The sequence below is a fragment of the Humulus lupulus genome, chromosome 6, assembly GCF_963169125.1.
Source record: "Humulus lupulus chromosome 6, drHumLupu1.1, whole genome shotgun sequence".
In the NCBI taxonomy this organism is placed as follows: Eukaryota; Viridiplantae; Streptophyta; class Magnoliopsida; order Rosales; family Cannabaceae; genus Humulus; species Humulus lupulus.
The window spans coordinates 193,529,296-193,601,384 of NC_084798.1; the positions used below are offsets into that span (position 1 = coordinate 193,529,296).

General features: G+C 34.1%; 1 protein-coding gene, 2 long non-coding RNA genes and 1 other non-coding gene across 6 annotated transcripts; 1 reads left to right on the top strand and 3 right to left on the bottom strand.

Annotated features, from left to right (window-relative positions):
• Positions 1-22,126: 22,126 nt before the first annotated feature.
• On the bottom strand, positions 22,127-27,122 carry LOC133784377 (uncharacterized). Of its 2 annotated transcripts, XR_009871308.1 has the most exons (4): positions 26,743-27,122; positions 26,582-26,660; positions 24,968-25,033; positions 22,127-23,767 (listed from the first exon to the last, which is right to left on the bottom strand). It is a non-coding gene; the product is annotated as an uncharacterized LOC133784377 (long non-coding RNA). The 2 variants fall into 2 exon arrangements; XR_009871309.1 differs by lacking the exon at positions 24,968-25,033.
• A 9,941-nt stretch (positions 27,123-37,063) lies between these two features.
• LOC133782890 (UPF0481 protein At3g47200-like) lies at positions 37,064-40,647 on the bottom strand. Of its 2 annotated transcripts, none has more exons than XM_062222339.1 (3): positions 40,243-40,647; positions 37,467-38,912; positions 37,064-37,372 (listed from the first exon to the last, which is right to left on the bottom strand). In XM_062222339.1, exon 2 carries the CDS (start codon positions 38,905-38,907, stop codon positions 37,480-37,482), a length of 1,428 nt encoding a protein of 475 aa, XP_062078323.1. In that variant the 5' UTR covers positions 38,908-38,912; positions 40,243-40,647; the 3' UTR covers positions 37,064-37,372; positions 37,467-37,479. The 2 variants fall into 2 exon arrangements, with proteins under 2 accessions (XP_062078323.1, XP_062078322.1); XM_062222338.1 differs by having other exon boundaries at positions 37,467-39,417; positions 40,243-40,646.
• A 3,237-nt stretch (positions 40,648-43,884) lies between these two features.
• Positions 43,885-45,188, top strand: LOC133784378 (uncharacterized). The gene is made up of 2 exons (XR_009871310.1): positions 43,885-44,056; positions 44,548-45,188. It is a non-coding gene; the product is annotated as an uncharacterized LOC133784378 (long non-coding RNA).
• Positions 45,189-59,959: 14,771 nt separating this feature from the next.
• LOC133787748 (small nucleolar RNA R71) lies at positions 59,960-60,067 on the bottom strand. The gene has a single exon (XR_009872748.1). It is a non-coding gene; the product is annotated as a small nucleolar RNA R71 (small nucleolar RNA).
• Positions 60,068-72,089: the final 12,022 nt, after the last annotated feature.

A 72,089-nucleotide genomic window follows, 5' to 3' on the forward strand; every position in this document is an offset into this window, starting at 1 on the left:
AATCCCCTCCTTACTGACAATCTTCCCAAGGAAAGTTACCTGAGATAACTAGAACTCACATTTCTTGAGTTTTGCAAACAATATGTGTTCCCCCAGTCTCTGTAGAACCAACCTCAGATGTTGCTCATGTTCTGACTCTGACTGAGAATAAACCAGAATATCATCAATGAAGACAATCACAAACTGGTCTAAATAATCCTTAAACACTCTGTTCATCAAATCCATAAAACAGGTGTGGCATTAGTCAATCCAAAGGACATAACTAAGAACTCATAATGCCCATATCTAGTGCGAAAAGCAGTATTTGGTATATCTCCCTCCTTGACCCTCAGTTGATGATAACTAGATCGAAGGTCTATATTTGAGAATACCCTTTCACCTTGCAACTGGTCAAACAAATCATCTATCCTTGGCAGAAGATACTTGTTCTTGATTGTTAACTTATTTAGTTCTCTGTAATCAATACACATCCTCAGAGAACCATCTTTCTTCTTCACAAACAGAACTAGTGCACCCGATGGTGAGAAACTAGGTCTAATAAAACCTAAGTCTAACAGTTCTTGCAGCTGTACCTTTAGTTCTTTTAACTCTGTTGGGGCCATTCTGTAAGGTGCTCTAGACACTGGCTCCATCCCTGGTGCCAGTTCAATCACAAATTCAATCTCTCTATGTGGTAGCAACCCTGGTAAATCTTCTGGAAACACATCTAGAAACTCACAGACTAATCTGGTCTCCTCTGGTCCCACTGGCATGGCCTGAGTGGTATCAACCACACTGGCTAAGAATCCTATGCAACCTCCTTACAATAGATCTCTAGCCCTTAGAACAGATATCATAGGTATACGAAGTCCATGCACAGTGCCAATAAATACAAAAGGATCTTCACCTTCAGGCTCACAGGTTACCATCTTCCTTCTGCAATCTATGGTTGCTCCATACTTCACTAACCAATCCATACCCAGAATCATGTCAAAGTCAGTCATAACCAACTCTATCAAATCAACTGATAACTCTCTGCCCTCTACTGTCACTAGTAGTTGTATGACCCATCTTCTGGATACTACTACCTCCCCAATGGGTAACAAGGTCCTGAACCCCACAACATAATAATCACATAGTCTATCAATAATTCTACTAGCAACAAAAGAATGTGTAGCACCAGAATCAATCAAAACATTATAAGGGGTTCCAACACTAAAAAATTGACTTGTAACTACTGAGGGTGAAGCCTCAGCTTCTGCCTTAGTCAATGCGAATACTCGAGCTGGGGTTGAGCTGTCCATTTTTTTGGGTTCTTCCTTTCTTGCTTTTGATCAATCTTTCTTGAAATGTCCCAGTGCCCCACATAAGAAGAAAGCCTTTTCCCTATACTCCCCCATATAGCATCTCTTGCACCTAGGTCACTCTGGATAATTCCTCCAGGCCTCACTACCACCCTGGCGGCCCATTGAAATACCATGTGGTCGCCTGTCAGGACTTGGAGCTGGGAAGGTATTAGGAGCCTTCCTCTTCTGATCACTGGGGCCTCTGCCCATACATGACCCTACAAATTGAGGTCCTATCCTCCTCAAATCTCTTCTAACTGCATTATCCCGCCAGATCTTTTTCTCTGCTGTGAGCGCCTTCCTAACCACCTGTGCATAGGTATTAACTCCAGCCACAGTGGTGATACAAACATCACAGGCTATTCTAGGTTGTAGCCCCTGGAGAAACCTCTCCCTCCTGGTCCCATCAGTGGGGCATCAGTTCCATGGAAAACTTTGCCAATCTGTCAAACTTCAGAGCATATTCTGTCACTGACAAACTCCCCTAAAGTAATCTGTTGAACTCTTCATCCTTTGTAGCCCTGATGGCATCATTATAATACTTCTCATTTAACAGAGTCTAAAACTCTTCCCAACTCAGGGCATTGACATTTCTGGTCTGGGATATCACTTTCCACCAAATTCGGGCATCCTCCTGAAACATATATGTGGCACAAGCCACCCTTTCATTATCAGACACCCTTATGAAGTCAAGGATGGTGGTAACCACGCTCATCCATTTCTCAGCCTTAGCTGGATCTGCACTGCCCTAAAAAACTGGAGGTTTTTGTTTTCTAAACCTTTCATTAAGAGGTTCCCATTTACTTCCAGCCTCTGACAACTGCTCCACTGTTGGCACCGTTGTAGGTGGTGCCTCTGGTAAAACGTTCCCTCCAGGAACCTGTTGTTGTCTCAAGAGGTGGATTTCTTCTTCCTGCCTCATAACTCTTGCTTGCAAATCAGCAACCAACTGCTGCCAGTTATCAGGAGCTGGTTGAGGTATCTGACTCTAGTCATTTTCCTGACCCTGTCTGCCATTCTGGCCCTAATCTTCCTTGCCAACTGATGAGTCTATCTGCCTTGGAAGCAAATTATCAACTTAAATCTTGCTGCAATAGTCAATGCGGCTAGTTAGGCAGTGATAACTAAACCTATTGCCGCCTCACGGTCCAAGATCAAGCAGATATTCATCCATGCTCCACAATCATACAGATAAACATATTGATTCATGATCATAACATTTAACATTTAGTATTTAGCAATTAACGATTGACAATTAACAATGCAAATAAGTATGTTTTAGCAATATTAGTACTAATAAGCATGTTCTTGCTTATCATACAGTAGTCAAGGCCCAACCTTATTAATGCATCCCATGTAGGCAGGTAAATCATTTATATTCTATTTCAGCAGTTAAACACATAACCACATAAATAGCCACCAAGCCATGAGTCGAGCTTGTCTTCAGTGACGAGTGTACATGCCCAGCCAGTCTACAGGAACCCTAAACCTTGGCACGCTCTGATATCAAGTTGTAACGCCCCGGTTACTCTAGGACCGTTAGTGTGTACTTTGAACAATACTTAACTCGCTAAATGAACGTGCATCTAGGTTTCATTAATAGGCCAGGGTGAAAATCTTGATCAGAAGGAATGGATATATTTTATTTAAAACATTAAACTATACATGGGCCCATAAAAGTGTTTACAAAATTATTTACAATCCAAAATGGTCATTACAGTATAAAAATTACAACTCGCCGACCTAAGCGACAAAAATAAGGTTAACCTCTAGTTCCTCTGAGAAACACCTTGGTCATGGTGGTCAAGCAGTCGCATATGTACACATCGCCACCTAAGCTCTCCACTCAAGGCTGGGTGAGCTTTTCTTTCCCTTTACCTGCACCACATAGCACCTATGAGCTAAGGCTCAACAAGTAAACTTATTTCTGGATGTATGTAATATCAATAAATGATTCTAGTAATCATTCTGAGGCTTGCAGCCCTAATCAGATAGGTGACTAATGAGTCACTCTCTGAATAGATGACTAATAAGTCTATCTCTGTATAGATGACTAATAAGTCTATCTCTGGATAGATGACTAACAAGTCACTCTCTGGATAGATGACTAATAAGTCTATCTCTGGTGATCCGCTCCCTAAGCCATGTGACGTTCAGTCACCTAAGCCTTTTGGTCCTGGCTCTATGTAACTAGCCTTTAGACTAGACAAGAGCTTTTTGTTTTCTTCGACCTTGGGGTCGTTCAAGCATTTCATGCCCATGTTGATTATATCTAATCATTTCAGCCTGTGTTAAACACATTAATACCGCTCTTGACTCTTAAGCCAATACCATAAGACCAGTGCTCAGTACTACTGCTGATCTTGACTGATAAGTCACAGCTTCACGATCAATAGTAAACACCAATGTCGTTCCCTTACTAATAAGTTAGTGCCATTCACAAGTAAGCAAGGTTGCTATGCATTTACAATGCAATCAATGTCCATATATAGAGCACTCAATATGCTTCATCAATAACCATGCATGTCACATATTAGGTGCAGTTTTTCTTACCTCTGATTCGAGCGTGAAATAATAAAAGAACAATCGGTCCTTAAGTCCCTTAGCAGTCACCTAGTCATAACCAAATATGAAATCCCATTAATAAAAATAAATAATAAAAGGTTCACGGTCTAAACCCCGCTCTCGGGACCTCGAATCGTACTAAAACGGTTAGTAGATTCGATCCCGAGCCTTAGGAAATGAAAACCCATGCTTAAACCCTTGAAAAACCCTCATGGCATAAAAGGAAGGGACAGGCTACGACCTGCCTTTAAGGGCCACAGCGCGTCCCCAAGATAGAAAACCCTCTATCTGGAAAACCAAGGGCGGGCCGCGACTTGACCTAGTGGGTCGCGGCACGCCTGCTAGACAGAGCCCAGGGGAGGCTCTGGAATGGGTTCAAGTCGTGACTTGCATGAACTTGGTTGCGACTTGACCCTACGAACCCAGCTCCCCTGCCTTTCTCTCAATTCAAGCCCAGCCCAAACCTTTATCAAATAAATCCCAAAATCATAACCAATCATTATCACAACATTACCAGCATTCAACAAACAAAACCTAAGCATTGAAACACTTAAAACCTCACCAAATATCCAATTCTACAATCAAAATTCAAAGCTTAAACATAACCTTAAAACATAGCAAAAACCTTAAACTTTAGCTGAAAACCTTACCTTAAACACAGAATTTAACCCCCTTCAGCTGCTAATCACAAACCTATATCCTCAAGCCTAGATTCATCAAGTTGAATCCTTAAGCTAAGCTTCAAAATCTCAACCGAGAGAGAGAAAATGAGATGATCGAGGGAGAGAATGAAAGAAAATCTGTTTTTCCTTCAGCCTACTTCCTTCTACAACTTACTTAACTTAAGCATATCCCATGGTCAAAAGACCAAAATGCCCCTAAGCCCAATTAATACCTTTACAACCACACAAGGGCAAACAGTCATTTCCCGTCTATCCCGTTAATCATAATTAACATCCTCCAATTCCTGTTATTCCCAATATTCTCAAATAATAATTAAATCATACCCCATTACCCATTTATTCCTGGTAATGTATGATGAACCCAAAACGGGTATGTTTTAAATATTTATAACTCGCAAGCGCACGAATTGTATTTATAGAATAGTGTTCGTGTAAGCACGAGGTCGAACCCAAAGGAGTTGTCTAAAATTGAAAAGAAAACTATTTTAAACCAAAATTAATAAATTCTAACTTAGTTCCAAAGATTGATGAGAATTTTGAATAATGAAAATAAAATAAAAGACAATATATATTACTAAATTAATAATTGTAAATAAGATGGTAAAATAAGATTATTAAGGATTAGAATCCACAAAATATAAGTTCAATAATATTTATAAGTACATTGATTCCCAAGTTTTAGTAATAGTAAAAATAAATCAAACTATCATTTTCCAAATAGATTTATAATTTTAAGCACAAATTACTTCTAAAAAATATAAGATTTTTCTTCACTTTTCAAAATTATAATTTCAAAGCATTTAGTGTAAATCAATCTAATGAAATAAAAAATAAATCAATGAACATTATTTATAAGGCAAAACATAATATTTTTGTTCTAAGCATGGATGTGTACAATTTAATGACACATCTTACACAAAGAATATTATGTTTTTGCACTTATGAAGAACAAAGTGTAAATATGTGCTAGCAATCCAAAATACATGATATTTAAGATGAAAGAAGATATTTGAAGAAGAAAATTCCATAAACTTTGTTGCACAAAATGGGAAATCAACATACAAAATAAATACTATCTAGTTACAAATTGTTTCATCATCACCTTAATAATCTTAAAAAGATTAGAAACACATAACTAGAATAACAAATACAAACTAAAAATTACAAACATAAATAGGAAAATTTGGAGGATGAACCCCCAAATTTTTCCTCTAAAAATACATAGGAAAAATAACCAAAATGAAGAAGAAGATGAAGAGAATAGAGAGGTTTTGAATGTGTAGAAATTATGGTATGGTAACCTCTCCCTAAAAATGGACACCCTAAATGGTCTTCAAAACTCCATATTTATAGCCAAAATGAGGTATTAAAATAATCAATTTAAATTAATTAAATTGATTAAATTAATTTAATTAATTATAATATGGAAAATATGGGTAAATTATAGGGTGTAATAATGATGTTTTGGAGTAAAATGTGTAGGAAGTGGAGCAAAAAGTGACATTTTTGAACATAGGGACAAGGGGACAATATTGCTTTTGTTGGGCTCAAAAATGAGGAAAAGTTGGCTGGTGGCAGCTGGGATTGGGGCTGAAGGTGATTCAGTTGGCTGGGGGAAAAGGCAGCAAAGGAGCTCTTGGGTGGCATGGTGCGGCTGGACAGAATGGGTGAAGGAGTGCATCAGGTGGACCGTGGAAGCTTCAGGTGGCATTTGAACGTGAGGTGCAGCAAGGGAATGGCTAGAGGAAATGGTGGGCCCGGGCCATGACTGGTTTGGGCTTTTGATGAATACCATTTTTTTCTCCTTTCTTTTCCTTTAAAACGCCATATTTTTTCTTCATTATTCTTGTTTTTCAAGAGCACAAATACACCAAAATCCCTAACAAAATAAACATAAATTAAATCAAAATGAAATATTTTCAATTATCCAATAAATCATATTAATTCATTGAAAATATTAATTAAAATTTAATTTAATTTAACATTTAATTTCAATAAAACACTTATTTTTTTACTTCTAACTACACTACAATATTTTATAACAAAATAACTATAAAAACACATCAAAATATATAAAATCAAAATAAACCCAATAAATTCAAAATTACTTTAAAACTTAATAAATCAATTAAAATCTCAAGAATTAAGCAACAATTAGCACACAAAAAGTGGTAAAATAACTCTATTTTGTAGAGTTATCACACCCCCAAACTTAATATTTTCCTAGTCCTCGAGCAAAAGAAAAATTAAAAACACACATTTTTTTTTTTAATTGGTGATGTCAAATGTTTAACTCAAAAATTACATAATGCAAATAGTTCAAAGAAAATCACAAATAAAAGTAAAGCTTATGTAATTAATTTGAAAAGTTAAAATTGTTTTCAAAATAGATTTTTAACATATAAACACAAATTATCATGTGAACATTAGACAAGCCTATGCAAACAAAACTAAATTCAATCTCAAGAGATAATCAAGCAAATTCTAGGATTTTTCAAAAAAAAAAAAAATTTGAGATTTAAAGAATTTAATGTTTAAATAAACTATATCCAAATATCACAAATTCGAATAGAATAGAAAAGTGACATATTATGAAAAACATATATTTAAACAAAACTAACTTATAAATTAAAAGTAAAGCTTAATAATTATTTATATTTTTCTAAGAACTAAGAACAATTTCAATCATAATTCTTATACTTAGAAAATGAAAATCACCAATATATATATTTTTTTTCAAACAAAACAAAGAAAATATATATTTACCAAATGAAAATCACATAAAAACAAAAAGAAAAACAAATAAAGAAAATAATTTTTTTTTTAATTTTACAACAAATGAAAAACATGCATAAACACAAAGAAAACACACATAAACACAAATAAAAATACATACACATTACCCCCAAACTTAAATGAAACATTGTCCTCAATGTTTAATAAAATGGAAAAAAGTAAGAATTACTCCCTTTGATGAATGCTTCATTGATTTGGCTCTTTTGTTTTCTTCTCTTCTTTTCTTTTTGGGCAAGAAGTTTCCTTCAAGCTTTTTTGAAAAACATGAAACAAAAACACACAACAAAAGTGAAATATAAAATGAAACATTAAAGTATGGGTTGCCTCCCACAAAGCGCTTTAGTTTATAGTCTTTAGCTCGACTATAATTTTTTTTTCTTTTAACCTACACCCAATCGATGGTGTAAAATTTCATTAGTAGGGTGAGTTATGACTTTGATGCAAATGCCATAAATAATAATTGATAACATCACATCTACAAGAAAATTAGAAATATGCAATTTTAATGGAATATCAATAAAATAAGAAAATTGCATATTTATATTAGACTCCGTTTCATTTTGAGTAAATATACAAATTTGTTCAATTATGGGCTCTTGAAATATAATTATATATTTTTCATTTTCCTTAAGAGCCTCGAAAATTATCTCATCCAACTCTTTGGTTTTATTAGGGGGTTGGATGCATATTACAAGTTCTTCAACAACTTCATTCTCATTTTCATTTTCAATTTGACTATTTGGATTGGGAATGGGTTGGTTGGGATAAACTTGTTTTTCCGACTCTATAACAGTTGCAAGTTGTCCTACTATTGTTTCAATTTTTGAGATTGACTGAGACTGGGCTAGTAAGATTTGGTAGGTTGATTGCATGAACTATTGTAGGGTATCCTCTAAAGATGGGCTCATTTCTTGTTCAATGGGATATGATAGGTCGGATTGGGCATGATTTTGATTAGGTATGTTGAATTCATGCTCTTGATTCATTGGAGATTGGGTATGGCTCCATGAAAAATTTGGATTATAGGTGGGGGTAAAATGGATATCAAAAGATTCATGCATATCATACATATCATTAGTTTCTCCATAATTTAAATTTGATTGCTCATAATAGTTGTACTCAGAATTCCAACTATAATTAAAATGATCCATATGGAAAAAACTAGATGACAAACTAATTTTTTTTTTTAAGATGGCAATTAAGGAATAAAAAAACAAGAAAATAAAATTAAGAGAATAAAAACAATGTTAAGATATTAAACAATTACACGATAATATGATAAAAGACAAAGAAAAATAAGATAAAATTAAGTAAGATTATAAAAAAAAATTAGGCAAGAGTAGGGAGGCATAGCATGCCATCAACCATAACAAAATTAAGGTAAAAGAATTAGGAGGCACAAATGTCATCAACTAAAACATAAAATAAAAGACTAGGAGGCAAAATTGCCATCAACTAGTAACTTGCAAAAATAAAAATAACAACAAGATAAATTACAATAAAATTATAACAAAATTAGGAGGCACAAGTGCCATCAACTAAAAAAAATGCAATAAATATAAATAAATAGAACCTTCCCAATTTTTTTTTATTTTTTATTTTTTAGTTTTTATAGATATATATTTTTTAGTTTTTTTTAAGTGCAAAAAATTAAAATAACTAGTAGAAGAATTCACTAACCTTGAGATAAATTTCATTTCTTTTTTTTCTTGCAACTCCCCGGCAACGGCGCCAAAAACTTGATTGACCCAAAACGGGTATGTTTTAAATATTTATAACTCGCAAGCGCACGAATCGTATATGGAATATAGTGTTCGTGTAAGCACGAGATCGAACCCAAAGGAGTTGTCTAAAATCGAAAAGAAAACTATTTTAAATCAAAAGTAATAAATTATAACCTAGTTCCAAAGATTGATGAGAATTTGTGACAATAAAATCTAATAAGAGACAATAATAAAGAAATTTAAGACAATACATAAAAATAAATTAATATTAGAAATCAAGATGGTAAAATAAGATTATTAAGGATTAGAATCCACATAATATAAGTTCAATAATATTTATAAGTACATTGATTCCCAAGTTTTAGTGATAGTTAAGATAAATCAAACTATCATTTTCTAAATAGATTTATAATTTTAAGCACAAATTTCTTCCAAAAAGATAAGATTTTTCTTCACTTTTCAAAGTTATAATTTCAAAGCATTTAGTGTAAATCAATCTAATGAAATAACAAATAAATCAATGAACATTATTTATAAGGCAAAACATAATATTTTTGTTCTAAGCATGGATGTGTACAATTTAATGGCACATCTTACACAAAGAATATTATGTATTTGCACTAATGAAGAACAAAGTTTAAATATGTGCTAACAATCCAAAATACATGATATTTAAGATGAAAGAAGATATTTGAAGAAGAAAATTCCATAAACTTTGTTGCACAAAATGGGAAATCAATATACAAAATAAACACTATCTAGTTACATATTGTTTCATCATCACCTTAATAATCTTAAAAAGATTAGAAACTCATAACTAGAATAGCAAATACAAACTAAAAATTACAAACATAAGTAGGAAAATTTGGAGGATGAACCCCCAAATTTCCTCTAAAAACACATAGAAAAATAACCAAAAAGAAGAAAAATATGAAGAGAATTGAGAGGTTTTGAATGTGTAGAAATTTTGGTATAGTAGCCTCCCCTAAAATATGGACACCCTAAATGGTCTTCAAAACTCCCTATATATAGCCAAAATGAGTAAATTAAAATAATCAATTGAAATTAATTAAATTGATTAAATTAATTAACTTAATAATAATATGGGAAATAGGGGTAAATTATAGGGTGTAATTATGATGTTTTTGGGTAAAATGTGTAGAAAGTGGGGTAAAAAGTGGTATTTTTAGACAAAAGGAGACAAGGGAACATAATACATTTGTTGGGCTCAAGAGAAAAAATGGCATGCATGGGGGGCTGCTTTGTGGCAGCGACTTGGGGCTGTGCTCGGTTGGAGAAAAAGAGCAAGGAGGAGCTGGCTTGGGCCCATGGCTGGGCTGCTGCAGATGGGGAAGAAGGCCTGGCATTTGGGCCTTTGCAGCTGGGCAGGCGGCCCACGGTGGTCACTTGCTGGTGGCTGATGTTGGAGGATGTTGGAGGAGCTGAAGGCAGCTTGGTGTGATGGAGATGAAGGAAGGAGCACGTGGGATGATGGCTGGAGCAAATGGCTTCGTGGGCCTAGAAGAGTTTGGACCTGGTTGGCTGGAAGTGTTTCAACAATGCCACTTTTCACTTCTTTTTCAGCTTTTTATCATTTTTTCCACACAAAAATACAATGAAATCCCTACAAAATAAACATAAAATAAATCATAATAAAATATTTTCAACTATAAAATAAATCACTTTAATTCTTTGAAAATATTAATTATAACTTAATTTATATTTAACATTTAAATTCAATAATACAACATTTTTTTACCTCAAATTCAACAAAAATATTCAATTAATTAACTATAATATTTTACAACAAAATAACTATAAAAACACACAAAAGTATATAAAATCATGATAAGACTAATAAATTCAAAATTACTTAAAAACTTAATAAATTACTTAAAAACTCAAGAATTAAGCAACAATTAACACATAAAAAGTGGTAAAATAATTCTATTTTGTAGAGTTATCAATGTACTAAGCATCAAATTACCCCTAGACTTACCCCGAGCCTGGAAATTAATCCCGTTATGACCAAACCGCTAACTTGCGTTCTAGGATCATCTCATGCTGAATGGCTCAAACATATCCACATAATAATGTGGTCTCGTCCATAAATCTCCAACATGCACATAAATATACAGATATGCTCTTGACAGGCCAAAATTATGAAAATGCCCTTCTAATAAGAAATGAGCTCACAGGCATGCATTTATCGTTATATAATTCACATAATCATGCATTTAATCATATAATTACATATTAAATAAATTATGGCCCTCCTGACCTCCTAATCCAGGCATTAAACCACATTAGGGAACTTGGAACATTACAACGTCGTCAGTGACATTTCTTCGAGTGGTTACCATGGCTCTAAATGTTCTGAATTCTTTCTTCAAACTCTCAGTGAATGCACCAAAATGTTGACTACGTTTTTTGCTATCAACCTAAAGATGAGAGATTAACGAAAGGAACACATAAGAATACAACAATTTTACATGGTTCAGGCTATAAAAAATCCCTAGTCCACGAATCTTTGGTATTAAGGAGATTGGAAGCTTGTTAGGGAAAGCTCTAATAGAGTTTACTCAAGCAGCGTTTATATTGCTCTGAGTACCAGGCTATTTCTCTCTAAAATTCCAACCTTTTACAAGGAGATACTCCAACCCTATTTATAGAGGCTGGGTCATTAATGCTAATCATCTCCCATTAATATTAGGATATTAATGTCAACTTATTACACAAAGGGTTGTGTTACAATCAAAACTATGGCCCACACGGATCCTACGGGGCCCATTGCAGAAATCCACACACCAACTTTATGGGGAACATATCTGCATCTGTCAGGGTGCGGCACACATTTGCCCCTGTTAGGCGGCGTTGTGGGAAATGTCAATTGTCGAGTGTACGAATTCGACACCACTAATCAAGGGTCGCCAAAATTTTTCAGACGATCCTCTCGAGATTCACACCTGCAGTAGATCGATACCTGACACTACTCCTGGGCCCGAGGACCGGAATCTTAACTTGGAGGAAGGATGAATTTGAAATACGTCAATAAACTCGCATCCTGAGGACTCCATGGCCTATCGCTAATTACTCTTAATTGTCACGTGTCGAATGGTCAAAACAAGGACAATACATACAAACAAATCAATTGTACAGCTACGTAGGAACAAAATAGGAAAGATGTTCACTAGTGAATTTCTTAACTTAAGACTTTATACTACTAAAAAAAGGCCTAATAATGTGTCAACTTTTTATGCCATACTCTTTAAGTAAACACCTCACAAGAAAGTTATCACTCCATGCTATAACAACGCAAAAAACCTTGTTTTGGGCCTAAGTGAAACGAGCATTTCATTTAAGCCCAGCTAAGGCTTTTACGCCCATGGCGCAAAAGCTTCTATTGGGCTTAAGTGAAACGGCGCGTGTCAATAAGGCCTATCATAAATTTTGTACCATGGAGTACGTAGCTCTAATAGATTTTTTGCGCCACAGGTTATGTCTGGTGCCAAAGATGTAATATAGCATGCTGTTAGGGCACAAACAATTCATTTCTGCATAATTTTTCTTCAAAGTTTTCAACATTAGCTCCAGCAGCTGGTGGCTTTGATGCCATTTTTGACGATTTAAGGTAATTTCCAAGTTTTAAAATTGATTTATTAGTAAACTAATATTGCCCATTGAATATTATGAAGTTTAAACTAGTTTTTATGGGTTAAATGGTAGGTTTTGTGTGTCATTGGGAAAGTAGAGGGATTTGGGAATTTTCTAAACTATTTTTCGAATTCAAGTGTAGATTTTCATCTACATTGTTGGTAAGTATTTAATTTTTTGTGTTTCATATTGAATAAAATTGTTAGGATATTTTATTTTGAATTTTTTTAATTAAAATTTGGATTATATTATTATTATTTATATGTTTATTTCTTTTTTTGTCTTCATCTAATCTCCAAATATTAATTGATAAGTGTTTGGCATGTTTTTTGGTTGGCTTAAATTCATTTGGATTTTTGTTTAGTTTTCCTTATTAATGAGTGTTAATTTTTTATATGTTTTGATTATGTTTTTGTAATCCATTAGGTAGAGCACTGGAAAATTAATTAGCCAGCGTGCTAATTAATTGAAAGAGATAAGTTTTCTTATTTTTTTTAATATTATACAAATGTTAGATGAGTTTGATTATCTTATATATTTATCCATAGTAAAGTAGGTTCTGAAATTATAATTGTGTGTTGCATTAAAAACAAAAGGATGAAAACTTGTGTGTTTTAGTAAAATAGGTTCTGAGAATTTTGCATGTTGTAGTGATACAAGGATGAAAACATGCGTGTTGTTTGAATTTTTTGTGGCAGTTGGCTAGGTTAATAAATTATGGGAAATGATGCCCGATTTTCTATAGATTTGTTTTGTACTTAGTCTATTTTGGTTTCTTAATTTTTCCTATACAGATATACTCAATCTCATGGATGGTCCATTACATAATGATGATGATTGTCCACCTCTTGGACTTGAGGACTTTGATTAGGATCGTGATGGACCCAAAATGGGTATGTTTTAAAAATTTACACTCGCAAGCGCACGAATCGTATATGGAATATAGTGTTCGTGTAAGCACGAGATCGAACCCAAAGGAGTTGTCTAAAATAAAAAAAATAAAACTATTTGAAATCAAAAGTAATAAATTCTAACCTAGCTCCAAAGATTGAAGATATTTTTTAATAATGAAAATAAAATAAAAGACAATAATATAGAAATTAAAGACAATATATATTACTAAATTAATAATTGTAAACAAGATGGTAAAATAAGATTATTAAGGATTAGAATCCACAAAATATAAGTTCAATAATATTTATAAGTACATTGATTCCCAAGTTTTAGTGATAGTTAAAATAAATCAAACTATCATTTTCCAAATAGATTTATAATTTTAAGCACAAATTACTTCTAAAAAGATAAGATTTTTCTTCACTTTTCAAAATTATAATTTCAAAGCATTTAGTGTAAATCAATCTAATGAAATAACAAATAAATCAATGAACATTATTTATAAGGCAAAAACATAATATTTTTGTTCTAAGCATGGATGTGTACAATTTAATGAGACATCTTACACAAAGAATATTATGTCTTTGCACTAATGAAGAACAAAGTGTAAATATGTGCTAACAATCCAAAATACATGATATTTAAGATGAAAGAAGATATTTGAAGAAGAAATCAACATACAAAATAAACACTATCTAGTTACATATTGTTTCATCATCACCTTAATAATCTTAAAAAAATTAGAAACTCATAACTAAAAGAGCAAATATAAACTAAAAATTACAAACATAAATAGGAAAATTTGGAGGAGAAACCCCCAAATTGTTCCTCTAAAAATACATAGAAAATAACCAAAAAGAATAAGAAGATGAAGAGAATAGAGAGGTTTTGAAATGTGTAGAATTTGTGGTATGGTAACCTCCCTTAAATTGACACCCTAAATGGTCTTCAAAACTCTCTATTTATAGCCAAAATGAGTATATTAAAATAATCAATTTAAATTAATTAAATTGATTAAATTAATTAACTTATTAATAATATGGAAAATAGAGGTAAATTATAGAGTGTAATGATGATGTTTTGAGGTAAAATGTGTAGAAAAAAGTTTGGGTAAAAAATTTGTATTTTTGACAAAGGGAACAAAGGTACAAAAGTGTATTTGTTGGGCTCAAAAATTGGTGAAATGGCAGCATTTTGGCTGCTTGCTTCAGTGGGCCGAATTGGGCTTGGCTATGATTGGGAAGGCTAGAGGTGTGGAGAGAAGCTGGCAGGTGGCGTGGCCGAATGGAAGCTGCTGGGAAGGAGGCAAGGCAGGGGGAGTCACGCTGGGAGGAGCAGCTTGCTGGGTAAAGGTGGGACTGTGGGTGCTTCGGCTGATGGAGCTTCAGTTGCTGGGCCTGGAAGGTGGCAGGGCCCAGGAAGCAGCTGGCTTATGGCTTTTGAAAAATGCTATTTTCTTTCTTTTTTCAGCTTTATATCTTTTCTTTTCTTTACAAAGTCCAAAAATACAATAAATTCCCTAGAAAATAAACATAAAATAAATCATAATAAAATATTTTCAACTATAAAATAAATCAATTTAATTCTTTGAAAATATTAATTATAACTTAATTTATATTTAACATTTAATTTCAATAGTACAATATTTTTTACCTCAAGCTAAACAACAATAATTCAAATAATTAACTACAATATTTTACAACAAAATAACTATAAAAACACACAAAAATCTAAAAAAATTAAAATAAACCTAATAAATTCAAAATTACTTAAAAACTTAATAAATTACTTAAAAACTCAAGAATTGAGCAACAATTAGCACATAAAAAGTGGTAAAATAACTCTATTTTGTAGAGTTATCACACCCCCAAACTTAATATTTTGCTAGTCCTCGAGCAAAAGAAAAATTAAAAACACGCATTTTTTTTAATTGGTGATGTCAAATGTTTTCGTCAAAAATTACATAATGTAAATAGTTCAAAGAAAATCACAAATAAAAGTAAAGTTTATGTAATTAATTTGAAAAGTTAAAATTGTTTTCAAAATAGATACTTAACATACAAACACAAAAACATTAAATCATCATGTGAACATTTAGACAAGCTTATGCAAACAAAAATAAATTAAATCTCAATAGATAATCAAGCAAATTCTAGGATTTTTCAATTTCTTTTTTTAGAGATTTAAATAATTTAATGTTTAAATAAACTATATCAAAATATCACAAATTCGAATAGAATAGAAAAGTGACATATTATGAAAAATATATATTTAAACAAAGCTAACTCAAAAATTAAAAACAAAGCTTAAGATTTATTTATATTTTTCTAAGAACCAAGAACAATTTCAATCAGAATTCTTATGAAAATCACCAATATTTTTTTTTCTCAAACAAAACAAGGAAAATATATATATATGGGTGCACTCTTAATGGTTACTACCCATAGATGATTACTTTAATATTAACCGTTAGATTAAGATCAATAGTCTGTATTTATAGTTGTTAATTAATATTTCTAAAAATAAATTTTGATTTTTTCAAATTTTTGGAAAGGTTACCTGATGAAAAACATGTATTTATTATGAAAATATAATATAATAAAATTTTCATTTTTCAAATGCATGTCAATTTCTAAATATAGCTAGTGTTTCTCATTGGTTGGAAACACCATTAATTATGGCAAACAAAAAATAACTAAATTCGAAATTAGTGTAGAAAAAAATATTTACTTGTTGGTGACTTGCTATACCAAGTTACTATGTTACCACATCATCATAATTGTTAGTACCCATCTATGGGTAGTAACCATTGAGAAGTCTTCCATATATATATATATATATATATAACAAATGAAAATCACATAAAAACAAAAAGAAAAACAAATATTTTTTTTTTAAATTTTACAACAAATGAAAACACATGTATAAACACAAAGAAAAACACATAAACACTACGAAAAACACACACACACTACCCCCAAACTTCAATGAAACATTGTCCTCAATGTTTAATAAAATGGAAAAAAATTAAGAACTACTCCATTTGATGAATGCTTCCTTGATTTGGCTTTTTGTTTTCTTCTCTTCTTTTCTTTTTGGGCAAGAAGTTTCCTTCAAGCTTTTGAGAATTTGAAAAACATGTAACAAAAAAAAAACACACAACAACAAGTGAAATATAAAATGAAACATTAAAAGTATGGGTTGCCTCCCACAAAGCGCTTTAGTTTATAGTCTTTAGCTCGACTATAATCTTTTTTTTTTCTTTTAACCTACACCCAATCGATGGTGTAGAATTTCATTAGTATGGTGAGTTATGACTTTGATGCAAATGCCATAAATAATAATTAATAACATCACACATACAAGAAAATTAGAAATATGCAATTTTAATGGAATATCAATAAAATAAGAAAATTGCATATCTATATTAGGCTCCTTTTCATTTTGAGTAAATATACAAATTTGTTTAATTATGGGCTCTTGAAATATAATTATATCTTTTTCATTTTCCTTATGAGCCTCGAAAATTATCTCATCCAACTCTTTGGTTTTATTAGGGGGTTGGATGCATATTACAAGTTCTTCAACAACTTCATTCTCCTTTTCATTTTCAATTTGACTATTTGGATTGGGAATGGGTTGGTTGAGATAAACTTGTTTTTCCGACTCTATAACAGTTGCAAGTTGTCCTACTATTGTTTCAATTTTTGAGATTGACTGAGACTGGGCAAGTAAGATTTGGTTGGTTGATTGCGTGAACTGTTGTAAGGTATCCTCTAAAGATGAGCTCGTTTCTTGTTCCATGGGATATGATAGGTCGGATTGGGCATGACTTTGATTATGCATGTTGAATTCATGCCCTATTGGAGACTGGGTATGACTCCATGAAAATTTTGGATTATAAGTGGGGGCAAATGGGATATTAAAGGATTCATAATCATGCATATCATTAGTTTCTCCATAATTTAAATTTAAGTGCTCATAATAGTTGTACTCAGAATTCCAACTATAATTAAAATGATCCATATGGTAAAAACTAAATGACAAACTAAATATATATATTTTTTTAAGATGACAATTAAGAAAAAAAAAAAGAACAAGAAAATAAAATTAAGAGAACAAAAACAATGTTAAAATATTAAACAATTACACGATAATATGATAAAAGACAAAGAAAAATAAGGTAAAATTAAGTAAGATTATAAAAAATTAGCAAGAGTAGGGAGGCATAGCATGCCATCAACCATAACAAAAATAAGGTAAAAATTAGGAGGCACAAGTGCCATCAACTAAAACATAAAATAAAAGACTATGAGGCAAAATTGCCATAAATTAGTAACTTGCAAAAATAAAATAAAATAAAAACAACAAGATAAATAAAGAAAATTACAACAAAATTAGGAGGCACAAGTGCCATCAACTATAAAAATTAAAAAGATAGAAAAATTAGGAGGCACAAGTGCCGTCAACTAAAGAAAAAGCAATAAATATAAATAAATAAGTAAGTTTTTTTTATGGGTGGTAGAACCGTCCCAAATTGTCTTTTTATCTTTTTTTTTATATAGGTATATATTTTTTATATTTTTGTATATATATATATATACTTTTTTTCTTTTTTTTTAAGTGGAAAAATTAAAATAACTAGTAGAAGAATTTACTAACCTTGAGATAAATTTCGTTTCTTTTCTCTTGCAACTCCCCGACAACGGCGCCAAAAACTTGATGGACCCAAAACGGGTATGTTTTAAAAATTTATACTCGCAAGCGCACGAATCGTATATGGAATATAGTGTTCGTGTAAGCACGAGATCGAACCCAAAGGAGTTGTCTAAAATAAAAAAATAAAACTATTTGAAATCAAAAGTAATAAATTCTAACCTAGCTCCAAAGATTGAAGATATTTTTTAATAATGAAAATAAAATAAAAGACAATAATATAGAAATTAAAGACAATATATATTACTAAATTAATAATTGTAAACAAGATGGTAAAATAAGATTATTAATGATTAGAATCCACAAAATATAAGTTCAATAGTATTTATAAGTACATTGATTCCCAAGTTTTAGTGATAGTTAAAATAAATCAAACTATCATTTTCCAAATAGATTTATAATTTTAAGCACAAATTACTTTTAAAAATATAAGATTTTTCTTCACTTTTCAAAATTATAATTTCAAAACATTTAGTGTAAATCAATCTAATGAAATAACAAATAAATCAATGAACACTATTTATAAGGCAAAACATAATATTTTTGTTCTAAGCATGGATGTGTACAATTTAATGAGACATCTTACACAAAGAATATTATGTTTTTGCACTAATGAAGAACAAAGTGTAAATATGTGCTAATAATCCAAAATATATGATATTTAAGATGAAAGAAGATATTTGAAGAAGAAATCAATATACAAAATAAGCACTATCTAGTTACATATTGTTTCATCATCACCTTAATAATCTTAAAAAGATTAGAAACTCATAACTAAAATAACAAATATAAACTGAAAATTACAAACATAACAAAAAAGAAACCCCCAAATTGTTCCTCTAAAAATACATAGAAAATAACCAAAAAGAAGAAGAAGATGAAGAGAATAGAGAGGTTTTGAAATGTGTAGAATTTGTGGTATGGTAATATCCCTTAAATTGACACCCTAAATGGTCTTCAAAACTCTCTATATATAGCCAAAATGAGTATATTAAAATAATCAATTTAAATTAATTAAATTGATTAAATTAATTAACTTAGTAATAATATGGAAAATAGAGGTAAGTTATAGGGTGTAGTGATGATGTTTTGAGGTAAAATGTGTAGAAAAGTTTGGGTAAAAAATTGGTATTTTTGGCAAAGGGAACAAAGGTACAAAAGTGTATTTGTTGGGCTAAAAAATTGGTGAAATGGCAGCATTTTGGCTGCTGGTTGGCTGCTTGCTTCAGTGGGTCGAATTGGGCTTGGCTATGATTGGGAAGGCTAGAGGCGTGGAGAGAAGCTGGCAGGTGGTGTGGCCGAATGGAAGCTGCTGGGAAGGAGGCAGAGCAGGGGGAGTCATGCTGGGAGGAGCAGCTTGCTGGGCAGAGGTGAGACCGTGGGTGCTTCGGCTAATGGAGCTTCAGTTACTGGGCCTGGAAGGTGGCAGGGCCCAGGAGGCAGCTGGCTTATGACTGTTGAAAAATGCCATTTTCTTTCTTTTTTTCAGCTTTATATCTTTTCTTTTCAAAGCCCAAAATTACAATAAATTCCATACAAAATAAACATAAAATAAATCATAATAAAATATTTTCAACTATAAAATAAATCAATTTAATTCTTTGAAAATATTAATTATAACTTAATTTATATTTAACATTTAATTTAAATAATACAACATTTTTTACCTCAAGCTAAACAACAATAATTCAAATAATTAACTACAATATTTTACAACAAAATAACTATAAAAACACACAAAAATCTAAAAAAAATTAAAATAAACCGAATAAATGCAAAATTACTTAAAAACTTAATAAATTACTTAAAAACTCAAGAATTGAGCTACAATTAGCACATAAAAAGTGGTAAAATAACTCTATTTTGTAGAGTTATCAGATCGTCCGTAGGAAGTGAGAGACGAGGATGCGGATGATGATGGTCTAGAGGAAGGAGCATCTGGTAAAGGACTATTCACCATGGCTGAAGTTGCCAAAATGCATAATGAAGGTTGTAAGATATGATTCGAGTTCAACGAATTCAGGCAGGTGATTACTGATATAAAGGTAAGGAATACCTATGCAGTAGTTGTTAAGTCGGTTGTGTGAAGTTATGTGTCATTCACATACAACAATTCTGGGATATTATGAAGGTATTTTCTACATATTCATCATTTTAAAATACCTTATTATTAATTCTTATTTTTATTGTACACATATTAATTTTATGTTTTTAATTGTAGGCCACTTTTGAGTTTGATTATAGAGTGAAGAAGAAGATTATGTCTAAGGAGGATGTAAGATGGACGAACTTGAAAACATAGCTGACTAAGCATTGCATCCATGACGTGCTAAGAAAATCCTGAATATTAGAAGTTCAAACTCCCCAAAGGATATTTGTAACACCCTGGATAGCCAAGACCATTACACTATGTGTTGACAGTGAGAACTCGTCAATGAAGTTGAGATAGAAAAATCAAAGTCTATTGCTTATCAATGAAGAACTTCAACTATATAATCAGAAACTTAGAAAATAGTTGCAGAAGAAAAATGGGGAAAAGAACTTGTATTCCTGTGTTGTCTCGAGCTACAGTATTTTTTTCCAATCCCCTTCCATGTGGAAGTGGGGTTCCCTTTATAGTGGGCTCTAATAGCCCCTGATACATTGTGGTCCAGGGGACCAAATGGTACACAAGTACATTGTCAGGAGAGTGGTCTCAGGGGTAGTGGTGTCGACTCTGACATCTGGTTAGAAGCATACATGCCATGTCCCCTCTCCTAGTACTCCCACTACTTGTCTGGCATGAGTATTCGGATAAGACATACGGGGTCTTAAAGGTCGTACCCCGTAAAAGATTGTACTGGTACGATCCTTTTGAATTATACTTGGGCTTTTACCTCTAAATGTTAGGATCTCCATAGGTCTTCATAAGAGGCGTAGTCCTTTTATCCGTCCTTCTCTTATTGAGCTCTTCTTGCAAGTCTGGCGGTGTTTCCTTTGACGTGACCTCGACTTCACTACGTGGGTTAACATTGTTCCTCTGTTTTTGCCTCTGGGGTTGATCCGAATACCTATGAAGACCTATGGAGACCCTAACATTTAGAGGTAAAAGCCCAAGTATAATTCAAAAGGATCGTACCAGTATGATCTTGTACGGAGTACGACCTTTAAGACCCTGTATGTCTGATCCGAATACTCATGCCAGACAAGTAGTGGGAGTACTAGGAGAGGGGACATGGCCTGTATGCTTCTAACCAGATGTCAAAGTCAACACCACCACCAGCACCACTACGCCTGGTGCCACTCCTCTGACACTCGTACTAAATAAGTAGTGGAGACATCCCCACGGAACCTGACCATGTACTGGAGCCAACACCATTACCCCTGAGACCACTCTCCTCACAATGTACTTGTGTACCATCTAGTCCCCTGGACCACAATATATCAGGGGCCATTAGAGCCCACTATAAAGGGAACCCCACTTCCACATGGAAGGGGGTTGGAAAAAATATTGTAGCTTGAGACAACAAAGGAATACAAGTTCTTTTCCCCATTTTTCTTCTGCAACTATTTTCCAAGTTTCTAAGTTTCTGATTATATAGTTGAAGTTCTTCATTGATAAGAAATAGACTTTGATTTTTCTAACTTAACTTCGTTGACGAGTTCTCACTGTCAACACTATGTATTTTAAATAGTGCTGGGCTTCCTAATCAAGTCATTTAGATTTAAACGTGTAAGATTTAAACGTGTAATTAAGAGTAATCTTAATTGATAGATTAGGGTTTAGAAGTTTTGATCATAAGAACAGTTACTTTCATTTAAAAGTTTATGTCTGTACATGGGATCCCAAAATAAATATTTACAAGGCATTTACAACTCCAAGGTAATTACAATACAAGCCAGCCTAAGTGGCAAAACTAGGATTTGACTCTAGTCCCTCTTGAACTCTCGGCCGTGGTGGTCGAGCACCTACAAATGTACACATCGCCCCAAAGCTCTCCAACTCAAGGCTGGTCCAGCTTCCTTTTTCCCTTACCTGCACCACATAGCACCCGTGAGCCAAGAATCAACAAGAAAACTTAAATCAATAGATTTAGACAGGCAACAGAATATAAATAACAAGCTTAGTAGTAATAACCATCCCCAATCAAACACATAGTCCAATTTATATAGCTAATAAGTTAGACAAGTGCAAACTGCACTTCTAATTATTTAGGTGGTGTTCAGGTCAGACAAGTGGATATTGTATTTCCAGGTTGCCCTAGCCAAAACGACCTGCGTTCCGCACGCTTATTGCCGACCCCGACTCTCTTAGGCCAAGCTTTCAGAATAGGTATAATTAAATATACAATTTTCCTAACACATAATCAAATACATCGTAAACAAGCATGCCTAATCAAGTAATCGCGGACATGATTATGGTCATATTCATTAACAGGGGCCCGAGCCCTAATCACAATGAGGGTGTAATTTTCTTACCTCGAGTCCTGAGCAGATTGCGTATGGCGATCCCGAGCGCAATCCTTACTCCCGACCCCTAACGGTATAACCTTATCACATCATAATAATGAATGGCCATCAAGCACTAAACTATTTAAAAGCTTTGAGATTAATTCCTAGCCTTCGGGTTCTCAAATTCTACTAAACCAGGTAATAGAATCCTTACCGAGCCTTTAGGTTCAAGTTCCCATGCTCGAAAACCCCATTTGGCCAAAATCCCCAATTTGAGTCGCGGCACCCCTCATAAGCGTCGCGACTCTCTACAAGCCAGAGAGCCAATTCCCTTATTTCCCTAGACATGCACTATGGTGCAGCCCACCCAGCGCCGCGGCGCTAAGGCGATTTAGAGAACCACCCCTAGCCCCTGACTCATGCGGGTCGGGATGCTCCAAGAACAGCGTCGCAACGCAACCCCGCGAACCCAGTTTTCTCCAACATTTCTCCCCAGCCCAATTCCTCAATATTCATCCTAAATAACAAATAGACCTAGAATTGAGTTATAAAATCAAATAAATTCATCCATAACAACAATATAACACCACAATATACCCAAAGTCCCCATAGAAACTCATAAATCCCACCTTGAGCTTTGAAGCTAAAGAACATCAAAAATGAAAAATGGAACTCAGAGATTACAGGACCAAAAGTGTTGTAACGACCCAGATTTTCAAGACTCGATAATGCGGAAATATAAATGTTTTCATTTAACAAAATGTCTCAAAAACCCATAGAAAAAAAAACTTTTTAAAAAGTTGTATGGCCATACTTAACATTTAATTACAAACATGTTTTATAAAGATTAGAGTGAGCCTAGTTTAGGAAAATTACACAACATTTCCAAAAATAAAAAGGCTTCCCAAAAGGTCGGTCCACATATACATTTGCAAGGAAGACTCCAGCGCTCACTGCTCTGCCTTGCCCTTGCACTTACCTACAACATGAAACAACTAGGTAAGCGAAAACGCTTAGTAAGATCAACTTTCAAACAAAGCATGTAGAGAATTAGGGTTCCGGACCCATCCGGACCCTAAACAATCAATTTCAAGAACGCTAAAGCGTCCTGGCAAACTTATGGTCATGCCTGATAACCAATGATAAATTAATTCGTAACTAGATAAAAATCCTGCACTCAGAAAATCCCAGAACAAGCAGATATATTATATCACAACTATATCTTACCAACAATTATATCCCTGCACTCAGAAAATCCCAGAGCAAGCAGATATATTATATCACAACTATATCTTATCAACAATTATATCCCTACACTCAGAAAATCCCAGAGCAAGCAGATATATTATATCACAACTATATCTTATCAACAATTATATCCCTACACTCAGAAAATCCCAGAGCAAGCAGATATATTATATCACAACTATATCTTATCAACAATTATATCCCTACACTCAGAAAATCCCAGAGCAAGCAGATATATTATATCACCAAATAATTCGAGACCAACGCTCGACAATTTCCAACAATTCATGCGTAACGCGCCCTCCAACATAATTGCTAATCTGTAAAAGAGAACTGAGTCCCCACACTAAGATCTAGCCAATAAATATTCTCATCAAGGGTAACTATCGTGTTACCTAGGGCATCGCTACATATTCAAGAGTGTAATCCAATTTACACGATTTTATGGAGACTTCTATGTTAATCAGTGGTGCTGGTGAGCAGCTGCCCCTAGGGTGTTCAACCTCACTCTATCTTGGCAACCCCTAGTATCTCTAGGCACTCTCACGGAATGGCCAATATTCACGGCTGCTATCCGGGAATAACTTATTAGAGCACTTGCTCGGATTCTAACCGTCCAATGATTAAGTAAGCATGAGGGCCCCTAGGTCCCATTTATCTTGGCGCCCCTAGGTTTAACCAGCTTATCCTCATCTCATGGCCACTCGTCTCGGTAATGAACCGGACATAAATAAAATCAAGCAGTGTGACGGGGATCAACCGTCTAGGATATGACGGACTTCTACCGTTCATATTTTCTAAATCAGCACTCACTAGACTAACGTCTCTAAGAAACTTTCTATGACAGCCTATATATATGCATGTATCCCTATACTAACATACAAGACAATAATCATTTCATGTTGCAGCCATACAATATAAGTTGACTTACTTGGAGTCCTTAGCGCTCAGCAAGTTTTCACCCTCCAACGTTCAGTCCAGTTACGCTTAGCCAATACTGTAGTTATCCATACAGTATACTCGGATTAATTATGGCACTCATAATTCATTATTATTATTTTGGGCAGTTTGGTCATTTTAATAAAAGTCATTTGTAAGGATTTACAATCCTTATTTGGTTTTAAACCTATTAAGGAAAGTTATACAAAATATTCGAGACTAAATCCTAAGTCTCGGGGAGACCTATCCTAAGGTCTCGATACCTAGGCTCGGGTATCACAATGGTATTTCCCACAATCCGCTAAAAATCTTATTCTTTCAAGGTATCGCTATTAACCCGCACTTTCGACTAGTCGGTTAAAATATGTAAGATTTTAGCCGGTATTATATCCAGAAAATACAAATAAATTCCTTAATTATTTTTAAAGAAAATAAACTCTTTAAATTTTCCTTTTATTTTTCTTAAGGTTTTAATATCTAAAAACCGTTTTAAGAAAATTGCCTAATTTGTCTTAATTAGGAAAACCGTTATAAATTTCTCATCTTGACTAATTAATTTTCCAAAAGCAATTAATCAATTTTACTTACTAGGAAAATAATTTATTTAATTATTTTCTCAAAATATAGGGTTTTAAACCCTCTTTTAATTTATTAACTATTAATAAATTAAATCTCTTATTTTTAGAAAGAATAAAAACTCTTTAATAAAAATAATTCATTTAAACTCAAAGGGTAAATTTTAGTGAAAATATGATTTCAAGACTTACCATTTTATATCTTGAAATAAGCAAAATTTTACTTTTTACCTTATGTTCCAAAATCTCATTTTTACACTAAGTGTGAAAAACCTATTTTTCACATTTTTAACTACATACTTCGTTAGTTCATAACTTGAAATTCACTTACCCAATTGTTACCAAAATTTCCCAATTCCATTTTTGTTATGCCATTTAGGTCTTTGTAAAATCTTAGGTCAAAATGAGCATTTTTGATTGGTGAAATCATTTTCCAACAATGAGGTAAAAATGACCTTATTTTCAAGTCCTTATTTTTTTTCCAAACTTTGACAGTTAATAACTTTCAAACCGTTTAATATTTTCTTACCAAATTTTACAGTGCACTAATAGGTTATGCCAGCAATATGTCCACAAAATTTTAGAAAAAACTGGGTTCATTTTCCCTATACAGTGGCTGTCCAAATTTGGTTCCGAAAATAAGAATACGAAAAAACAGTTTTTTTACCTAAACTTTGAAATATCATAACTTACTCATTTCTAAACATTTTTTAGTGTTTCAAAAGCTCAATTTATGTACTCAATCTCAACAACATCACAGTACAGTTTAATTTTACAAAAACAATATACAGTGGCTGCTTGACCCCTTGGAAGTCACAGCTTAAAACATGTTTTGTTTTAGGGTATCCTACAAAACCCTTGGGGGTTTTGGTTCCCATTTTCAAAAATCAATACACATGCATCATAAAAATTATTAAACAACTACCATAACCTTATTACATCATCAACAAGAAACTCTAAGCATTAGATATACAAAATAATGCTTAAAACTAAAAACCCTACAACAAACTCATCAAAAGTAAACTTTTTACCTCTTTGGTGTTCTTGCTTAAGGTTTGGACCTTCCTATAAGCTTTGACTCCTTCAAAACCTTTCAAAAATCCTAGCAAACTTCCCCCAACAACATAGTCAATTAGCTATTTGAAACTCTATGCTTAAAACTTTACAAAAACCTAGATTAGTGAAAATTTACCTTAGGGAAAATACTTCCTAGACCAAGACTTAGCCTCCAAGTTTTCCTTGGTGTTCTTGAGGTTGAATATTGAGAGAACACTTTGAATGGTCTTAAAAAATCAGATGAGAGTGAATGAGAGAGGGAGAGTGGTCGGATTTGGGGGTTAGAATGGCTCACACAACTCTTCAAAATATCACAAAACACTTGAGTGCTTTTCTACCCACTTGCCCACTTGACTTCTTAATTAAAATGGGAGTTAAACTTTATAAAATTGGGTTCACACCACTCTAAAACACCACATGGCCGGCCACCCTTTGCCATATATGATCATTTCATTATTTTTTAATTTTTTTTTTTTTTATTAAAGGCTAATAAAGGTTTCATAAGAAGAAAAGTCTAAATTGGCTTTTGACACCTTTTTTTTTTCACTCTTATTAAGTTTTAATCACCAAACTTAACATTAATTAATTAAATTAAATGTCTCTCACATTTAATTTAATTAATCACATAGTAAAATTTAACCTAAGGTCCATTCATGGAATAAAATTCCCCATTTCGGTAAAATTAGGCATTTAACACAAAATGCCCTAAAATTTCCATTTTCTTTTAGGTTTATTATTTTTGACCAAACTTTAACTTTTATGAATGTATTTTATGCCCAAAATATAATTGCCATGATTTTTCATTTTATTTTCCGAGATTTTTACCCGATCAGGGTTTTTGTGTCGGTCCAGGACCGAAAGTCTTATCTTGACTTTTAAAATCACAAAATTCGTATTTTGGCTAGCAATAACTCATGGAATACTTACAAACAAAATATAATATTATTTAAAATAATATTCTTAACCCGGGGGAAAAATCCCGACCCGAGTCGTTTAAAGGTACCCGAAAATGCAGGACGTTACAAGTGTTACCTCAGCTGGGATTTGTCCTCCTAGCTGAGTATTTGACCCTGTTGTGACTTTTCTACTAACTCGCTCACTAGGATCACCTCATGTCGAATATCGCAAATATATCTACATAATAATGTGGTCTAAATCAGATAACATATATAATTACAATTATACTCTCAACTGGTCAAAATTACAAAATTTCCCTTATTAAGGAAAATGGGCTCACATGCATATTTGATACACATAGACATGCATAAGTATTCATATCACAATATAATTCGTATATTCCACATAATCACACATATATTCAGTTAAATTCACATAATAATCCATTTATGCCTTTCCGACACACTAATTGAGGCACTAAGCCTTATTAACCAATTTGGAACGTTACAATAATCACAAGTGATCAGTCAAGAATAGTGGGCAAACATTTGTCGCTTCAAGAACATCACCGGAATTCATTACTAAAAGAAAAACAAAACAACAAGAAAATCATAAACAAAAAATATACGACAACATCACATGTCTAGCATTGGATATATCATGAAGGGGTAACAAATTCAAGAAAAGAATGGTGTTGACCTCCAGACATCAGTAGGTCGAATTGTAGTTTTCTGGCCATTCAGACAATCAGGGTCAGCCGATTGGGGAAAAAGCATTTGATGTACATAGCAGCTAATATTGTAAGTGCACATTGACTATAATTGATTGACTTTGTATATATATATATTTATGAATATGTGAATGCATATATATGTGTGTGTATTTACAGCAACACTATAGTCAGCTAGTGAAGGAGGGAAAGTTTCAATTTGAGGGGCCTAATGATATTCTAGGAAAAGCATTGGGCATGAAATATCCTAGAGAGGGAGTTAGGGGTGTTGGTTAGGGTATATCGCCAATCCTATACTGGGACACCCTATGATCCAGGATGAGGAAGGGCAAAGAACCTACAACTTCCTCGAATGATCATTACTACAAAAACTGGCTTTTAGGACATTTTTTTAGGGAACTCACCTAGATGCAAGCCCTAAAAATATTTCCTATACTATTTAGGACACTTAGTGAGAGTCCTTAAAAAATATCTTTTAAGACACACAGTGTGAGCCCTAATTATTGATGTGGGTCCTAAAAGACTATGAGGAAAGTTGAGTCAGTGAAGAATTTTAAGGGCACACTTTGAGTGTCCTAAAAGAGTAGTGAGGGCGGTCAAAGTGGGCCCTAAAAATTAATAAATAAATCAACAAATTAAAGTTTTATTAATAACTAAATTAAAAAAAAGAAAGAAAAAAAGTAAAACAAACCATATTCTCCCACTCAGCCCCCGATCTCTCTTTCTCTTTCTTTCCTTATCTTTCTCTCTCCTCTCTCTCAGATATCTTTCTCCCACCTTCCTATCTTTCTCCCACCTTCCCTATCTCCTTCCCTCTCTCTATCTCTCGCTTGCATCTTTGCAGAGACCGGCCGCTCCCTTCCCCGCCACCACCAACAACATGCGCCTGCCAAGGAGCTTCAGAGGTCGCCGAAGCTTCAACCCACGTGAGCCCAAACCCTCTTGCGCCCCCTAAAGCGGACAATGATGTTGATTTTTGAGATTTCCCAAAATTTATGACGAGATTCAAACCACCTTGGGTTTTTGTGAGTCGAGCCACCACCACCATCGTACTGAACACTTTGATGCGAGCAATAACAAACCAAGGATCGGGTTGGAAGTCACTAGATTTCATTTTCGGTGTTCGTTGGAATCTATGGAGTCTGAAACTTTTTGGCTCCAATTTGGCCACCATGTTTCATTCCACGAAGAACCACCACCACCACCACGTTCCCCGAGCTTTAGGCTTCGAAAGCCATTCAATGTTTCTCGAACCACCATCGTAGGGTGGTGGCACCGCCGTTGTCGTCGGAGCTCCGGTGGGAGTCTCAGCCAGCAGCCACTTTTGGGTGTTCTGAGGTTCGTCTCAAGCTCCAAAAATCATCCTCTACCCCGTTTCACTATCCGGAGCATTTGGTATAATTTCTAACCCCAATTTTAATTGTTTTGGGTTATAGAAATTAATTGCGAATTAAGAAATTTAATGCAGTTATGGGTGAATTAGCATACTGTGATTTTACAGGACTGCTCTGGGATTGTTTATGTGATATGTTTTCAGATTTTGAAAATTTGGGAATGTCCAATTTGTAGTCGTTATGTTGCCCGTCATCATAGAAATTTACCGACTCATGTTGAGTTATCTTTATAAAACCACAATTAGAATAATGATTTATAAGGATGAAAGAATTATGCTTTCTAGTTTCTATTATTTTTCATTTAAAAAAAAAACTAGTTTATAGGTTTTGGAGATAAGCATATTATAATTTGTATGTGGTATATATATGGACTCTATTTCTTCATGTTGTTGTTTGTCTATTACTATGATATTATAGTATTAATATTGTACATGTTCTTGCTAATCTAATTTGTCAATTTTTGAATGTATGTTGTGTCTTGTGGTTTGTTATGCTTGATGTGTCTTGTGGTTTGTTTTGATTAGACTTTTTCTTGTTGTCTCATAGTTCAAGAGCAGATCGGAAGCAATTTCTTCTATTTTTTTCATATAATTTAAGATTAATATTATTATAATTTTAGGAATACTAATTAGTTGTATATAATTTTAGTTGTAAGTAGTAAATTGTAGTTCCCTATCATCTAATAGTTTTCATATATATATATATATATATAAATGTTTCATTATTATTCATATTTGTTTTATAGATTGAATATATAAGTTTTGTTATTTTATTATATTTTAGATTTTTATATAAATGTTTCCTTTGAATCATACTTTTTAATTAAGCATAAATATAAATTAATTATTTTAAAAAATTTTAAAACAATAATATTTCAGGCCACTCATAACGTGTCCTAAACAGTTATCATTAGATTGCGTGTCCTAATAGAATTGAACTCTGGCCTATTTATAACTTTTAAGGGCACTCATTGTGCGTTCTAAAAACATTATTTTGGAGCTCGCAACATGCGCCATAAAAAATTGCACTTTTAAAAGCTCTCAAATAGAGGGTTCGCGGGAGGCGCGCCCTAAAAAGATTTTTTAGGGCTCATAAAAAGCCATTTTTTGAAGTAGTGTATGTTTGGTTCACAATGATGGAAGAACAAATTCCACAAGAAGGTGAAATGATGACGCAATTGATGGAGCAATTGAGAGTCCAACAAAGTGGCGTTGGAGGATCCTCTCATGCTTCAATGCTTGAGCATGGATCACCATGTTGTTCAGCCACGATTCCATTAAGCACCTCAATCCTCACCCCTTAGAGAACCACTGGCCCCTTAGCATCAAGATACACTAGTCTTTATCCCTACACTTGGCCCTATTTAGGTATAACTTGAACTTTTTAAAAATAAAAATCACTAAAATGGTTAAACTTGAATAATTAACATGCATATATATATATATACACACAAAAAATCGATAGGCTAAATACAATTTTGCATTGGGTAGTTATGATAACATCGTCGGCACGTGGTACATCGGATGCACCGAAGTTCACAATAGGGAGATGAGAGACATGTATCGTAGTGTCATCAAGATAGCTTTGCAGCCCAATGGTAAAAGCAACTACTAATACATACATAATGTGGCCAAAAGATCTAGTCAATTTTGACAAAGGAATCCACATAATGGATTTATTTATTAGTTTGATTAAATTTTGTTATGCATTTATTCCCTTATTACTAATACATATATTTTGTACGTTCTCGACAAAAAGAAAAATATTTCATCTAAACCAAAGACACCAACAACATAGAAACACGCAACGAAGCCACCACATAAGTCTCCATATTAACACAAGAGACCATTGTCACAAGACGTGCGGTAGCCACCTCAATTGCCAAACACATTGAGAGAAGTACTCTCCATTGTCAGTGTGGTTGGCCTAGGAATGATTACATTGTTGAAGTGCGGATGGAGTATGATATGTTCGATCATGATTATGAATATGCTCCTATTTGTTTTCAAAGATGACATACTCCAATTTTGTAATATGGAGCAAATCAGTCAGTCTGCCATGATCTTCTACATGAGGTAAACTATATAGTTAATAATATATATTTAATTTTATTTTGTATTTCAAATCATTAATAATTATATATTTTAATTAATTTTTTGTTTAGATTCTATATCAATCACTTACATGCACCAAGAAGGAAAATAAACTTTTTTGTTTATGAATTCGAATATGGTGTCCACTAAAGTGTCTCACCCAGTCCTACTAAAGATATATATATATATATATTAAGATTCTACAATCAATGTACATCTAAAAAATAGTGGATAGTTATGCCTTGGAACAGAGTAAGTTTTATATGAATTTTTTTTATTTGATACAACAAATAAAATCTAAATACATACATTTCTAAGAAGTATCAGTTATTTTTTAAATAGGAATCATTGGATGTTATTCTTGTCGTACCCTTTGCACATTATGTCGTTTTCCTCGATCCTCTCAACACACCCACAAGTAAAAAGGCCATTAATTCAAGAGACTATGTACAACATGTATAAGATGCACTTCAAGGAAAAATGAATAAAAGATCCAACAGAAGGGAAATGGACCAACTATTCATCCTCTAAAAGAATGTTTTTTTTATAATACTTAATTATATATATTACGTACTAAGATATAATTTTATTTGATTTTTTAGTGGAGTAAGCAAGACAACAATATCAACTGCATATATTGTGTTTTGAAGTTTATGAAGCAAATCGTCAATGCTCCATGTATAAAAAATCATTCGAACAAAGAAATAATGACTTCTTTCTTAAAAAGTTATATTTCTAATTTCTAATCAATAAAATTTATTTAAAATTTCTATCTTTATGTCAATACACTTGCACTGGCCTGTACAATGTACACTGAGATTGACCAAGTTCGAGAAGAATGGGTCAAACAATTATTACCACTTTTAATTAGTTGATCACATATGTAATTATATATATATTTCTCTTTTTTTTTTATCTTATATATGTAAAATGATGATAATATTTACTTTTATTTAATATAAATAATTTTGTATCTATATTTATTTAAATATTTGTAAATATATTATAATAATTATTATAATTAAAACTAATTATAAACCAATTATACAAATTAAATAATAATTAAAAATAAATAAAGTTAGAAAGTTATGGCACCACGCCGTGCCCCACAAAAATAATGGGGTCATAATTTACTTTTTGTGTTTATGTCTTTTGCGCCACGAATATACTCACAGTGAAAACTTTTTCTGCTCCACAACATACACGACACAAAAAACTTTGTTTGTAGTAGGACAAACACTAATAATTTTGTTAATTTTGAATATTTTAATTAAGTAGATCTTTAAATTTGAAATTAAATGCTTTATTGAAGGTAATTAAACCAGTTAGTTCGAGTTAACAAACTTTTCCTGCTGTAGTAAATTTAGTTTATTTTAAGATAAGACTTGTTCTGTAATTATAGGTAGATGTTACTATCATTGTAGTCAAAACACTCGTGTATAAGAGTGTAATAAAATAGTTGTAGAGACTGGTCGAAACCCAAGGTGGTATAATTACGAGAAAAAAGAAGAGCTAAAGAGAGTGTTTCTGTTCTGTTAGAAGGTTTATGAAAGAATGCTGAAACAGAGTTTTCTATGTAAAAAAAGCATTGTAATCTCTTTTGTTTGATTTCAATTTTGTGTAATTAAGCTATGTAAGATCTACATCACCTACTCTCCAACGCTACTTTCAATAGTATGAAAAAAAGAGCTGAATTATTACACACTAATAAATATTAAAAAAAAGTTAAATAAGTTTATATAAAACATTGCAATAGCAATTAAAAAAACGTTAAAACTGTGATTATAAAACTTAAGATAACATCAGAAAAACGTTATAAAAAATAGAAAAAAATGCTATAAAAGAACTCAGACTATTAACTAATTTTTCTGTTGCTTCAAAGGGGAGTAATGATTGGAACACACCCAGTTTACACATTCTAATTACACACTATAATTTGTATTTAAACCCAACCATATGATAAAAGAGATGTGTCTCCACTTAAAAATATAGGAATTTTACATTTATATACCTAGAATCAAAAGTATTTATAAAAATATATTCAACCAAATTATTTACACAAATATCGGTGCCACGTCAGCATAACATACCTGATTTTGAAAAAAATTGGGAGATCCCGTTTCCTGGAAAAAAATATTATGGGTTGTAAAATGTTACATTTTGGTTGCTTACGATACCGATAAGATACAAATTGATAAAAAAAAATTATTAAAAGCTTTATTTTTAGATCATATTATTTCAGTACATTTTGGTTACCTCCAAAATTTATTTGTAAACATCTTAATATACCAATTAGTTTATTTATAAGTTATATTATGGTATCTTATTATTTAAGATACGTTGTGATAACGTTCAAGTTTATTTCAGAAACTAATGAGTTGTCATATAGTATATTAAGTTACCATATAGATTATTAATAAAAATTATTTTAATGTACTACACGGTAACTTTTGAATGAAATTTTTTAATAGACTTCTTTAGTCACTAATATAATTTGCATGTCTTATTATTTAAGATATTTTTACATTACCTTCAAGTCTATTTTAGAAACTAATTAGTTATCATATAGTATAAAAAGTTATTCCTATAATTTCAAGTTATCATGAATAATTTATTAGAAAATAATACTATTTAGTATATACTGCATAGTTACTTTTAAAAGTTATATTTTGATTGTTTTTAAAATTATTTAAGATTCTAATTAGTTACATTTTGATATAAAACTAAATTTTTTTATATGACACAAATTTAAAGCAATCAACAACCAACAAATTTAGTGAAATTATCAAAAATAGTCTTCTTAATATCTATTTAAAAGTTACCAAACAATATCATAAATAATCTATTTTTAAAAAGTTACTTTAAATGTTTCTTAAACACCTTTAAAGTTGTTGAAAATATCATTTGGTATCTTTTAAAAAACGACTATCAGTCCATCTTTTTGTGCTTCAGCATTTTTTTACTACTTTTATGGATAGCACACTTTTTTTTTGGTTGCCCACTAATGTTAGGTAAAATAATTATTGTAAAATATTTTATAATTCTGTTTGGTCAATTTAATTGGGAAATTTCAATTTGTATGCTTGATCATTTTTATAATTACAAAAAAAATTTATGCATATTAAAAATTACAAAATAATGCTATTTTTTGGCATTTTACCCAAAATGCCATTTCCACTTCCTCCTCACTTCTCATTTCTCTCTTCTCTCTTCCCTCTCCCTCTCTCTTATTTCACTCTCTCTCACCTCACAACACCACCACCACACTAAATATTATATTTTGAACAGATTTGGACATAATTTTTGGGATTTTTTTCAGATTTGAAACTCAGAAATCTGCAGAAAATTGACATTGCTCGATGGTGGTTCGATGGTGCTCGATGTCAGCTCGATGAGACCTTCAAAATCATGATTTTTCATGAAAAAATGACTTTGCTCGATGGTGGTTCGATGGTAGCTCGATAGTGGCTCGATGCCAGCTCGATGAGACCTTCAAAATCATGATTTTTCATGAAAAAATGACTTAGCTCGATAGTGGTTCGATGATAGCTCGATAGTGGCTCGATGGTACTCGATGCAATTCTTGTAAGAGACATAATTTTTCACTCGGATGTCTGTTTGGGATAATTTTTTTTTTATTTTGGGTATTTTTTCAAGATCTACACGTTTGACATATTAATATGCACATTTGTGAAGTGTAACACTTGTAAAAAATACAAAAGTGCAAACATACTTTATGTTTAAGACATCTTTATATTTTTAAGTTTTAAACTTCCCAAATGTCATATTATCATGTCAAACGTGTAGATCTTGAAAAAATACCAAAAATAAAAAAAAAATCACCCCAAACGGACACCCGAGTGAAAAATTATGTCTCTTACAAGAATTGCATCGAGCTAAGTCATTTTTTCATGAAAAATCATGATTTTGAAGGTCTCATCGAGCTGGCATCGAGCACCATCGAGCCACCATTCGCTGGGGCCTTCAAGATCAAGATTTTAATGAAAAAATGACTTAGCTCGATGGTGGTTCGATGGTAGCTCGATAGTGGTTCGATGCAATTCTTGCAAGAGACATAATTTTTCACTCGGGTGTCCGTTTGGGGTGATTTTTTTTTTATTTTGGGTATTTTTTCAAGATCTACACGTTTAACATGCTAATATGTACATTTGGGAAGTTTAAAACTTAAAAATATACCAAAAGATGTCTTAACACATGAGGTATGTTTGCACTTTTGTATTTTTTACAAGTGTTACACTTCACAAATATGCATATTAACATGTCAAACGTGTAGATCTTGAAAAAATACCAAAAAAAAAAATCACCCCAAACGGACACCCGAGTGAAAAATTATGTCTCTTGCAAGAATTGCATCGAGCACCATCGAGCCACTATCGAGCTACCATCGAACCATCATCGAGCTAAGTCATTTTTTCAAGAAGAATCATGATTTTGAAGGTCCCATCGAGCTGGCATCGAGCACCATCGAACAATGTCGATTTTCTGCAGACTTCAGAGTTTCAGATCTGAAAAAAATCGCCAAAAAAACCAAAAAAATCATGTCCAAATCTGTTCGAAATATAATATTTAGTGTGGTGGTGGTGTGAGGTGAGAGAGAGTGAAATAAGAGAGAGAGAGAGAGGGAAGAGAGAAGAGAGAAATGAGGAGTGAAAAGTGAGAAAGAAATGGTAATGACATTTTGGGTAAAGTAAAAAAAAAATAGCATTATTTTAAAAATTTTAATATGCCTAGTATTTTTTTATAATTATAACTTTTATCAAGGATATAAATTGAAATTTTCCATTTAATTCTATCTTATTGTTATCGTCATCATTATTAATTGATATACAGTTAAGTTGCTAATTAAAGTGTTTTAATTGACTATATGGACCTACACGAATCGTTGCTAGTTAGAGAATATTTCAAAAGATCATATTATGATATTATTTTTAAATTTGGTGGTCTCTGTCTCTATATGTTATGTAGCTTCATCATTATCCAGTAGTTTTGCCCTAAATTTTTTACTAGATGGTATTGATTATCTCCTAAGTATGAGAGGTCTTCAGCCTTTCTTATAAGAATATTGCTAATGGAGACAAAAGTAATAAATTTGATATATATAAAGGTCACGAAATAACGTTTGGTATCTAAGTGAAACTTTTTGGAAATGTTTTATGTTGGGACATCTCCTAATACAAAAACCGTGTACTACATATATTCATAAAACAGCTAATACATAAAACAGGTATAAACGACTTTCTTTAACACATTCAACTAACTACAGAATCTGTCAATCCTAATCAAGCAATTGCATCATAATCTAACTATATTTCCTATATAATATAACTATCAAATTATAGCATCATATTTATTTCAATAGGATATTCAAATCATTGAACATTTTACACTATAATATTGCATCCTTGAAGAGGAAAAAAAATATAAACCAAATACAAATCATTATTTATTCTTCCAAAGGAAAGGACTGAACACAAAATCACTCCACTGGGACTTCACAAGGATTTCGTTTTAATAATTACAAAAATATAATTGAATAATACAAAAAATGGCTTCATTAATCAAAGAGTAACCTCAAGAGATCAGTAAGTTTTCATTTTTCAAGAGTAGTCTTTTGTTCTGAGCAGCCGATTCCTGTAAAAAATTAACAGCACTTATTAGAGACATGTTAATATAATATATATGATAAAACGATACGACTGAAAAAAAGGAAAAAAAAAAACTATACTTGTTTCCCTAGCTCATTCCTTAGGATTGACAGAGTAATAAGTCTGAATTCCTGTTAATACAAGTGCCGCTGCTGCAGCAAGAAGAGCCAAGATAGTCCAAGGACTTCTAAAATGTTCTCTATAGAACTGAGCTTTCCAAGCAACGATCTTTCTTTCGTAGTGCTTTTGTATTTCCATTTTCACAGTCAAATATGCGTCATAGGGCACCAAGCTGCTGCCTATGGTGTTGAACAATTGAGCTACTTCTGCGTCGCTGCTAAGATTATTTCGAAGTATATGCGCTGATCTTAGATCTTTAACATCTTGTTCACTGTCAATGAGTGAATCTAATAACCTCAAATAAGAAGTCACAGAGTATTTTTTCTTATTGTTATCAGGGCACATTTCATAAGCAACCAAGTTCAACAACTTGCGTGCTGTCGAGTCATCCACAATCAACGGAGGAAGTGTAAGTTGACCAAAAATAAACAATGGATAAGAGAAAGATACAGATCTCAGGCCACAGGAATAGTCAGGCTTTAACATTATGCCAACTTCTTTAAGATCTTGAACGTTGCGAAAAGAGCGTTTGTAATGCAAAAGAGTATCATCTGTAGTGCTTCCACCCTCTTGTGCTGTGCTGCTAGCGTGATCGGATTCAGGCTCTTCATCCTCAAATAAGAGCTCTGATCTGAGAAGGTCAAGAAGATGAGCGGGCAATTCATCATCTTCAATGATGTTCTTGTTATTATGTCGAATATTTTTAGTAGTACAGAAGTAATCCGGTACCATACTGTTCAAATAAATAAAATGATAGATGTTTGTCATCAACCGAACCCCTTCGTTACTCAACCTCATCAATATTATGAGTACTCGAAAGGGAATTTGGTTTTCCAGCAAAAACAAATCATGTTGAATCTCAACAGCTTGGCCACTGCTAATCTCAAATTCTTTTATGTCACCCTTAACATAACTATCTATGAATTGTAGTACAAAACACCCATCCAAAAACAATAACCTGGCCAGTTTCTTATCATCTTCATTGAAGGATGAGGGTAATACCTTTAAATCGAAGCACTCCTTTAGTTGAGTGATATTTTTATTGATTTCTTCGAGTAAAGTTCTCCCATCTCGGCCGCTTTCTTTAATGAATCTTGCCGTCAATCTATGCTTGAGATCATCAATGTTTTTCAAGCTCTTGGTGAAAGCATGAAGAGGGCCAATTGCAATCTCCTTTGGCTTGTAAAACTCTTTCCAGTTATTTTTTCTCAGCATAAGTTTTGGAACTTTTTGTATCTTGATATGCGATCCATCATCACTTTTATTAGTTTTATTTATTTTTCCTTCACTTTCAACATATTTTTCAATGAAACCTATCAACTCATTATCACCATCATCACCACTCATCCTCAGCTCAGCTTGCTGACCAATGGAAATTATCACATCCTGATGTCCATCCATGTTGTCTGTTTTAGGTTAAGAATTATTTGCCTTCTTTCTTAAGAAAAAGCGGTTACTATAGTACTAAATATATACATTATTTTGCGTAGCATGCTTTTGAAGGTTACTTATAACTTCATGACTTCTGGAAACAAGACTTTTCCAACACAAAATATAAACTTGCTTATAAAATTAATATACCCAAGTCATGTACGTCCCAATCAACGGAAATATGGAAGTTTTCAAAGTGATATTAATGCAATGAAAAATTAATGTCTTTCACAGTAGTTGTTAGTTATATTTCTATTCCTAGCAATTATTTTTCTTAAAATTATTTGATGACTCTGAACCACAAGAAGCAAAACTTCGCTGAATCTACCTTATCATTTCTAGTATGAGTTATCAAATTGTTTGTTTTTATTTATGAGTAATTAATTGGAACAAAAATATTAAAAAAAAACCTCCCTTTTTTGTTTATATATATGCATCGAAATATTTGTGCCAGGCCTTCGTCCAAACGATGAATTATCACTACAATGAAAAAAAAAAAAAAAGTTTTTAGCTACAACATTTCGCTAGAAGATTTTGGGGAGAGACGCCGTCTCTGAGACGGGAATTATGTTAGTTTTCAATGTAATATAAAGCTGAAATTGTTCCAGTGCTTGTGACCAAATATCAACTCTGAACAAGGATAATGCACCATAAAACAAAGAAATTAGGCTCTACCATCTTTCTTCAATGTAAATATAAAAATGTAATGGTTAAGTATATATATATATATATATATATATAGAGAGAGAGAGAGAGAGAGAGAGAGAGAGAGAGAGAGTAGCTTTTGGTTGTGTTAAAAAATTGTGATAATATTGCTGTTCTAACAACTGCTCTTTAGTATTGCATAAATAGCTCTGTTTATTGCCAATGTTTATCATCAAATTATGATAACAAAAATAAGGCTTAATAATTAAAACTAGAGATTGCATAGGTAGCTAGACATTGTAAAACACACAACAACAACAACAGCAACAACTTTCTGATAAAAAAATCTCTTGTTGTGATAATCATGATATAACATAAATAGAAACTTAATCGATTAAGTTACAAGCGGAAGAACAAAGCAATTCATACCCAAAACTGCAAAGGGAAATCTTATAAAAAAGATGCAAGAGCTTTCTAATTTCTAGGGAAACCACAAACCAATTCGAAGCTCAGTTTTAGGGCTTTTGGAAAGAAAAAAAAAATAGAACAGAAAATTATGTACCAATAATTGTAGCTCAAAAAAAATTACTTACCCATTCCAATTTCTAGGGTTCAAATTCAATATTTATAGGGAAAAGAAACAGTTGTGAAAACAAATACCTTTTGAATAGCACGAAAATGACGACTAAAGATTCAATGTTGAATACCCATTCAAACATGAGAGAAAAGCCATTGAATCGCCTTCCAACAATCGTGAAAGAAAACAGCCAGCTTAAAATCGATTTTCTCTGTGTTCTTTCAAGCCTCTGAATATAGAGATCAAACAAATGGAGAAAAGGGGAAGAAGGGAGGAGAGTGAGAGAAAAGTACAGAAGAAGCAAAAAGAGAGAAAAAGGAGTGAGCATCAAAGTCCTATCAAGATTATCACACATTTAGTGGGCCCTTTAGGTAGTTGAATATTCAACTCTGACTGAAAACAGAGTCCAACCAGATTATAATTAAGCAATTTGGCCAAACTCCCGTATTCAGCCTCTGTGATTGACCAAGAAAAACACAGAGTAATATGGCAGACGCAATTTCAATCAAAACATTTTTAAATAAATACAAAAGAGTAAAGATTGAATGTGTGTGCCACTCAAGTATCTCAAAATTATTTTGTCTGCATTCCAGGGTGATTGTGAGGGATTTTGCATATATTGGCAGACCTCATTTACACTATATGAGATTTCTAGTCTAGTAATCTCCTACAAATCAAATTGTATAGGTGGTTAGTTTCCAATGAATTACTGCCATAAGCTGAGAGTTTTAAACTACTAATTTATTTTCCTATAAAATATCAAATTTTCTTCTTATTTTGTCCACACAATTAATGATGTTCACAAGTAGTAGCAAGTACCATATTAAAATGTCAAAATAATTGAACTTCAATTCAATCAGAGATTCAGAGGTGGCAAACTCATATAGATATGGCAAAATATAGATAAGATTCAAATACAACCTTTAACACTTGCAAATTTATTAATTTCTTTTAAGATTCTAGGACCAATATGTGCTGGGAATAATGGACTCTATTCCAATTCCCCTTCATGATAACTTAGTGAAAATTTTTAATATGCCAACATAAGTTATTATTTCAAATATATGATAATTTTAATTTTTTGGACAAAAATACCCCTAACATTCAAACACTCATTTTCTCCCTTGGTCTAAACTCTCTCTCTCTTTCTAACGTCTTTCATTATAATCTTGTAGATCTCGTAAAAATAAATATCATCCAAAATGGACTTTTGAGTGAAAAAGTTTTCGTCAAATTTCAGTGCAGAGTATCGAAATTGCATCGAAAAAGCATCGTTTTGGCTAAAAATCAAGTTTCCATGATTGCATCGCAAAAACATAGAAACACAATCGATTTTGCGCCGAAAAGGCATCGATTTTGCATCGAAAAAACATATTTTTGGCCCAAAAACAAGCTTTCAAGATTGTATCGCAAAAGCATCACAACACCATCGATTTGGGCAAAAATCAAGTTTTATGATTGCATCGCAAAAGCATCGAAATTGCATAAAAAAAGCATCGCTTTGCCCAAAAATCAAGTTTTTATTATTGCACCGCAAGAGCATCGAAACACCATCGATATTACATCGAAAAAACATCGTTTTGGCCAAAAATAAAGTTTTCATTATTGCATCACAAAAGCATCGAAACACCATCGATTTTGCATCGAAAAAGCATCCATTTTGCATCAAAAAAGTATCGTTTTGGGCCAAAAAAACAAGTTTTCATGATTACATCACAAAAACATCAAAACACCATCGATTTTGCATCGAAAAACCATCAATTTTGCATCGAAAAAACATCGTTTTGGCCAAAAATAAAGTTTTCATGATTGCATCGCGAAAACATCAAAACATAATCGATTTTGCATCGAAAAAGCATCGTTTTGGCCAAAAATCAAGTTTTATGATTGCATCGCAAGAGCATCAAAATTGCATTGATTTTGCATCGAAAAAGCTTCGTTTTGGCAAAAAAAAACAAAAAAAAAAACAAGTTTTTATGATTGCATCGCAAGGGCATCGAAACACTATCCATTTCGCATTGAAATACCATCGATTTTACATCAAAATTGCATCGAAAAATCATCGTTTTGGCCAAAAATCAAGTTTCATGATTGTATTACAAGAGCATCGAAACAGCATCTATTTTTCATCGAGAAAGCATCGTTTTGGCAACAAAAAAAAATCAAGTTTTCATGATTTATCGATGGTGTTTCGATGCTCTTGCGATGCAATCATGAAAACTTGATTTTTGGCCAAAACGATGCTTTTTCGATGCAAAATCGATGCAATTTCGATGTTCTTTTGATGAAATCATGAAGCTTGATTTTTGGCCAAAACGATGCTTTTTTAAAATCGATAGTATTTCGATGCAAAATTAATGGTGTTTCGATGCTTTTGAGATGCAATCATGAAAACTTGTTTTTTTTTTAGCCAAAACGATGTTTTTTCGATGTAAAATCGAATGTGTTTCAATGCTTTTGCAATTCAATCATGTACTTGTTTTTTTGCTAAAACGATGTTTTTTCGATGCTTTGCACTCAAATTTGACGAAAACTTTGGAGGTTTATATTTTTTTCACTCAAATGTCCGTTTCAAATTATTATTATTTTTTAAAATTTTGCTATTTTTTTCGAGATCTACAAGATTAGAAGGAGAGAGAGAGAGTGAGAGTTCGGACTGAGGGAGAAAATATGTGTTTGAATGTTAGAGATATTTTTGTCCAAAAAATTGAGATTGTCATATAGTTGTAATAGTAATTTATGTTGGCATATTAAAAAATTTCACTAAATTATCATGCATATAACATGAAATTTCCCAAATACAATAAAGACCCCAAAAATATTTTCAAACATCAGTCACAGCTACAATCATAGAGCATACTAAGAATTTTTATTACTGTACACGAATGTTCATACACATGAAAAGTAGTTAAAACACTAAATGCACACCAAGATTTTATCTCATGAAAAACCTTTCAATTTGAAACCCAAAAAAATCATGATAAAACTGCCACTATATCAATAATAATAGATGCACAATACACTTTTAAGTTTTGACAAATACTTGAGGAATACACTCAAAATTCTCATAGTTAGTAGTGTGGTAGTCTCACAATCATTCTAGAGAATATTTCTTTCAATTTTGTAGGAACTCTTTTTTTTTTCTTTTCTCTCTTTCATATTTTTCTCTCAAGTATTCTTTCATCGCAACAGCTAACTCTCTTGAGTTCTCTCTTCTCTTTGTGGTTTTTCTCATTTGCAGGGTTGTGCCTGAGATGGGTGAGGCCCAAGACAAATAAAGAAAAAAAATGTTATTTTCTAATTTTTACACATAAAATGATATTTTTCTAAAATTTGGGAGCTTTTTATATGTAAAAATTGATATTTTTATAAAATTTGAAAACCTTTTAGGGTGAGGGCTCCAAGCGTGGGCCTAGCCCGTCTTTATTCAGGCAGGATCTTGCTCCTTTGTGTGTGTGTTTGCTTGTGAAAGCCTCATCTATTTATAAATGAATTATGGAGTGCAAAGTAAGGCATAATTAAGCCTAACATTTCTTCCACGTGTTGCAAGTTGTGAAAGGAAACAAAAATAAAATTGGCAATACATTTATGAAATCAATTAAAAGGTTAGGTATATGTTGACAAAAGTTGGCAGGTATTGAAAAAACACACAGCCGTAACCCATTAATTCTCCCAATTTTTCAACACCTGAGGAAGAACTGGCCTTATATCTTCATCACCGAGAACTCATCCTAGCAAGCTTGGAACACAACTCAAGCTTATGTTGAGGAATCACCTTTGTTAGCATATTCACTACATTCTTGTTGGCGTGAATCTTCTGCAGCTAGGATAGCTTATTCTCAAGTGCATCATGAATCCAATAATATCTGACATCTATGTGCTTTTACTTCTGTTGTGGTAAGTAGTGTTCTTGCTCAGATCGATCGCACTCTGCTTGTCGTAGTGAACCACATACCCCTCTTGCTTCATGTCCAATTCTTGGAGAAAATTCTTTAGTCACAACTTTTCTTCCACAGCTTTCGCTAGAGCGAATTGTGCTTCTGTTGTGGATAGCACAATACATTTTTGCAACTCTGACTACCTTGATACAATTCCCCCTACAAAAGTAAACATATATCCAGATGTAGACTTTCTACCATCATGGTCAATGGCCATATTTGTATATGTATATCCTTCCAATACTCGTTTTTCTTTCCCGAAACTCAAACATATTTTGGATGTTCCTCTCAGATATCTGAAGATCCATTTAACAACTTCCCAATACTCCATGTTTGGATTTGCTAGAAACTGACTCATATTAGGATTAGTTTTGGTATGTTTTAAGATACAATTTTAGTCTTTCATTTGGTTTTGAGAGATATTATGTGGTTGTTTATTGTGATTTTCAGGATTAAGTGTGGTTATTAAGGAAATAGCTTGAAATTGAAGGGAAAACGCTTAATTCTTGAAGAAACGGTGTTAAACGGGCTAAGGAATGGAAATTGGGCAAAATTGGGGGTCAAATTGGTGATTTGGTGAAAAATTGGAATTAGAGACGCAACTCTATGGTGTAGAGCTGCAGCCCTAAGAGTTACATAGAAGAACAAAAGAATCAGCGAGACTTAGGGCCTAGGCGCTAGGGAGACAGAGTTAAGGCTCCATTAAAATGGAAATTAGAGTTGCAGCGCTACCAGATAGAGTTGCGACGCTACATAATCCAGAGACAAGTTCTGGAACTCGAAGCAACCCAGAGTTGCAATGCTACTAGATGGAGTCGCGACACCAGTCCGTACTGAAGCTGAATGTAATGCCCCGACTAATTCTAGACCTCGGACCATTAAAAACTACTAAACATAACTACTATTTTGGAATACATACATACATAAAATATTTGAACTTTATTAAAAATCCAAAATACGGTACGAAATACAAAATAGGGTATGGGTACCCATTGTTTAGTACATAAAACATAAAAACATAAACTTTAATTAATTGTTTAAATACTAAGTGCGGAAATACAAAAAACATAAATTAAAAGACTTGAAAACAACGTCATCATCGATCTTCTAGCAGTCCATTCCATAAATCCATCCCTAATACACATGCCAAGCTGCCACGAATTCGTCTTGCCTTCCAAGTTCATTTTCCTGCACAATCTAAATTAAAAGGAATGAGCCTGATGCCCAACAAGGAAAATCTACAAAAAATATATATCATAAATCATAAGACTATATTATAAAACATATGATGTAAAAACGTATATCATATAGGACTACAATATTAATGGCAATTAACTTATTACTGTGGTATGTGATAAAACCATCTAGGTCCTCAGTTTACTAATCAAGATAGGTTAGATCACAAAGTAGTATATGATAACCCATCTAGGTCCTATGTCTACTAATCGAGGTAGAGGATGATAAAAATCTTGGGGTTTGTTATCTAAGCAACTATAAGCCCCAAGTGACTATGAAACATATTCATACATATATAACATATAACATAACATATCATAGCATATAAACATATCATAACACATATATTCTAACCTATTTTCCTTACCAAAAACTGGGATATTGGAGACAAGAATGGGATTGGAACACTCCTAAAACCAACAGTAAAAACCATGAGTTTCTAAAGAAAAGGAGATGAAAAAGAGAAATAAACCATTAAGATAGAAACTTACCGAAAAACCTTAAGTTTCAAGAAACTTAAACACCTAACCAAAAGCCATAATAATGAGTTAGGATCTGAAAGAAAATGGAAGAAAATAAAAGAACTATTATGGATTAAACCTGAGGATAAGAATACCATTGATGGACTATGACTTTGATCTACACCTCGATATCGAAATAACACTCTATCATACTTCCCAAGTGTTTAGAAAAGCTTAGATTGAAAAAGCTTTTAACCCAAAACCCAAGTGTTTTCTCTCTAGAGTAATCTTAGCAGCTTGGATGCTCTGAAGAATGCTTGAATTATGAGTGAAATGGCTAAGTACTAGGTCCTATTTATAGAGTTCAAAGAGTGAAACTAACCCCTTTTAAAATGAATAATAATTGAAAAGATTTGAATTTTCGTTACAACAGATGCCCAGAACTTGGTCAAAAACGTTCAAGAGAAAGTCCAAGTGGTTGGGGGCTGTTTCTAATTTAATCCACAAAGATTCAAAAATGGCTCCAGGAGTCGATATATCGCCTACCCTAGGTGATATATCGTCCCTACCTATGTCCCGAGCTTTCGTGCTTTCGTCCGTGCGAAGTCAACCTGTTTTCTGTATCTCCCGTGGGCGATATATCGACCCCTATAGCTGCGATATATCAGCATATGTTGATATATCAAACACGTTTTTGCACTCTTTCAGCTTATTTTGAATTTGTTTAAACAACTTTGACTGAGTAAAATGTAATCCTAATAGCTGCTGGAAGGTGCTAGAGCTTCTAGATTTATCCTTCATTAAATTATTCATCCAAAATGCTTAAATCCTTAATAAACATGCTTATGACAAGTGTCACGTTCTTATTAGTTCTATCTAAACCTTAGGTTATAATAAATAATATTTCTTGGACCAGCTATATTAATCAAACCTTATGTTATAATTAATATTTCTAAACTATACATTAAACTTATAATGTCCATAATTGTTTTCATGAGTTTCCAACTAAATCCCAGCTTGAACCAATATCTATGAAACTAACATACTATAAGCTACTACTAACTATTACTACTACTATTGTAACGCCCTACTTCCTTAGAGCCATTACTAAGTGAGTTTATAATGTGCCATTAACTTGCTAATCGAGGTTTTAGGTTAAAAGTGTGACTAAACTGAGATAAAACCCGTTACCAGTCATTAAATATAAAACATTTGGTTATTCATTGAAATCTCATAAAGTTTTACAGTCGGGATTCCAAAATACTGTTTAGAAAATATTTACAACTCAAAATACATTTAGGGTCGACTAGGCGACAAATTCAAGTCAATACATAACATTTTCCCAAAAATAACCCTAGCCGTGGCGGTCAGGCAGGCAGAACATGTACCCATCGCTCCTCGCTCTACGTACTCATGGTTGTTCGACATTTCCTTTGCCCTTACCTGCACCATAGAGCACTTGTGAGCTGAATCCCAGCAATAAAACTCAACACAAAACAAATAACATATGCATATCTATCAACAACATATAACAAAACAGCCAACAAGCTAAACACATAGCTGCCATGCCGTCCCAGGCGCTTTACCAGGCCCTAGGAGGGTCTCGCCCTAACGGCTCGCACTCCGTGTGCTCAACACCGTTCCCGACCCCTTGCCGTACTCGGCTTCCTGCCATTCTCAGCCTTCGCCATTCCTGGCCTTCGTCGTTCATTCACAAATATACAACACATAGCATAATATCAACAAATATTTAAACATATACTAAACATAAACACTAGGGCTACGCCCTGCAATTCAATCACATAGGGCCATGCCCTGCAACACAAACAATAGGGCCAAGCCCTGCTCTACGGGTACAACAGTTTTCTTGCCTGTGTCCCAAGCTTCTTCAACACTGCAATCCCGAGCACATTCCTCTAACTCGAGCCTCACTGAAAACCTAGTCACAACGCATTCACAATAGCCATACATCAAGCTCTAATCCAATAAATAACTTCGGAACATAATTCTAGCCTCTGGGACCTTGGATTCTACAAAACCGGGTGGTAAAATCCTTCTCGAGCCTTAACATTTGGGTTCTCGAGCTAAAATCCTTCAAACAACCCATACTTTGAATTTGAGTCGCGGTGCGCCCCAAGTTAGAGGCAAAATGCCTCACTGTTGAGGGACATGGGCTGCGGCGCTCCAATCCTTGGGCCGCAATGCGCTTGGGCCGACAGAGGCTTCCAGCCTCTTCGACACACACGGGTCACGACTCAAGCCTCCAAACCCAGAAAATCACCATTTTTCTTGCGTTTTCCTTGAGCCTAAACCTCAATTCCATATTTCAAATATCACTTAAACCCATAATTAAGCTTGAATTCCTTATTCAGATACCTTAGACAACACAACAAGCCCATAAACAACCCCATATACCCAGAAAACATCCAAGATCATACTTTAAAACCCATTCTCATGCAAGCTTATAACTCTAACATAATTCAACTTTAAAACCAAGTTTAAGAGCTTACTTATGAATTGAACTCGACCCTGAGCTGTCTTTCCCAAGTCCTTAAGCTTCAGTTATGAATTTCTCCTCCAAAACTCCAAAAATCAACTAAGTTTTCTAGAGGATGAGAGAGAGCCGAGAGAGATATTGAGAGAGATATTGTTTAGGTCTTTCTTTACAAATCAAGAAGTTTCCTTGCTTTGAGATCAATTAAGCCTACCCTCAGCCTCCTAAATCCCTAAAATATCCAAAATACCCTTGAGTCCATTCTAAATTCTTTAATACCACTAAGGGAAATTTCGTCATTAGCCATGCCAATAATTCCTCGAGTGTTCCTATAAATCCCCGTTAATCCCGACATATCCAAATAATTACCAAACTGCTACCCATTACTCGATAAATTCTGAACACATATTATATTCCCAAAATACCCCTAGGTTCCTCCCGAGCCGGGTATTTGACTCCGTTGTGAATTTTTGCTAAACTCCTCCCTAGGACTGTCTCGGATCGTGCATCACCAACATATCACCACTCACGCGTGGTATCAATCACAATATACACAAATATTGCATTTATGCCCTCAACGGGCTAAAATTACAAATATGCCCCTAATAGCCAAATGGGGCCCACATGCATATTTAATTCACCTAAACATGCATTTCTAATCACATAATCATCAAATTCATTTATTATCATATTTAAATCAATTATTTCCCTCTAGGCATGCTAATAAAGGACTTAAGCTTTATTAGCGAAATTGGACATTATAACTATCTAGATAAGTAAAATTCTGAGATGCTACAATTCTCCCTTACTTAAAAGAATTTCGTCCCCAAAATTTACTTACCAAACTTTTTCGGATACCGTGATAGGATGTCTTCCTCCAACTTCCACGTTGCCTCTCGTTCTGAACTATTACTCCATAGGACCTTAACTATCGAAATACTCTTAGACCGTAACTTCTTCATCCCCTTCTCTAGGATGTTAACCACTCATTCCTCGTAACTCAAGTCTTTCTAGAGTGCTATCATATCGTACTTGAGGACGTGAGATGGGTCTGACACATATCTACGCAGCATCGAGATGTGAAACACATTGTGGCTATCTCCTAGAGTTGGCGATAGAGCTAATCTATATGCAACTGTTCCAACCTTGTCCAATATCTGAAAAGGACCTATAAACCGGGGACTAAGTTTGCCTTTCTTCCCAAACCGCTTCACTCCTTTCATAGGAGACATCTTTAAAAAGGCTTGATCTCTGACTTTGAATTCCACATCTCCCCGCATTGCATCCGCATAACTCTTCTGTCGACTCTGAGCAGCGAGCATCTACTTTTTAATTAGCGCCACTGCATCCTGAGCCTCTTTAACAGCTTCGGGTCCAAGAATTTGTCTTTCTCCTACCTTGTCCCAATGTAACGGCGATCGGCACTTCCTTCCATAAAGTAAATCATAAGGTGCCATACCGATCGTTGACTGGTAGTTATTGTTGTAGAAGAACTCTATCAGTGGAAAATACTTACTCCACGATCCTCCAAAGTCTAGTACACAAGCGTGCAACATATCTTCTAAAATCTGTATGGTACGCTCGTATTGACCGTCGGTCTGAGGATGCATTGCCGTACTAAGGTTGAACTTGGTACTCATGGCTTGCTGCAAGCTTTCCCAAAATCTTGATGTAAACACTGATCCTCTATCTGATATTGTGGTCTTAGGGATTCAATGCAATCATACTATTTCTTGAACATAAATGTATGTGTACTGGTCTGCTGTGTACGTAGTCTTGACAGGCAGGTAGTGAGCTGACTTGGTTAGTCTATCTACCACTACCCAAACCGAGTTGTGCTGCTTATTTGTTCGTGGTAATCCTGTCACGAAGTCCATGGCTATATCTTCCCACTTCCATTCTGGAATACTAAGCGGTTGCAATAAGCCTGCGGGTCACTGATATTCTGCTTTTACTTGCTGGCATATAAGACATTTGGACACATAATCTGCTACGTCTTTCTTCATTCACAGCCACCAATATAATGCCTTAACGTCGTGAGTCATCTTGGTCGACCCCGGATGAACTGAATATGGGGTAGTGTGTGCCTCTTCTAAAATCTTCATCTTAATTCCATGGTCATTCAACACGCATACCCGACCCTTATATCTCAAGAACCCTTGTCCTGATATGGAGAAATTCGTAGTCTTGCCTTCTTCGACTGCAGCCATATGTGATACTAACGTGTCATCATGCCCTTGCCTGATCTGTATATCTTCTAATAGACTTGACTGGATGGATAAGTTAGCCAGTTGTAACGACCCAAAATTATTATTAAGGCTTAAGGTCCTTGATTAGTGTGTCGGGAGGGTATAATTGGAGGTTATGTGAATTAATGGTGTGAGATACATGTTTATGTGTATTGGATAAGCATGCGGGCCCTGCTTGGTTGGTAAGGGCATAATTGTAATTTTGGCCCGTTAGGGCATAAACGTGATTATTTGTGATAAACTGTTGAGACCACATTATTATGTGGATATATGTGTTTGCAGCTTTTGGCACGAGGCGATCCTAGGGAGCAAGTAGCAGGAAAGTCACAACGGGACCCGGTACTCGACTTGGGGTGAGTCAAGGGGTATTAGACAGTTATTTGGGTTATCGGGTTATGGAAATAAGTAATTGGAGATTTATTTGAGGTTAGGAAGTCTAGGTGGGTATACCGGGGGAATTTTAACATTTTGCCCTCGGGGACATTTTTGGCACCCCGAGCTTTGAGATTAACTTAAGTGAAGTAAATAAGGTAAAACAAAACAAAGGAAGGCAGCAGAAACACCTAGAACCGACACTCCTCTCTCTTCTCTTACTCTCTCAAGGGAAACTACAGAAAAGCTAAGGGAACTTGGCTGGAACTCAGTGATTTGAGTAGAGGTTTTGGAAGATTAACTCAGTAGAGGCTAAGGAATCAAACCAGGAACTGAGGTAATCATTGAATTATACTTTTGATCATTTGATTATGTAGCTTTGGGGCTGAATTCTAAGAGTTCTTGGGTTCTGAAATTAAAGGTTGAATTAAGGCTGAAAGCTTAGGAGTTAGCTCAGTAATTATTTGGAGGATTGAGTCTTCAGTGAGTGTAAGCTTCAATTAATGATATTGTGTTTGAATTCTGGGTTTTTCGGACTGGTCTTGGTGTTCTTGAGCTTGTGGGTTTCAAAGATTGAAATGCTGTTTTGATGAGTTTCTAGACTAGGTTTCTGTTGGGTTATGTTGTTGAGATCATGTTAGAATGTTGGGATAATTGGATTATGTTATTGGGATGGTTATGGGTGGTTTTGAGTGAGGTTTGAGTGTCAAAAATGGTGGTTTTTCTGGGTTCGAAGGGGTCAAGCCACGACATGGTCTTTGGTGCGCCGCGACCCTCTAGAATAGATGGTGTTGGAGAAGGAGGGCAGGGCGCAGCATGGGGTGTGTAGGGCCGCGGTCTGTGTCTATTTCTGGGAGAGGTTGAGCCTCTGTTTGGGGCCATGCCACGGCATGGGGAGGCTTGAGCCGCGACCCTTAAGGATATTTGTGTTTTTGTGTTTTTAAGCATGAGAACTTAACCTAGGGTGCTCGGGATCGATCCCACTACCGTGTTTGGTGGAATTCGATGTCCTGGAGGCTAGAACTCTATCCGGAAACCCTTATACAATTATTGATGGAATCCTTTATCATGGTTGTGACTAGGTATACACTTGGGCTCGGGGCAGGATCGTGCTCGGGGGTCGTCTTTCTTCATCAAAGCACTTGGAATTAAAGGTAAGAAAACTGCACCTGTATATGTGGATAGGATGGGACTAAGTGTTCCCTATGTTTGTATGCATTGTTAAATGATTGTGATAAACCATGTGAACATGTTGGGACTAAGAGTTCCCTATAATTGTACGAATGCCATGAGGTGGTATTATGCCACGGGACATGTGATAAACGACCTAAGAGTGCCAAAATCAATACTTGCGCATAGGGCGCAGCTCAGCCACTAGTAGCTGAGGACAGCTTAATAATCACTAAGCTTAGTTTAAGCGGGTCGGAGTTAGTAGGGTGAGCACTGGGCCTGGCCTAAGCGAGCCAAAGACAGTGGGTTAAATAGAGGGTGCGGCCTACGGGCATTAACCCTAGTTGTTGCTTGACATGTATTCTAATGTAGTTGTTGTGTATGATATGCTGAATAACTGGAACTAGATCGTTGGTTATTGACTGATGTGCTGTATTGAATGATTGCTATGGCTTGTTGGGTAGTTGATTGATGACTTGTAAATCATTTGGTTATGCTCTGTGAACTTCCTAGTTGTTGATAATGATTGTATTATGATATTATGTTTTCTTGCTAGGCCTTGGCTCGCGGGTGCTACGTGGTGCAGGTAAAGGCAAGGGTAAGATGGTTCAACCATGGGTTGGAGAGCTCTGGGGGCGAGGTGTACATTGTCAGCTACTCGGCCACCACGGTCGAGGGTTTTTACAGTGACGGAAACCTAAAACGTGTGTTTTTCCATTAGAGTGGCTTGATTATTTATTTGATTTGGAAATTTAGTAATTATTTAAACACTGATTTGGGATCCCATGTACCAAACATTTATTTTAATGAAAATTATTCTTTTATAACCAAAATCTTTTAAACCTAACCTGTTTTTGTTGTTAGGTTCACATTTTCTATTTAAATGACTTGATTAGCAAGTCTCACACTATTTCAAACACACAGTGTAACGGTCTTGGTTATCCAGGGCGTTACACCAGTTGACCAATGACTAGTTCTATTACGGCATTAATCAGCTCTTGCTAAAGTGGCTTTTCAATTCTGGATAATGCTGCTAAATTTCTGTAACTCTTTTGGCTTAGCACATCTGCAACTACGTTCGCCATTCCTGGGTGGTATAGGATTTCGCAGTCATAATCCTTTACTAGTTCTAACCACTTGCGGTGCCTCATATTGAGCTCCTTTTGTGTGAAGAAATACTTTCAGCTCTTGTGGTCCGTATAAATCTCACACCGTTCTCCATAAAGATAGTGGCACCAGATTTTCAATGCGAAGACCACCGCTGCCAACTCCATATCATGTGTTTGATAGCGTTGCTCATATTCCTTCAGCTTCCTTGAGGCGTAGGCTATCACTTTGTCATTTTACATTAGCATACAACCCAAGCCTTGCTTCGACACATCACAATACTACAAACTTGTCGTTGGGTGTCGGTACACAAAGTACTGGTGTTGAGCATAACTTATCCTTGAGCAACTGGAAGCTCTCTTCGCATCTATCCGTCCAGTTGAACTTTTGTTGTTTATGGGTCAGGTTGGTAAGCGGAGTGGCTATCTTAGAAAAGCCTTCTACAAATCTTCGATAATAGCCTCCTAGCCTGAGAAAACTTATAACTTCTAACGTATTCTTTGGTCTTGGCCAATCCTTCACAGCCTGTACCTTAGCTGGGTCTACAACAACTCCACCCTTGGATACTTTATGGCCGGGGAACGCTACTTGAGAAAGCCAAAATTCGCACTTCTTAAACTTGGCATAAAGTTGATGCTCCTTTAGTCGCAGCATTGTTAATCTTAAATGTTCCTCGTGCTCGACTTTGTCCTTGGAGTACACCAAAATATCATCAATGAACACTACGACGAATTTTTCCAAGTAATCCTTGAAGACTCGATTCATTAAGTCCATAAATGCAGCAAGAGCGTTGGTAAGACCAAAAGACATAACTAGAAACTCGTAATGTCCATATCAAGTTCTAAAAGTTGTCTTTGGTATATCCTCTTCCCGTACCTTGATCTGGTTTTAACCGGACCATAGATCAATCTTAGAAAAAATGGTCGCTCCTTGGAGTTGATCAAATAAGTCATCAATCCGAGGTAGTAGGTACTTGTTCTTAATCGTCATCTTGTTCAGCTCACGATAATCTATACACATCCGCATGCTTCCATCCTTCTTCTTCACAAATAGAACTGATGCTCCCTATGGCGAATGTCTTAGTCTGATGAAACCCAAGTCTAAGAGTTCTTGCAACTGCGTCTTCAACTCCTTGAGTTCAGTTGGTGCCATCTGGTATGGTGCCTTTGAGATAGGCTCGGTTCCCGGTACTAGTTCGATTGTGAAATCAATTTCCCGAGTCGGCGGAAACCCTGGTAAGTCATCAGGAAATATTTCTGGAAATTCCTTTATAATGCAGATGTCTCCAACCTTTAGTGGTGTTTCCTTTGCCACATCCATGACGCTTGATAAGAATGCATGACATCCTTTCTCTATCATCCTTTGAGCTTTGAGAGATGAGATAAGTGGTGTTCGTAGTCTTGAAACCTTTCCCATAAAACATAGTTTCTGACCGTCAGGAGTTTCGAATGTCACTTGCTTACGTCTACAGTCAATGGTTACGCCATGCCTTGCTAGCCAATCCATGCCCAGTATTACGTCAAAGTCTTTGATCTTTAGCTCTATCAGGTCTCCTTTTAGTTCTATATCCTCGATTTTGATGGGTACACCTCGTACTATTCGTGATGATAGGACTACTTCGCCCAAAGGCAATTCTGTCACAAACCTAGTTCTAAGTCTTTCACAAGGTTTGTCTAATTTATCTATCATTCCTAACAAGATATACGAGTGTGTTGCTCCCAAATCAAATAATAATGAACATATATTATCGAGGATAGGAATCTGACCTGTGACCACTTTGTTACTAGCTTCGGCTTCTCCCTGGGTCAAGGCAAAGACTCTGGATGGAACAATCTTATTGCCCCTCTTTTCTTCTTGTTTGAGCTATGGAAATTCCTTTTTAATGCCTTAATGGCTCGGATATTATGATAGGTCAAGGCTCCATCCATTTTAACTAAAAACATAATGACTAAAACGTTAGCTATTAACATAAACATAATAATCATAACATAAACACTTACATTGGCTGTTAGATCCGGAGCTTGTGTGTGTGTATCAAGGAGACCTTCATGCATATGAACTGCAGCTCTGATACCAATTGTAATGCCCTGACTAATTCTAGACCTCAGACCATTAAAAACTACTAAATATAACTACTATTTTGGAATACATACATACATAAAATATTTGAACTTTATTAAAAATCCAAAATACGGTACGAAATACAAAATAAGGTATGGGTACCCATTGTTTAATACATAAAACATAAACTTTAATCAATTGTTTAAATACTAAGTGCGGAAATATATAAAACATAAATTAAAAGACTTGAAAACAACGTCATCCTCGATCTTCCAACAGTCCATTCAATCAATCCATCCCTAATACACATGCCGATCTACCACGAATCTGTCCCGCCTTCTAAGTTCATTTTCCTACACCATCTAAAATAAAAGGAATGAGCCTAATGCCCAGCAAGGAAAATCTACTAAAAACATATATCATAAATCATTAGACTATATCATAAAATATATACTATAAAACATATGATGTAAAAATGTATATCATATAGGACTACAATATTAATGGCCATTAACTCATTACTGTGGTATGTGATAAAACCATCTAGGTCCTAAGTTTACTAATCGAGGTAGGTTAGATCACATAGTATTATATGATAACCCATCTAGGTCCTATGTCTACTAATCGAGGTAGGGTAAATCGTAACTCTAATCCACGAGAATGATAAAATTTTTGGGGTTTGCTATCTAAGCAACTATAAGCCCCAAGTGACTATGAAACATATTCATACATATATAACATATAACATAACATATCATAGCATATAAACATATCATAACACATATATTATAACCTATTTTCCTTACCAAAAACTAGGATATTGGAGACAAGAACGGGATTGGAACACTCCTAAAACGTAAAAACCACGAGTTTTTAAAGAAAATGAGATGAAAAAGAGAACTAAACCATTAAGATAGAAACTTATCGAAAAACCTTAAGTTTCAAGGAACTTAAACACCTAACCAAAAGCCATAATAATGAGTTAGGATTTGAAAGCAAATGGAAGAAAATAAAATAACTATGATGGATTAAACCTGAGGATAAGAATACCATCGATGGACTATGACTTTGATCTACACATCGATAACGAAATAACACTCTATCTTACTTCCCTAGTGTTTAGAAAAGCTTAGATTGAAAAAACTTTTAACCCAAAACCCAAGTGTTTTCTATCTAGAGTAATCTTAGCAACTTGGATGCTCTGAAGAATGCTTGAATGATGAGTGAAATGGCTGAGTACTAGGTCTTATTTATTGATTTCAAGGAGTGAAACTAACCCCTTTTAAAATGAATAATGATTGAAAAGATTGGAATTTTTCATTTCAACATATGCCTAGAACTCGGTCAAAAACGTTCAAGAGCAAGTCCAAGTGGTTGGGGGCTGTTTCTAATTTAAATCCACAAGGAATCAAAAATGGCTCCAGGAGTTGATATATTGCCTACCCTAGGCGATATATCGCCTTTACCTATGTCCCGAGCTTTTGTACTTTCGTTCATGTGAAGTCGACGTGTTTTCCGTATCTCCCGTGGGCGATATATCGGCCCCTATAGTTGTGATATATCATCATACGTTGATATATAAAACACGTTTTTGCACTCTTTTTGCTTATTTTTAACTTGTTTAAACAACTTTGATTGAGTAAAATGTAATCTTAACAGCTGCTGGAAGGTTCTAGAGCTTCTAGATTTATCCTTTATTAAATTATTCATCCAAAATGCTTAAATCTTTAATAAACATGCTTGTGACAAGTGTCACATTCTTATTAGTTCTATCTAAACCTTAGGTTATAATAAATAATATTTCTAGGAGCAGCTATATTAATCAAACCTTATGTTACAATTAATATTTCTAAATTATAGGTTAAACTTATAAAGTTCATAATTGTTTCTATGAGTTTCCAACTAAATCCCGGCTTGAACCAATATCCACGAAACTAACATACTATAAGCTACTACTAATTACTACTACTACTATCTAGCTATGTAAAATTCTGAGATGCTACACATAATTTAGGGTATTTTTCAAGGGCAATTTTGTCCTATCGCACAAAATTAATTAGGGACTATAAAAGCTTTCTTAATGACATTTTTAAGGGGAGATTAACCCTAGGAGACGGAGATAAGCACATTTTGTAGGATTGCAAGTGGAATCAAAGAACTCAATATAGTTTCTCTTCTTTTCTACTTTTAATTTTTGTAATTTGGATGCTTTTTTCTTCTTCTATGGTTATTATGAATTCTGTCATGAACTAAACTCTTTTTCTAGGGTGTTAATGAATTCTCGTAAAAATTTATATTGAAATAATGCAAGTTTAATGATTTCTATTCTATATTGTGATCTATTCAAATTTATGCTTAATGCTTGTGATTGACTGACCATCTATTACTTGACTTATATGATTTTGATTCAAAACCTGAGAAGTGAGAATTGATCATGATGTAATTGAATAGACATAGATTTCATTATAGGGCGAGAGTACCGATTTGGTCTATGTAGCTTTAGGGTTGTCTTACTTAATGCTTGTCTTATGTTCATTTATCACAGAGATGTAGAAAATTTACATAAGGTTGAGACTTGTATATCCTAGTACGAATATAAGTTACTTTTGTTGGCCTACTATCACGAGAGAGAATTGAATATTATAATTTGTGTTACTGAAATATAAAGTGGATGGTAGATGAAGTTAATTGCCTTAGTTTAATTATTGAATTATATTTCCTTTGCTGTCATTTATTACTTTAATTACATTCTTATTTCAATATTTTTACTTAATTCTTATAATTAAATTATCGTTAACCAAATAGAACAGTAGGATTAATGATTGGTACTTAGTTACAATCCTTGTGGGTTCGACCTTTCTTACATTATATTACTTGTTAAATGAACACGTATACTTTGTTAGGAAAATATAAGTTGCCTCAATGGAAATTGGTAAGAAAATTACAACTATAGAAAAAATATTACAAATATTGATTAAATAATGTTACAACTCTACAATTGAAAATACAAATAAACAATAGAAGAATTAGAAGAAGAGAATGAAGAAATGCAACTCTAAGCAAAAAGATACAAATAAAGTAAAAGTGTTTGAAACAAAAGAAATAAAATGATTACAACTCTAAACAAAAATACAAGTAAATAGAACAAGAATAATGAGAAGAAACGCAATAGTAGAAAAAGTAAGAACAAGAACAAATAACAAGAAACTCTCACTCACACAACCAAAGTGAAGAGTATTGGGGATCACCAACTTGAACAAGGTTTGAAACCTTTGTCCAAAAGCTTATTTCCCCCTAACTCAAGCACTAAGGGATCTCTCACAAAATTTGGAAATGATTTATGGAATATTCAAGCCTCTAGGCGTTTTCTAGCCAAGTGCTATAATGGATAGAAAAGTTGTGTCTTACAAGTGAGTAATAGGCTCCTATTTATAGAGTTTAGAAACACCCTTTGAATTTCATATTCCACCAACCCCCATGGTTGTTACCAGTGATTAATTGGATTTTTATGGAATTAAAAATGAGATTTGTGAGTTATTTGTGTTTTTGGAGCCGTTCAAAAAGGTTGGAAAAAAATGAAGTTTTTGGCCAGTCAACACCTGTGGCCGCAGCCATGAGTATCAGTGGCCGCGACCACCAACATTCCTGGCCGCGGCCACTGGCCAATTTCAGCACATGAAAATGTGCTATTTTTCCAAACGGTTCCAATCCACTCCCAATTGATTTTGTAACCCCCAAAACACATTATTGGCGTTAAAATCGTATCTCTAAAAGCCATTTCACATATGACTTTATGAAATTCATCTCAATATTGTGTAACAACAAATCTACACAATAATGGGCAATATTTGGAAGTTACAAATTTGTAACACCAAATATGTTACATATTTGGATATTCACATATATCTAAATATTGTAACTCTCTATTATATGTTACAATATGTGACACTCTTTGTTACAATATGTGACACTGTTTGTCACATTTATTTAATCTAAAACATTATATTATAAAATAATATAATATTACATTATATTATAAAATAATATAACATACTTGCATGTAGAAAATCTGTAACAAGTTTTTGGCACCGTTTACGGGGACTGTTTTTACTAATATCAAGGAAGTTAATTCTTTTTCTAATTTGGTTGTCTTTCTTTTATACCATTATAATTTTGGTTTTTTGCAATTTGTGATTTCAGGTTTTCAAGTAGTTTATGTGACAATAGGGATCAGAATCAAGGGCCTGTTGATACTGAAATCGTGAAAACTTGCAGAATAAATAAGAAACTAAAACGGTTAGAAAGAATGGCTCAGAATCAAGCTGATAATATTAATGTCGTAGGAGTTGCTAAACAAGTGGCACCAATTCATCAAGCAGCGCAAAGAAGTTTGAGAGATTACATGCTACCTACTGTCACATGGGCACAATCATGTATTAGACCTCCAACAATTGATGCCAATAACTTTGAGATCAAGCCCGCCATTCTGGAAATGGTACAAGAATCGATTCAGTTTGGGGGATTACCAATGGAAGATCCAAACTTGCATTTGGTGAATTTATTAGTGCTCTGTGCCACATTTAAAATGAACGGAGTAACAAATGAATGGAGCAAAGAATTGACTTATTTCTTTGGAAGCCAACTATATTACAACATGGGAGGAGCTTACTCATAAATTTTTGGTCAAATTTTTCCCACCATCATTATTTGCAAGGTATAGAGGTGAAATCAACAAATTTTCACCAAAGAGATGGTGAGTCACTGTATGATGCGTGGGAGAGGTTTAAAGAGTCGTTAAGAAAATTCCCCCACCATGGAATTGAGAAATTGAAGTTAGTCCATATTTTTTTATAATGGTTTGTGTGGTACTGCTCGCACAATCATTGATGCAGTGTCGGGTGGACCGTTCATGAGTAAGAGCGCTAATGAGGCTTATTATATGTTGGAAGAAATGGCTATGAATAACTATGAGTGGCCATCAGAAAGAGAAACCACTAGGAAGGTGGCTGGAGTGCATGAATTGGATGCCATCTCGATGTTGTCAACTCAAGTGGCAACATTGACAAAACAATTACAACAGAAAAGTATTCAAGCTCCAGTTATACAGATGCAAGTCATATGTAAGTTATGTGGAGGACTTCATTTATTTTAACAATGCACAACGAGGGATTTTAACAACATGCCTATAAAGCAAGTGTAAGCAATATGGAACTTGTAGTGTCCCAGAATAATTACTTAGCTAGATAGTAGTAGTAGTAGTAGTAGTAGTAGTAGTAGTAGTAGTAGTAGTAGTAGTAGTAGTAGTAGTAGTAGTAGTAGTAGTAGTAGTAGTAGTAGTAGTAGTAGTAGTAGTAGTAGTAGTAGTTTGTAGTATGATAGTTTCTATGGATTTTGGTTCAAGCCAGGACTTAGTTGGACACTAATAGCAATAGTTATGGGTTTTATAAGTTTAACCTACAGTTTAGAAATATTAATAATAACATAAGGTTTGATTAATATTGCTGGTTTTAGAAATATTATTCATTATAACCTAAGGTTTAGATAGAATTTAAGAGCATGACACTTGTCATAATCACGTTTATTAAAGATTTAAGTATTTTTGATGAATAGTTTAATTAAAAGAAAGATCTAGAAGCTCTAGAACCTTCCAGAAACTGTCAGGATCACGTTTAGACTTAGTCAAAGCTGTTTTATCAATTCAAAATATGTTGAAAAAGTGCAAATACGTGTTTGATATATCAACGTATGCCGATATATCGCAGCTATAGGGGCTGATATATCACCTACAGAAGATACGGAAAACATGTCGACATTGCATGAATGATCGAACGGAGGCTCGGGAACATAGTGGAGGCGATATATCGCCTATAGGGGGCGATATATCGGCCCCAGCCTTGCATTTTTGAAATCCGTGGAATCCGAGCTTAAAAAATCCCTTAACCTCTTGGACCTACTTTTGAATGATTTTGACCGAGTTCTAGGCGTCTGTTGAACGAAAATTCAAATCTTTTTCATTTTATTTTAATTTATTTATTCAAATTAAAAGGGGCTAGTTTCACTCCTTGAACTCTATAAATAGGACCTAGTACTCAACCATTTTCTTCATTCTTCAAGCAGTCTTCAGAACCTCCAAGTTGCTAGTGTTACTATAGAGAGAAACACTTGGGATTTTGGGTTAAAAGCTTTATCATTCTAAGCTTTTCTAAACACTTGGGAAGTAAGATATAGTGAGATTTCGGTATCGAGGTTTAGATCAATTCATAAGATCATTCAAGGTATTCTTATCCCTAAGTTCAATTCTTTATGGTTCTTTAGTTTTCTTTTATTTTCTTTTTAGATTCTAACTCTTGTTTATGATTCTTTGTTAGGTATTTAAGTTTCTTGGAACTTAAGGTTCTTTTCGGTAAGTTTCTACTTGGATGGTTTAGTTCCCTTTTCATATTCATTCTTTAGAAATACTCACCATTTTTACTATTGGTTTTAGGAGTCTTCCAATCCCGTTCTTGTTCTCAAATATCATGGTTTTTGGTAAGGAAAATAGGATAGATTATATGTGCTTGTATGTTTATGTTATGATATGTTTATGCTATGACATGTATATGTATAATTATGTTTTGTAGTCCTTGGGCATATGACTTGCTTAGATAGCAAGCCCCAAGAATATGTTTTATATTCGCTTGAGCATATGACTTGATTAGATAGCAAGCCCCAAGAATTTTTATCATTTTCATGGTTTAGAGTTATGATTTACCTTACCTCGATTAGTAGACAGAGGACCTCGATGGGTTATCATATACTACCATGTGATCTAACCTACCTCGATTAGTAGACAGAGGACCTAGATGGTTTATCACATGCCATGTTAATGAGTTAATGGCCATTGATATTGTAGTCCTATATGATATACGTTCTTATAATCATATATTTTATAGTATATGTTTATGTTATAATCTTATGTTTTATGATATATGTTGTTAGTAGATTTTCTTCACTGGGCATTAGGCTCATTCCTTTATTTTTAGCTTGATGCAGGGAAATGATTTATGGAAGGCGGAAAGATTCATGGCAGCTTGGCTTGTGTGTTGAGGATGAATGGATTGAATGGACTGCGTGAGGATCAAAATCGAGGATGACATTGTTTTAGTCTTTTTATTCATGTTTTTATGTATTTCCGCATTTAGTATTTAAACAATTAAAGTTTATGTTTTATGTTTTATAAACAATGGGATCCCATAACATATCACATATTATTTTATATTTTTACCTTATCTTGTATTGGTACAATATTTTGGGTTTTAAATAAAGTTATATTATTTATGATGTATGTTTCCCAAAAATAGTAGCTATGTCTAGTAGTTTTATTGGTCCAAGATCTTAGAAATAGTTGGGTCATTACAGAACTTCCTAAGGCCCTCCAACAACCCATATTCCATGAGTTGCAATCCAGGGTGGCAGAATTACCCAAAATTTTCTTGGACAAGTGGTCAGGGTAGTCAACAATAATTTAAGCAAAATCAACCTCATTATCCACGACCTCCTCCTAGGTTTTATTAATCACAAAATAGACCACCACAACAGCCAATATCGATGAAGCAACCTGAAGCACAACCTAATGTACTGAACCAATTCATGACTGAGACAAGGGCATCAATTCAAAATTTGGAGACTAAAATTGGTTAGTTGGCTAACCTATTGACAAACCACACTCAAGGAAACTTTCTAAGAACAACAGAGGTAAACACAAAAGAACAATGCAATGCAATATCTTTGAGGAGTGGTAAGAAGTTAGAAGAGCCTAGTAAGAAGCCTATTCAGTTACCGAAAGTGGTCGATGAGAAATAGGGTAAATTTGAAGAAGAGGTTAATGAGAGCCTTGAGAAAAAGCAGCCAAAAATAATCATAGATCACCATATAAAGTTCCCATATCCTCAGAGGCTTCAAAAGAATAAGTTTGTCAAGTAGTTTTCTAAATTTTTGGATATCTTTCGAAAGCTACACATTCACATTCCTTTTGCTGAAGCACTTCAATAGATGCCAAGGTATGTGAAGTTTATGAAAAAAAATTTGATGAAGAAAAGGAATCTAGAGGATTATGAGACATTTACACTTACTGAGGAGTGCAATGCGATACTCCAAAAGAAGCAAGCTCTCAAGTTTAAGATTTGAGTAGTTACAACATTCTACGCTCCATAGGGGTGCAATGGTGACAAAGGCTTTATTTGATTTAGGGGCTAGTATAAATATAATGCCTCTATCTATTTTTTTAAAGTTAAAATTGGGAGAAGCTCGACCTACTACCGTGTCTTTGCAAATGGCGGATCACTCAGTAAAGGATCCTAGGGGTATTATTGAAGATGTTCTAGTAAAGGTGGAAAAAATTCATCGTTCCTATAGATTTTATTATTCTTGATATGGAGGAAGATGAAAATATTCCAATTATTCTTTCGAAGGCCAATTTTAGCAACTTGTAGGGCCTTAATAGATGTGTAAAAGGCGAGTTGAAGTTGCGAGTGCAAAAAGAAGAGGTAACATTTAAGGTTTTTGCAGCAACGGAGGTTCCAACTTATTGTAGAGTTGATGTGGTGGAAAGTGAAGGTAATAATCTTGAAGTTACTAAGAAGAAATCTATGGTTGAAGGTGGAAAGCGAACAGTTCATCAGAAAGTGAAAATGATCTTTAGTGAGAAAGCTCGATTGTTTCATGAGCAGTGGAAAGTTCTAAAAGTGTGCAATATCAAGAAACGAGCCTCTTTTCATGATACTATGGCTCTCAAGGACATGAGGGGTGGTTTGGATCTAAGTTGAATTTAAGAAAAGGTCAACGTCCGGCTAAATGACGTTAATGACAACACCCTTGAGAGGCATCTAAAGTTTATGTTTTCGTTATTTTTTATTTTTATGCTTTTTTTACTTGAACAATTTTAGTTTATTTTATTTTGTTTAGTTCTTTTAAATATTTTATGTAATTACAACCATGAAAAATGTGAAAAAAAGGCAGCAAAATAGCACAAAAGTTGAATTAGAGTCCCAGCTTTAGAAATTAGAGCTGCAGCTCTAATGTGATCAGAGAAGCGGAGCCAAAAAATTTGATGTTATCCTATGGGGTTTCAAGTACATCTCTTCTTTTTATTTGAGTTTATCATTGGGGACAATGTTAGTCTTAAGTTTGGGGGAAGGGAATTATTTTTTTACTTTGTTGTTTTTCAAGTTTAGTATTAGTTGTTATTGTGTTTGAGTCTAGTTTTCACAGTATTGTTGTGAACCAAGTTGATAATTTGTTGTTGATGAGATTGAGTGAATGCTATGTGTATAATCCGAAGGAAGAGTTGTGCATATAAAAACAATTTGTGTTCGTGATTGAATTACTTTGTCACTTCACTATGGTTAATTGAATACTTGTTTGAACTATTGCTCATAGTTGTAGATGTGGGAGTTAAACTTTGTATATGCATGTTAAATTTGGAATGTGGATTATACAAATTGAAATCTTTCTAGAACTTGCTTGCTTGCTATTTGAGACGAAATCCTAAACACTACACACTTAAGAAGAGGATATAGGCCATCTTTGGAACGATTGAGCCTTACAAGCTAACCCTTATGTATTTTATCTCTAGTTACCCTATTTGAGCCTGACAATTGATTTTTTTTCATTGTTTAACACATGTTTTGAGCCTATACTTGCATCAGTGTATTCATTATTCCCTTTGTCCTATACCATGAGCATAAAAGCATATCTATTGATTGGAGGGGGGAGGGAATTTTTAAGGGACATATGTAGAAACATGTGGTTACTCACTGAATAAAAAAAAAAAAGAAAAGAAATTATGAATTCAAATTAAACTACATTCTTTAAGTTATTTACTCAAAAATCTATGTTTGGGGGAATGTAGTTTGAAAAAAAAGAAAAAAAAGGGTAACAGTGGGATGTGAAGTTGAGTTAAAGGGATAGGTTGCTTGGTTTGAATGCTTATGGTATACTTGAGCCTAAAATGTCTTCCCATCCACCTTTACCTAAGCCGTCTATTACAAGCTTTGTAAAGTCCTATTAATTTTTAAGTGTTTATTTGCTTACATTAGTGGAGAATAGTAAGTATAGGAAGTATATGGAATAACCGTGTTGAGTGGATTGATGGTGAGAATTTGGCATGCACATATTGGTTCAGTTATTTACATTGACTAGTTATGAGTGAATGAGCATGAGTATTGATGGATTACAGTGAATGGGTGAAGTATTTTGATTGAAAATCTATATTAATATTGGAAGTGACACATTACTTTTCCTTAGAATTATATGCATACGGTATTCATGATTTTTGAGGCTATTTTATGGTTGTCAACTTGGTTTGTTTAGGATTTATCGAGCCTTAGTTGTGTCCTTCACTCGAGGGCGAGTAAAGGATAAGTTTGGGGAAATTTGTTAGGATTAGTTTTGGTATGTTTTTATGGCGTGTTTTAAGAAGCAATTTTAGTCTTTTATTTGATTTTGTGCGATATTATGCGGGTGTTTGTTGTGTTTTCAGGATTAAGTGTGATTATTAAGGAATTAACTTGAAATTGGAGGAAAAATGCTTAATTCTTGAAGAAACGGTGTTAAATGGGCTAATGAATGGAAACTAGGTGAAATCGGGGGTCAAATTGGTGATTTGGTGAAAAATTGGAATTATAGCTGCAACTCTATGGTGTAGAGCCGTAACCCTAAGAATTAAAGAGATGGAAAAATGAATCAGCCAGAGTTAGCGCCTAGGCAACAGGGAGACAGAGCTGAGGCTCTATTAAAATGGGAATTAGAGCTACAATGCTACCAGATAGAGCTGCGGCGCTACATACTCTAGGGACGAAATCTGGAACTCGAAGCAACCCAGAGCTGCAGCGCTACCAGATGGAGCCAGTCCATACGGAAGCAGAATTTAGGGTATTTTTCAAGGGCGATTTTGTCCTTTCGCATAGAATTAATTAAGGACTATAAAAGCTTTCTTAATGACATTTTTAAGGGGAGATTAACCCTAGGAGACGGAGATAAGCACATTTTGTAGGATTGCAAGTGGAATCAAAGAACTCAATATAGTTTCTCTTCTTTTCTACTTTTAATTTTTGTAATTTGGATGCTTTTTTCTTCTTCTATGGTTATTATGAATTCTGTCATGAACTAAACTCTTTTTCTAGGGTGTTAATGGATTCTCTTGAAACTTTATTTTGAATTAATACAAGTTTTATGATTTCTATTCTATCTTGTGATCTATTTGAATTTATGCTTAATGTTTGTGATTGACTGGCCATCTATTACATGATTTATATGATTTTTTTGACTCGAAATATGAGAAGCGTGAAATGATTATGCTATATTTGAATAGACATAGATTTCATTATAGGATGAGAGTACCTATTTGTTCTGTGTAGGTTTAGGGTTGCCTTAGTTAATGCCTGTCTTATGTTAATTTATCACAGAGATGTAGAAAATTTACATAAGGTTGAGACTTATATATCCTAGTACGAATATAAGTTACTTTTGTTGACCTGCTATCATGAGAGAGAATTGAATATTATAATTTGTGTTACTGAAATATAAAGTGGATGGTAGACGAAGTTAATTGCCCTAGTTCATTTAATTATTGAATTCTATTTCCTTTGCTATCTTTTATTCCTATAATTACGTTATTATTTCAATAGTTTTACTTAATTATTATAATCAAATTATCATTAACCAAATAGAATATTAGGATTAATGATTGGTACTTGGTAACAGTCCTTGTGGGTTTGACTTTTCTTACATTATATTACTTGTTAAACGAACACGTATACTTGCATGTAGAAAATCTATAACTCACAACTCCTACTGCATGAGCAATATCTAGTCTTGTGAAAACCATCACATACATCAAGCTTCCAACTGTTGAAGAGTGAAGAATAATCAACATCTTTTTTCTTCTTCCAACGAAGGAAATGACTTCTTGATGAGCTTGAACTAACCAGCAAAGGTGAAGACGCCAGCTTTGCATCTTTAATGTAGGACCTTTCAAGCATTCGCTTAACATAGCTGTCTTGTGACAACCATAACCTTCGAGATGGTTTGTCTCGAATGATCTCCATATTTAAGATTTTCTTGATGTAGACAGAGGAATCTCTCATTGTTCTCTTGTAGCTTTAATCCATCATAATTGAGTCAAACTTCTTGTACCATTTTTGTGGAGCCTGATTTAGACTATACAAACTCTTTTGCAGTCTACAAACAAGATTTTATTTTTCTTTGACCTCAAAGCATTTAGGCTACACCATATACATTTTTTCTTCTAAATATCCATGATGAAATGCAGTATTTACATCCATTTTTTCAATTACAAGATCTAGACTCATTGCTAATCCCAAGATTTCTTTGAATGATGACATTTTCACCACCAGAGAGAAAAATTCATTAAAGTCGATCCCTTTCTTCTGACCAAAACCCTTGACAACTAATCAAGCTTTATACTTTGTTAGATTTCCACATCCATCATCTTTTAACTTGAACACCCATTTATTCCTCAGTGCCTTCCTTATTTTTGGAACTTTCACCAACTCATAGGTGTTGTTCTTCATAAGGGAATTCATCTCCTCCTTCATGGAATCTATCCACCCGTCTTTGTCTTTGTGATCCACTGCTTCCTGGTAGTTCTCTGGCTCCCCTTCTTAGTAATAAGGATATACTCTAACCATGGATATCTTGTTGATGGAATTAATCCACTAGCCGACATTCTACAAGATTGCTCATTCTCTGGTTGCTGGCTCTGCTCCCCCTGATTGGTATCTTCTTATGCTGGTACATCTTCTTTAGCATCATTATCATCATCATGGGACATCTCAGCAATTTCTTGCAATTCATTTCTTGACAATTGTTGTGTTGGAGGAAGCAACTCAATTTTAGTTTTTTTTTTTTTTTTTTTTTTCTGATGCCTTCAATTGTTTGATCTTCATGGAAGACCGCATCTCTACTTCTTATGACCTTCTTGTTAATTGGATCCCAAATCCTATACCCAAACTCTTCATCTTTATAGCCAATGAAGATATGTGGGATTTCTTTATCATCAATCTTGGATCTTTGTTCCTTTGGCACGTGCATGAATGCCTTGCATCCAAACACCTTCAAATGAGAGTATGATACATATTTTTCTACCAATACTCGTTCTGGAGTGTCAAACTTCAAAGGAACTGATGGAGATCTGTTGATCAAATAACATGTAGTATGCACAACTATTCCCCTAAAAGGCTTTGGTAGCTTTAACAATCTCATCACGCATCTAACCTTTCAATAATAGTAGAGTTCATCTATTCTGCTACACCATTATGTTGAGGAGTATTGGATACCATTTTTCATGCTAAATCCCATGCTTAGAACATTAACTTCTAAACTCATGAGAACTATATTTTTCCTCCATTGTCTATTTGGAGACATTTTAACTACTTCCCAGTTTCTCTTTCTACCATAACATGAAATTGTTGAAAAAAATCCAAACACCTTGTATTTCGTCTTTAGCATATAGACCCATACTTTCCTAGATGAAGCATCTATGAAGATAATAAAATATCTGGCCCTTCCTTAGGATTAAACTTCAAATAAGCAATAATCACAAGGATCAGACAAAGTATCCTTCTCTAAAGGAATGAACTTCTTCTTTGTGAGGATTTGCAAACCCTTTTCACTTATATGCCCAAGTCGCTTATGCCATAAATTCGGTGAATTATTGACTGCTACATTTACGTTGTTGTTTTCAGCCTTTCCATAAGTCTTATACAACAAACAACAAAGTTTTCCTCTTGCAACAATCATCGATCCTTTGTAGATTTTCCACTTCTTATTGTCGAAGTAACTTTCATACCCTTGCCCGTGCAAGGCATTTACTAAGATCAGACTAAGACAAAAATTTAAAACATGCCTTACATTCTTTAGTGTTAGATGACAACTGAAATTTGTTTGATCTTGTCTAGTCATCTTGCAAAATTTGAGCCATCAAACCTATCTAGTCTCACTAGATCTTAAGACATGAAATTGAAAGTTGAGATTGAGGAGCTTTCTTCCATGGATTTGGTTAGTAGACAACCTTAGAGATAGACAAACTTTGATACAAAACAATGATTAAGAGATATATATTTTTATTGTTAGAGATTAGGCTTAATCAACCTTGGTTTTGTATTACAACTCAAAGCATAAACAATAAGTAATCTAACTCTATAGGTAGATAATCACAAATTAATAAACACAAAAGAATCAAAGTGTATACTGGACCTTTCTTGAAGAACAACCTTCTAACACAAAATCACAAAACTATAATTTTATGTGAAACACAAAAGCGACAAGGCTTGACACAAATGTAGATTTGTTGTCCAAAAATCTCTATTCCTAGCCTTCTCCTTGGAATTGCTTGAAGATACTACAATAGAATGAGATTGGGATTCACAAGCCTTGATCCTTCATACAAGTCAACCTTTCTTGATGAAGATCTTGGAGAAAACTAGTAATCTTGAAAGCTAGAGAAAGAGAAAGAGTTCTTTTTAGAAAGAGAGAGAGAGAGAGGGGTGAGTGATCAAATCACCAATTATTTCAAATGAACCCTTTAAATACTATAGGAATCTCATTAAACTCAACCAATGAGATTAGAGCATTTTAATTGGAGTTTTAGAGCCAAAAACACGTCACTATACAAACACATACGGATGGCCCAAGGGATGCATCGCATGCTAGGCGATCCTTCATCTCGCACTAGGCGACGTGTTGCCTGGTCTATGAAAATATGATTGTGCGATGGGAGAGGTGACACATCACTGACACCTCTGTAATGATGCTCCAAAATTTGTCTCAAAACATCTCCAAATGCTCCTAAAATTTTTGGGTACTCTCATATACTCCAAAGAAACACTTTGGACCCAAAAAGATGATTTATAAATGCATATACTGAAAGCCAACTCTCACATGTTGAATTTTGTAAAATCATTATGATTTTTTTATCCAATTTCACCATGTATTTAACCAATCACAACACATGTCACCTATTTGTAGGCAATGCATTGCCTCCAAGGTGGTGACATAATTCCACCTAGGAAGGTCAAACTTCTCAAGAGTGACCTTAAACACCTCAAAATGTTCCTAAACTTTTTGGGCATTCTTTAATACCTCAATGCATCACTTTGGACAAAAAAAAAAAAACATAATTTTTAAATGCCTATAACAAAAAATCAATTTTCACATCTTCACTATGTGAAATCATTTAGTGTTTGACACCTTACTTGTGTAAGACCACTTTGACTTTGTATTTTAACCAATCCTAACAATATCCACATTGTCTGGCTTCTGCATCTGGTACAACTTCTTCCATAAGTAAAACTTGATGGAGAGATTCTTGGACATGTACAAATTTTCTAAAGCATTCCAAATCTCTTAGATACCTCAATGTATCACTTTGGACCAAAAAACATAATTTTTAAATGCCTATAACAAAAAAATCAATTTCCACATCTTCACTATGTGAAATCATTTAGTGTTTTACACCTAACTTGTGTAAGACCACTTGGACTTCATATTTTATCCAATCCTAACAATATCCACATTTGTCTGGCTTCTGCATCTAGTAAAACTCCTTCCATAAGTAAAACTTGGAGGAGAGATTCTTGGACATCTACAAATTTTCTAAAGCATTCCAGATCTCTTTAATAGTCTTGCACTCTTTCGATTCTATATTTTTCAAGACATTGTCTGACAAATTTGGACGAATGGTACTGTAATGCCCTGGTTAGCTAAGACCATTACACTGTGTATTTTAAATAGTGCGTAACTCGCTAAATGAGTCATTAGGCCATAAACATGTATCTAAGTGTGATTACTGGTCCAGGGTTAAAATTTTTGGTTAAAAGGAATGGATGTTTCATTAAAAACATTAAACCGTACATGGGATCCCATAATAACGTTTACAAAGTTGTTTACAGTTCCAAAAAGGTCATTATAATTCAAAAGTTACAATCCACTAACCTAAGCGGCAAAAATAGGGTTACACCCTAGTTCCTTTGAAAAACCTTGGCCGTGGTGGTCAAGCGGCCGCATATGTGCACATCACCACCTAAGCTCTCCAACTCATGGCTGGTCCAGCTTTCCGTTTCCTTTACCTACACCACGTAGCACCCGTGAGCCAAGGCCTAGGAAGAAAACTTAATACAAGTGCATGAACAATATATACATATTTAGATGTATATCTAGCATGCCCAGTAGTAATAACCTACTCATGCATGCATACAGGTACAAATAAATGATTATGGAATCATTCTGGGGCTCGCAGCCCTAATCTGATGACCATAGAGTCAACATGGGGTCCTTTGCCCTGAATAGATGACCATAGAGTCAACCTGAGGTCCTTTGCCCTGAATAGATGACCATAGAGTCAACTTGGGGTCTGAGTAACTAGCCATAGAGCTAGTCAAGCACTTTGGGTTTCTACGAGCATTGGGTCGAACGAGCGTGTAATGCTCTCATGATTAGATCTAATCATATCGACCATCGCTCAACATGCTATTGCCACCCTTGACTCATAAGTCAATGTTTTACGACCAGTGCTCAGCACTATTGCTGTCCTTGACTGATAAGTCAATGCTTTTCTCAAATATATAATGCAAACAAGCATTCATCATATAACACATATCTATATATAGAGCACTCACCATGCTTCATCAATAATCACAAGCATAATCATAATCATGCGCATTTACAGGGGTCAATGCCCAATCAAAACCATATTCAATATTCGGGCCAAGCCCTAATCATGTACATCACATAATGGGTGTAGTTTTCTTACCTTAAGTCCAAGTGTGATGAAAAATAAGAACG

What these genes read in the sequence shown, in the direction of transcription:
- LOC133782890 (XM_062222339.1), bottom strand. Translation starts at nt 38,907, where the DNA reads ATGGATGGACATCAGGATGTGATAATTTCCATTGGTCAGCAAGCTGAG.